The 57,551-nt window shown below is 38.7% G+C and overlaps 1 protein-coding gene across 1 annotated transcript; it reads left to right on the forward strand.

The window, feature by feature from the left end:
* The first annotated feature begins 6,144 nt into the window (after positions 1–6,144).
* On the forward strand, positions 6,145–54,682 carry CSNK2A1 (casein kinase 2 alpha 1). The gene is given in 14 exon segments (XM_036924797.2): positions 6,145–6,301; positions 31,202–31,411; positions 33,760–33,871; positions 39,294–39,395; positions 39,909–39,959; positions 41,157–41,216; positions 43,503–43,586; positions 46,975–47,085; positions 48,025–48,126; positions 49,306–49,406; positions 50,230–50,378; positions 51,408–51,494; positions 53,338–53,408; positions 53,410–54,682. Coding segments are annotated over 13 exon segments (1,194 nt in total). The 5' UTR covers positions 6,145–6,301; positions 31,202–31,310; the 3' UTR covers positions 53,473–54,682.
* Positions 54,683–57,551: the final 2,869 nt, after the last annotated feature.

Below are 57,551 nucleotides of genomic sequence, written 5' to 3' on the forward strand. Positions count from 1 at the left end.
CTCCCTTAAGGGCCTGTCTCCGAATACAGTCACATTGGCCATTGGAGCTTCAGCATTCTTTGAATTTGGAGGAGACACAACTTACATTGTTTCTCCAGCCGGGACCTCTCTCATGGGCTCAGATTCATGCATGCAACTGCTAACTAAGCAGTTGGAAACCTGATGGGTGCCTGAAATTTAACTCCCGAATGGAACTAAACCCCATACACACAGCAAAAAAAGTTCTCTTACAGCCTTCCTTCTCTCACTGAATGGCAAATTCCTTCTTTCAATTCCTCTGACCAAAAACCTTGGAGTCATCCTCAATTCCTTTCTTTCTCAAACACCCAGTACCCAGCCTGTCCTTTTGACTTTATTTTCCAAACAACCCAGAGTCTAACTTTAGCTCAAACCATTGCCATATTTTGTCTGGATTGTGGCAATAGTTTCTTACCTTGTTTCCCTGCTTCAGTTCCTCACTCCCATTCCATTTATTCTACACCCAGTAGCTGGAGAGATCCTGTAAAATTGTAAAGCTGGCCCTGTCCTGACTCTGGCGGAACTCTCCAACATCCCCCACCTCTCTCAGAGCAGAAGCCAGAGTCCTTACAATAATACACAGGCTCTGCATGACAGAGCCCGGGGGAGTCCCCCTGACACAGTCTTCCCCTCACTTGCTTAGCTCAGACACCCTACCTACTGGCTGTGCCTTAAACCCACCTGATCTGAGTCCACTTCACTGTCTTGGCCCATCCTGTTCCCTCTGTTTGAACAGTCTTCTCCCACATACCCTCATGGCTCCTGCCTCAGCTCCTCCAGGTGTTTGCTCAAGAAACACCTGCCCAGTGAGCCTCCCATCGATGACCCTGTTTGAAACTGGACCACAGTGCTCTCTTCTCCCCTGCCTGCTTATCTTCCTCTACAGTGCTCGTCAGCTGCTGGCCACTCTACATCTCTCCTCAGACTATGAGATCATGAAGTCAGGGATGTTGTCTGCTCTCTTCACAGCTGCACTTCCAATAAAAATAGCCCACACTGATTGCACTGTTGCTATGTGCCAGTGTATTTTTAAGGGCTTTACAGCATTCACTCATTTAATCCTGATAAGAGTCCTATAAGGTGAATATCTCAGTTAGCTATTACTATACTAATGTTTTATAACAAACCACTCCCACAGTCTGTGGCTTAGAGCAGCAAATACGGATTTCTCCCTCTCTCACCTGCAGTCATTTGGGGTTTGGCTGACCTCAGCTGGGCTCTGCCAGGCTTGGCTTCAGGTCAGGTCTGCTACATATGTCTTTCATTTATCTGGACCAGTCTGTTTGATGCTGGGAATTTGGATAGAAGCTATTGCTTCCCTAAATTGACATACAGCATTCTCTTCCTACCTGTTTAGCTTCCTGTCATTCAGGAGAGATAGAGTTCAAGAAAAAATACAACTTAAAATTTAATGCAAACTAAACTCCAAGATACAAAACAATTCTTAGCCCAAAATTTCCTACAGAAACTTTGATTAGGACTCTGTTATAAAAGACATAATGCAGCAATGACAGGGCCACTCTTATGGCAGAAGTAGAAATTCCAAGGGGGACAAGTGAAAACATGAGAGACCTCTTAAGACCTAGGCTGCAACTTGCACAGTCATTTCCACCTACCTCCCACTGGCTAAGGCAAATCACATGGCCAAGCCTTGTATCAATGGAGTAGGGAAGCATCAACTGCCCCGGTTGGTGGAGAGAGTGATAGTCACTGAACAGTAAACTAATTTGTCACAAGACACATCATGCTATCCATCTCCTCTCTTCTTTTTTGCCTACTTTTTTTTCTTTCTTTTTTACTTTTCTTTCTTTCCTTCCCTTCCCTTCCTTTCCTTCCTCCCTGCCTTCTTTCCTTCCTTTTCTCCTTCCTTCCTTCCCTTTTTTTTTTCTTTCAACAGATGAGGAAACTAACGCTCAGAGAAGTTGGATAACTTCTCCAAGGTTATACTTAGTTTGCCAGTAAATGACAAAGCTGGAATCCATCCAAGTTGGAGTTAAATTTACAAATGCCATGTGCACCAGGCCAAGGGGTTTGGACTTCCCCTGAAGGCAATACAATGCCATTGAAAACCCTTGAGCAAGAAAGGAAGATGATGGCTAATAAACTTTCCTCCAGTAGCAGTGGGCAGGATGCCTGGGAGAGGGACAAAGGAGGGGCCTCCTAAGGTAGTTACAAAACTTCAGGCCAGAATTGATAAGGGACTGGGCTGGGGCAGTGTCAAGAAAGGAAAAACCAACAAACAAAGATGAGTAAACCTAAAAACCAAATAGAAAATGGAAGAGGTGAGAGACAAGTCAAAATAAAAATCCATATTCGTTATAAAAAAAATCCAAATGGACAAATTCTCACAATGCAGACGGAGTGTTTAAAGAATCCCCCCACACACACATTTTCAGAGATAAGCTCCATTAATAGTTTGTGGTAAATCCTTCCTGAATATGTCTAAAACTATTTAACACTATACATCTACCCATATTTTAATGAGCCTTTAAAGTGTGTTCTGACCAAACTTTCATTTTGTCTCTTGCTTTCTAATCACACAGCAGTATGACAGGGCCAGCTTCTTGCGTCAGGACATTATATTGTTATTCTTTTTAATGGCTTTGCCACTCACTAGCTGTATGACTCGCACCAGTTGTTCAGGTTGTTCACCGGAGCCAAGGCACTAGAGCTGTCTGATACTTGGTGTGCTTGATCTCTAAATGGGGATAAGAATGTACCTGCCATAGAGAGCTGCTGTGAGGATTCAATAAGTTAATATATGTAAGGCATCTTGTATAGTACATTACATATACTAAGTGCTCAAAAAAATTAACTCTTACTGTTAATAGCTCCACGTCTAACTGCACCGTAATTATCGTACCAGTTCCATACACATGGTCACCTAGTATGGTATATGGTTAGCAGAGATGACCATGATTCTGCCCATCCCTGTACATATGATTCTTTGCAATATGATTTTGATATTTTTCCATCTAGAGATGGAGTCTATTTCTACTCTCCTTGACTCTGGGCTAGCCATGCGATGGGCTTTGATAAATAAATGCAGTGAAAATGGTGCTGTAGCATTTCTGGGCTTAGGCCTCCAGAGGCCTTGTTGCTTCTGTTCTTTCCCTTCAGGAGGCCAGCTGGCTTGCTGAAGGAGCCACACAGAGGGGACCAAGGCACTCAAGCCAACAGGCCCAGTCAACTTCCAGACATGTGACTAAGGCCACATGGAACCAGCCAGCTTGCTGACTTGATAACTGAATGTGAATGTGGGAATAAACCCAGGCAAGACCAGGTAGAGCAGAAAAGAGCTGCCCCAGTTGAGACATAACCAAGCTACCAATCCACATAAGCATAAACAAATCAATGACTGTTAGTTTAAACCACTCTGTTTTGGGGTGATTATTAAAGCAGAAATAGGAAGCTGATACATTTAGGTTTAGTGTAGTTAGTGTGGCCCAGGTTGGAATGTAAGCTCCATCCCTGGCACAAGACCTTGGGCACGTCCTGTAATCGCTCTGAACTTCAGTTTCCTCATCTGTACAATGGGATATTTTTAGTTCTTACCTCATCAGGCCGATGTGAGGAGTAAATGAGATGATGAACATTCAGTGTGTGGCGCAGGGCAAGTACCATCATCCTCTTAACTATGATTGTTGATGTTGTTTTTGTTGTTTGAAGGACGTCTAGCCTGAGAGTTGTGATGTGGGGTGTCAGGAAGAGCAAGTGTTAAAGAGACTGGTCTTTGGAGGCTCCATACCTAGGTGAATACTGGTGACTGGGAGCTTCTCGGGACCAGAGACTTCTACCAGGCTGGCCACGGAGATGGCAGTGTTGGGTCTCAACTGTGTCCTGCAAAATACAAATGATTCTATGTGTGTGCCTGGGTAAGCCCTCTGAACAAGGTCATGGATGGAGGCTGAAACTGGGTGGTTGCTGCAGGAAGAGATGGGATCACAGGAAAGGTGTGAGGGCTAAGCATTGGGACATAACTGCACTCTTCTCAAATGAAATCCCAGACTTCTGACCATGGCCAGAATCCCTGCCCACCTCTCCCGCAATGTTTCCTACCTCTCCCCCTCATTCACAGTGCTTCAGCCACCCTGGCTTCCTTCCTCAAATTTTATCAAGCTCTTTCCTGCCTCAGGACTTTTGCACTTAAATTGTTCCCGTCTCATAGGGACCTTCTGAACCACCGAAGCTAAAGTTCTCTCCACTTTTATTCTTTTTCACAGCTACTTATCTTTTTCCTTTATAGCATTTATTGTTACTTATTGTTACATAGCACTTTTTAAAATTGCTTTATCTGTGTGTTATTCGTTTCTCACTTTAGAAGGTGAGCTCCCTGAGGAACTGGTATTTGCCTTGCTCATACATCTCCAACACCTAGCACAGTGTCTACTACATAGCAAGTGATTAATAGCTGTGAATTGAAATAAATTTGAACAAAGGTGGGAAAAAAGGAGCCATGAGAGCCAGAAAGACATGGTCCAAGAGCTAAGTGGAAGGCCAGTCACTTCCTAGAAGGGGGCTTCTCAGAAACCTTGGGATCATCTTGTCTAACAGCGTGAAGTCCACAGATAGAGAAATAGAAGGCCAGTGGAGGAATGACCCACCTGCAGACACCCAGACAACCATTACTGTGGGTTCTCAGCCCTTTGGGGTCAAATGCCACAGGCCTATCTGGCAGATGATGCCCAGAAAAGGTCATGGCCACCTCTCTGAGGCCATCATTGTATGTCTGCAGCTGCTACCACCCCCATCCCTCTGGGGAAGAGATTGTCTCTTTGGAAACAGAGGCGCCAGGCAGCTGACAAACTGCCAAGGGAGAGCTGGAGAGGGTGGGGAGGCCCATCCCTAGGCCAGACAGCTATTCTGAGACAACACAGGGATAATAGCTGGTACCAAAATAACCCAGCCTCCTCACCCTTGTTCCAAGCACTCACACCTCTGCCCCACTAGAGGTGAGGCTAACACTTGAATTATTCTCAATAATACTTACACACACTAACTTTTAGTAGGACCTGCAGGGGACAGGTTTATCATCAAACCCAGCCCTGTCCACTGGGGGTTCACAGTCTGATGAGGAGGCAGGCTAAGGACCAGTCAGGCTGTTGAGTGCCTAGGTCTGGAGAGCTCAAGGTAAGGAAGTTTTCCCTAAGGAAAAGACCCCTGAATTCCTGAATTAGTTCAATGGACATACAAAAGTAAACCAGTCCAGGAGGTGAGAGTAACAGAAGTAATTGCCAGTGCATAGGGAGGGAGGCAACATGGGTAAGTTTTGGGAATAGTTTGCAGTTTTAATGGGTGGGAGCATCAGGAATTGGGGAGTTGTGGGGAGGGGAGGCAGTATAGGCTAGAAAGGGGAGTGAGTGGGTTGTCCAAACTATATAGGGACTTAGATGTCAGCAAAAGAGCCTGGGCTGTTTTTGATGCACACAGAAGAGCCTTGGGAGATTTTTAATCAAGAGGACGCCGCGATCAGGTTTTCACGACAAAAAGTGCCCCGTGGCTGCTTTGGCGAGGTTTCCCAGGCAAGGGGACTGCAAGACCGATACGAGAGAACACTTTACTCTGGATGGACAGCTCTAAATTGGACTTCTGTATGAGGGAAGATTGGGCCTCTCTCTAGAGGGCTTGGATCGTCAGCTCCTCGACTCCTTTCGTTCGCTCATTCCGAACTTGAAGTTTGAGCGAAAAAAAATGTGCTGCTGGAACCCTAACCCTAGACGAGGGGCCTGAACAGGAGACTTCAATTCCCAAAATGCTTCACTCTACGACTCTGCAGGTCGCACATGCTTCTTTTGAAGGAAGGCGGGCCGGCTCGTAGACTCGGTGAGACTCGCCAGCGGGGTGCAGTGCGGGAAACATAGGGACCGCCATGTTGGCTCGGGTCAAACCAATCATTCTCTTAAGGGTAGGTTCGTGTTCTCTCTATCGTCAGCTCTTACAAGCACTGAAATAAAATGCATTTAATTACTGCAAGTCTCTTTATTGAGCTTTACGTTGAGAACTACTTCCATTTTGTGCCCTTGTCGAGAACTGAACCTCTAAGGATACAATTAGACATTCCAGTATGGCCGCACTCAGCCTGATTCCGCTGGGGGCGGAGTCGGAAACGGTCCCGCCCCGCCTCCCTGTAGGAAGGGGCTTCCGCTTCCGGCAGGGGTGGCTGCAGCCTCGCTCTGGTCCCTGCGACTGGCGGCCGAGTCGTGTGTCTCCTCCTCCGCCGCCGCCATATTGTCTGTGTGAGGAGAGGGGAGAGAGGCCGCCGCCGCCGCCGATTCCACCACAGGTATCGTGGGAGCTGCCAGCCGAGGTGGTTGGGGTGTGAGGTTGGGCCCAGGATGGGGCAGCGGGACGCGGCCGCCCCTCAGGCTTCTAGCAGACTCCCGAGCGGCCTGTCGCCTTCCCCTGCCCCCCTTCTGCACACACACCAGCCGAGGCCCCTGCAGCCCGTCGGGGAGGCCCGGAACCACCCCCCGGGGCAGGGGGTGCAGCCTTGGGGAGCTGAGGCTGATAAGAGAATGGGAACTGGCTCTCGGGAGTCAGCGTATTGCGGGGAAGAGGGCTGGACTGGGGCGGGGACTAGGGGGCAACTTGGTGGCGGGGGTCGCCAGAGGGAGAAGGGAGCTTGAGGGGTGGGGCTGCAGGGGGATAGTGGGGGAGGGTGCCTAGGAGAGTGGTGCCTGCTGGTTAGGGTGGGGTAACTTCGGCGGAGCGGAGTGGCTGGAGTGGGGACCTTCTAAGGGTCTCTCTCGGCGACGCTGGGCTTCCCACCTGCAGACTGGAATGCCAGGTGGAGGTAGCCCCGGGCTAGGTCGATGGGGAGAAGAGAGAACACGAAGTGGGGCCAGAACGGATGTAGTTGGGAGTTAAGGGTTACTTGGGAGCCTGGGTGGAAAGGAAGAGATATGTAGGAGATATTTTAAGAGTATACAGGTTAGTTTGTGACCTTTGAGAGAGTGGGACTTTTATTTTGTTTTTTTGTTGTTCGTTTTTTTTGCTGCGTTGGAGCATTTCTAGCTTAGGCAGGTGATGGGTGGAGCTTCTGTAGTTTGTTTTTGGAAAGCAAAGACAGGGTCAGGAGATGTTGCTTCTTGGCTGTTGCTATTGTGGGAAAGCAAGAGTTCTGAAGAGGAGGTGGCGGGTTAATTTGGGAAGACTTGGTTACGTTTCAACCGCTAACTTGTATGAGAAGGGGTCATGAGGAGAGGAAATGGAAAGAAACTTAAAGGGATGGTTTTTCTAAGAGTTGGGAGACCTTATTCCATCTAAGGAGTGGTAGTATAAGTCAGTGATAAAGAAACAGACTGCCTGGGTTCTCCAGTAATCATGCCACTTTACTTAACTGTGTGACCTAACCTGTGTAAACCTCAGTTTTCCTATCTGTAAAGTGGGGGTGATAATATTTCCTAGACATAAGTTTATGGTGAGGAGCAAATAAGGTAATATGTGTTAAGTTTACCACAGTTCCTGGGAGGTAGCAAGTGCTCCTTACCTGTTACTATTACTAAAGGGACTAACTGGTATGTTTGGGGTTCCTCCATTCTAGGTAAAATTTATGGTCAAGAATCTGGTAGTAGGCAAGGCTTCAGTATATTGTCTTTGTAGTCGTTGGCAGTGTGTTTGTTTTGTTGTGAGTCCATTGGCTTTACTGGGCTGGTGGACCTTGGTCTGAAAGACTGGAACCAATACTAGTTCTCCCTGACAACCAATACACCACTTGCAGTATTACCTAGGTTAGGTTTATCCTTCTGTGATTTTGAAGTACTTGACTTTCATTTGTTGTTGGGGGAAGGGAGATGACTTGTAGAAAGAATGAAAAGATTTCGAAGTTTGCTTAGATTGATTACAAAGTTAGATTACCCTGGGGCAACATTGTTTGCTTTTTTAAAGAGCCTAGTTTAGTCCTCTTGTATGGAATACAGTAGAGAAGAGAAGCACACATTTAAGGGGGAGCAGTGGGCTAGTTTGTGCATAATGGATTAATTGCCTTGCTGTTTAGGGATGAAACAAGTGGCAGCTTCCACAATGTATTTTTAGTACTGTTGCCTAGCCACACTTCCAGGGTAAGTCCTTGATTTTACTGTTGCTTCTATCTCTGATCACATACACCTTTATTTCACATACTCTTTTGGAGAAAGAGGATATATATATATATTTTTTTGGAACTGAGTTTAAAGCTTTACATAGGGTTTGGATTTGTAGAGGCAGAATGACCCTGCACCCCTTCCCCTTGCCCCCAAAGATGTCCATAATCTAATCTTCAGAACCTGTAGATACTTTACATGGTGAAAGGGACTTTGCAGGTGTAATTAGGGTTAAGAATCTTAAAATAGGAAGATTATCCTGGATTTTGAGGGTTAGCCCAATGTAATAACATGAGCTCTTGCAGACCTTTATCCACCTGAGAGTCAGAGATTTAAATCATGAGAGGGGCTCCAGTTGACATTACTAGCAGAGGCTACGTGGAAAACAGGAGGAGGAGGCAGGCATCCTCAAGTAGCGAAGACCAGCCCCAGCTTACAGGAGCAAAGAAATGGAGACAGTCCTACAACCTTGAGAAACTAAATTTGGCCAACAGCCTGAATGAGCCTGAAAGTGGATTCTTCCCAAGAGTTTCCAGCAAGAAATGTGTCCTGAGTTTGGCCTCGTGAGACCCTAAGTAGAAAACCTAGACAGACCCACCCAACTTCTGACTTTCGGAAGCTGTGAGATAATGAATTTGTTTAAAGCTACTGTATCTGTGGTCATTGTTATGGCAGCAATAGAACAGTAGTACAGATGGTGGTACCTGGAATGGTGTTCTTTTAGCTAAAAATGTGGAAGTGGCAGTGAATGGAGGCCAGAAAAATTTTGAGGAGCATGATCGAAAAGGCCTAGAATAGATTGTTAGCAAAATATGTATGTTAATGATTTGGCTAGCAAAATATGGATGTTAATGACTGGGCTAGTGAGAGCTCAGGTGGAACTGAGGTATACATTGAAAACTGAAGTAAAGATCTTTGTTACATAATGGCAAGTAAGTTCAGAATTGTAAGCTGTGGTTATGTGGAAAAGAGAACTTAGAAGTGATGAACTTGAATATTTAGCTGAGGAAATTTCCAGGTTAAGTGTCAAAAGTGCAGTCTGGTTTGTTCATGTTAGTCTCACTAGGTCCTTGAGGACTTTAAAGCAGCAGAAATAGTGCCAGCTTGGACTGAAAGAGACAAAGTAGGAAGTTAGAGTCTGTCAAAACCCCCAAGTTCTCAGGAGGGGCAGTCTGGTAAAACTACTCTGATGTGAATGTGCTGCTTTTCATTTAAAAAGGGGTGACTCAGAGGGTGGAACTAAGAGCCCAGAGAGGTGGAGCTGAAAGCCACAGAGTATTTTTCCCTGGCTTTGAAATGGAATGGAGTTTGTCCAGATTTTGAAACTGCTTTGGACCGATAGATCTGTTTTCTCTTCCATTTTCTCCATTTGAACTGGAATGTTTGTTAACTGTTGCCCTATGCCTGGCCCTCCACTGTGTGTTGGGAGCAGATAACTTGTTTTGTTAGGAATTGTGCCCCAGGAACTAATGTATTAAACTCAGAGCTTCATCCACACCTGATTTAGAGGATGAGATTTGGGATTTCTGGATTGATGAGCTTTAGATGAGATTTTTGGATTTTGAGTTGATGCTGTTATGGAATGAGACCTTAGGAGGGAATGATAAATATTGCATTTGGGAGAGTAGGAATCTTTGGAGGCCAGGGGGTGGGCTGTGTAGGTAGAATGACCCCCAACCCCCAAAGATATCTGTACCCTAATCCCTGGAATCTGAATTATGTTAATGTAATGCAGCAAAAGGGACTTTGCAGATGTAATTATGGTTTAAGGATCCTAAAATAGGAAGATTATCCTGGATTTTCTGGGTGGGCCCAATTGAATCATGTGGAAGCAGAGAACATTGTCCAGCTGGAGTAAGATAGATTTGAAGCTTTTATAAAAGGGACTCAACTTGCCATTACCAGAGGGGGCCACTTGGAAAGCATGAGAAAAGGGATGCGGGCAGACCCAGTTGACAGCCAGCAAGGGAATGGGACCTCAGTTCTACAACCGCAAGGAACTAAACTCAACCAGCAATATGAGCATGGAAGCAGATTTCCCCTCAGAATTTCCAGCGAGGGGCACAGCCTTGAGGACACCTTGATTTTTGACCTTGCAAAAACCCTAAGCAGAAGACCCAGCCAAGCCCACCCGACTTCTGGGCTATATAAACTGAGATAATAAATTTGTGTTGTTTTATGTTTGTGGTAATATGGAAACAATAGAAAATTAATAGAGGGGTTTTGCTAATTTTATTTAAGAATCTTTGGAGTATTATTTTATAGAGAACAAAGGCAGCAAAGATTATTCTGTAAAGTGATTTGGCCCTAGAGGACTTAACAGGATGGTGTTGAGTGGAGCCTATGCCTCTTCCTTTATGTTTAAATGTCTTGTTACTGTCCTTAGGTGTAATTTGAAGGGCTAGATGACTAACTTGGTAAAATGTAGATTCTAAAAAATGGGCCATTTTGGCAGGATTTCTGTAAATTGGTGATTCTTCATGCCTGTAATGTTGTGTATAAGTGACATAATCATTAATTTTGGGGGGCTGAATAAAGCAGTGAGTTTATATGATAACCTTTTAAAGACTGACTTGCTATTTTTTTAGAGGAGATGAAAATGGGTGGTATATTTTTATGAATTAATAACCACCTGTACACAGTGATTTGTCTGTTCTTTCACACCTCTCACCCTGAGCCAAAGTTGTTGTAAGGTCTTTCCCTCTGTCATTGTCATTTGAGGTTGAGTTGGATCTAAGAATCATAATTGCCAAATAGGGTTATAACATTTAAGAAAGGCTGCTTGTTTTTGTTCTTCAACAGTATTCTGTTGTTTAGATTCATGAAATGTGGACTCTCAATTAGACAATTTCTTTTTCATCTAGTTACAAAATTAGACCATGTTCTAAAATTAGACCTTCAAAGGTATGAAGGACCTTTGAAATGGTCTGACTTTTTGAGTTTAAAGTAAAGGAAATTGGGCTATGTGAAGGTTAAGCAACACAACTAAGTAAGTATCTTAGGCTTAGAACTGGTCCAGGCAGTGAAGATTCATGGTTGCTGAACTGTATTCCCACGCACCCTTTTCCTAGATTTAACCTTCAACAGGTTATCTTCCTGTGCCTTTTTTTTTTCTCATGGGGTCATTGTGAGATTGAGATCATGAATATAACTCATTTCGCACAGTATCTAACACGGTAAGTGCCCAAAAGATGTTTAACTGTTATAATGTTTACTACAATTGTTTTGACAACTGAATGGCAAGTTTTACATAAATAATAGAGTACAATTTGTACAGGTTCAGAAACTGAGAACTGATACGATCTGGCATTGGATTAGGTAAGGACTTAGCACATTAATGTAATAGTGATACTTGTAATACTTGATTTAAAATGAGAAATTGGATTTGGTCCTTGATCTGTCACAATTCATTGGGAGACCTGGGCCAAGTTTTTCACAAGAGTATTAGGGTGTTCATGCACCTGAATTGCTTTGAACTCCTAAGATGGATAATTTCAAAAGTAGTATATCATTTAGTTGTTTCTTAATAGAAATCTAGGCCAGCTAGCTTTTTAGATGAAGAAATTCCTCCAGGATTGTTGAGGGAAAGGAACTGCTGTCATTGTAACAAAGGATATATTTACACTGGGTTGTAGACAATAGTAGTTTTTCTTAATATATGATATGCTCCTGGGTATATTTCAGCAGACCTAGTTGTCTTCACATTATAGAGATCAAGGGTTGAGTCTTTTTAAAAGTTTAAGGTGAAAGAATTCAGAGTCACGCTAAGAGTGGCATTTCACTGGTTTCCACAAATTCTGTGTCTTTCAGCCATTGACATAAGACACCTACTTAGCAACAGTTGCTATGGTGGGCAAGCTTTTTTTACACTAGTGATGATAGTGTGTTCTTGCATAGAAAATGTTGCATTAATCTGAAGTGAGGGTTTTCATGTTAAATACCAGGGTACACTTAGAATAATCTTACAATTTTATGTGTCACATCTTAAATGCCTTCATATTAGCCACTTTTTTCTTCTTACATTTTCTGGTCTTGTGGATTTTTCTGACAAGTTTTTTTTTTATTAACTGAAACATTTTAATCTGTTTTGAAAAGTGAACACTTGAAAATTTTCTGAAGTTATAACTACTGCACTAATAAACATTTCTCGATTTAGCAATCTCAGTGTTCTATAAATTTTAAGAAAGCAACCCTGTTAAACATGAATGGGTAAATTATTTTCCTAAAAAATTGAATCATGTCATATTAGAAAGTACAAAATAGCTATTTGGGGTTATTGAATTTATAACCATTCAAAAGATGTTACTCATTCAACAGACCTTGAGTGCCTACATTTCAGGTAGGTGTTGTGCTAAGGGTCTCTAGGTTGTCTCTGCCTTCAAGCTTAAAATTGAGTGACAATCTGTAATAATGCATATATCACAACATAACTTAGTAGCTTTCTGAGGTGTTTCCTTTTGAAAACTCTTATTGGGTTTATATGTTAGGTACAGTTTCTGAAACAGCTACAGAAATTGGGGGAGGGAGAATTGAGAATTTCTCATTCTTAGTAGAATCCTTTAGCTGAGATTGCTGTGGGGAAGGGAAGACCGCAGAATAGTTGGAAAGACCCCCAGCTTTGGTGTGAGCTGACCAAGTTTGGGGAATATTACTTAACCTCTCTCAAGCCTGGACTTTGTCATCTCTACAATTGAGATAACAACTACCTTGGGCAATTAACACTGTTTTTTCATCTGTAAAATGGGGACTAGTAGTACTTACCTCCGCGTGTTCTTGTGAGGATTAATAGCTAAAGCACCAGCTGATGGTATCTCAGGGTTACTGTGATGATTAGAGGAGATAATTTATAAAGTGCAGGTGCCTGACTAAAGGAGTTCTTTCCCTTTCCTATTAGTTAAGACAATGGTGTTCGTTTGCTGGTGCTGCTGCATTTTCTGCTGAGAGTTTTTATTTTTCAGTGAGGCCTTTTGACCTGTACTTCCTGTTTCTGGTGTGCCCTGCTAGGAGTGGGTCAGTATATAAGTCACACCCATTACAGATTGCCTCATTACTCGGGTACTTTGTACATTGCCAGAGAGGTTATCTAGTCCTGGTGAACTTAAGGTTCTTTTGCTTCCAGATAGAGTGAATCTTCCTGTCTCAGAGTTGGGGAAAGTTAAAGGTTTCCTCATTTATGGGTTGTGAATCTGGATCAGAGGTCTTAACTCCCAAAGGCCCTGTGATCATAGCTTGAGAATTACTTGTGTATTGTATGTCTGGAGGGGGACTTTTTCCTTCATCTTCTCTTTGTCCTGCTCTCTCAGATAATCACTAATTTGCTTTCTTTAATGCTCTGTATTCTTAAATCTACAACCTTTTTAACAGCAGGAACCTGTCTTTATCATTACTTTAAAGTAGTTAAAGTATTCTGTGTATTTATGACTCTATATACAATAAATACAAATAGCCATCTGCCTTGGAGTTGTTCTTTCATCTTTTAAATCTTTGAATACTAAACAGATATGGGTTCACATCTGGCTTTTACCACTTAGCAATCCTGTGACTTTTGGCCAGTCATTTAACCTCTGAACTTACTTCTAAAATGGGAGTATACATCTCCTACTATGCTTCATTTATAAGAAGCATTCAAAGGATAAGCAGTAGATAATACATACATAAGTGCTGGATTATACTTCAGATTACTCTAGGTCTCAAATGAAGTTTTCTATCTCTTGGTTCCAGGAGGGTTGTGGCCATTGAAATAAAATTTCTGATTGTGGCTTTATTTTACTTGTGTTTTCTAGTAGAATGATAGACAGATGAGGACTTACTTGCCTAGCATTTATTATATTCAGTATTATTAGAGACAGTACTGGACTTCAGCCTTCCATCAGGTGTTTGAGGTACAGCTGTGTTAATTCAAATCAAACTGCTGGGGTTTTCTGAATAATACTTCCCTTTATTGGAAGACTCACACTGTTGCTATGTTATTTATGTAACATTGAGGATTCCATTCCTTTTCTGGCTTAAAAGTGGACAAGTGAAATTCATACAGGGGTCCCATATCCTTCTAATGTCTTTTGTTATTCTTCATTTGGTGGTTTGTTTCATGGATATGCTTGAAGGTATTTCCTTTTAAAACAAGAATGTTAAAAAATTTTATAGATGGGAATAGAAACAGAAGATCCATGTGGTATGTTAGGATTGTAATGTCTGAAATATCCTGCAGGTTTATGCAAGCAGTAACTTCATGAGTTGAGTTCTCAGGTATTACTGATACAAGATAACCTTTTAACAGTTAAAAGGGTATTCCAAATTCAGATCCTTAACAACCAGGGAAAACTTACACTGTTGGCTTTGACCAGGTAGTTTTCTTGCTTTATTCACTATGTACTTGGAGTCTTGGAATTTGAAGGTTGGAGTGGGTTAGGGGAACTGTTAAGGAACTAATTGTTAACCTTTTGGCCTATATATTCTCCCCCAATCTAAAAAACAAAACACCATTACTTATATGGTTTTTGCTTGGTGGGTGAGAGAGAATATTGTTGGCCATGGCCTCAAGTTGAGGAAGAAAAGGAGAATCATTTTAAAGTGGAATACATACAGCGTTTATGTATTACCTACTGCTGTCCTTTGAATGCTTCTTATAAACCAGAAATAGTAGGAGAATTATAACCCCATTTTATTTTATTTATTTATTTAGTTTCATAATTTTTTTTTGGTATCATTAATATACAATCACATGAGCAACATTGTGGTTACTAGATTCCCCCCATTATCAAGTCCCAACCACATACCCCATTACAGTCACTGTCCATCAGCATAGTAAGATGCTATAGAGTCACTACTTGTCTTCCCTGTGCTATACTGACTTCCCTGTGACCCCCACCCCTCCACGTTACATGTGCTAATCATAATGTCCCTTATTCCCCTTCTCCCTCCCTTCCCACCCATCTTCTCCAGTCCCTTTCCCTTTGGCAACTGTTAGTCCATTCTTGGGTTCTCTGAGTCTGCTGCTGTTTTGTTCCTTCAGTTTTTGCTTTGTTCTTATGCTGTACAGATGAGTGAAATCATTTCGTACTTTCTCCTCCTGGCTTATTTCACTGGGCATAATACCCTCTAGCTCCATCCATGTTGTTGCAAATGGTAGGATTTGTTTTCTTATGGCTGAATAATATTCCATCGTGTTATGTACCACATCTTCTTTATCCATTCATCTACTGATGAACACTTAGGTTGCTTCCATTTCTTGGCTATTGTAAATAGTGCTGCGATAAACGTAGGGGTGTGTATGTCTTTTTGAAACCAAGATCCTGCATTCTTAGGGTAAATTCCTAGGAGTGGATTTCCTGGGTCAAATGGTATTTCTATTTTTAGTTTTTTGAGGAACCTCCATACTGCTTTCCACAATGTATACCCCCATTTTAGAAATTAGTTCAGAGGTTAAATGACTGGCCAAAAGTCATAAATCATAGAAAAGATATCTTCATTTCCTCTTACATTCATTTTTACCAGTAACCTATTTTCTGTGGCTTATTCTTCCAGGCTAGGGTTAGGAGGTTTGGTGTGCGTTTGTTCTGCTTTTTTTGTGCAGTGACCTCCACATAGATGAGCTCCCAGAAGTGGTTGTTCATTAGGTGTAGCTGGACTGTACTTGAAAACTGCAAAAGATGATTGCACAGCTCTTGAAACAAGGGGAGTTATGAAATAGTTTTCTCAACCTAGTGCATAGATTTTGACTACTCAGCTCTTGATCTCTGGTAGGTGATTTTAATCAGGATTTTTCAGCTGATGTACTTCATCAACAGAGTTACTGGTGTGCTGAGAGACTGGTTCCCTCATTCCTCTGGCTATTTGTGTAAGGTATATGGCATCCAAGCCAATATTCTTAAGTCCAAATGTCTTGATCACTTTTCCCAGTGTGCCTTACAAATATTGTTGCTCTTTCTGTTTTGACTTCCTTAAAAGCTTTTTAAGCCCTCATTTAGAAGATTCAGGAATTGGGTATCCTAACAGTTTTAAGATTCAAGAGGCCACTAATTTTAAAATAATCTTGCCTTTAAGTTTAGAAAAGACCATTTTAAAGTCTCTCTAACCCTCAAGTAACTCTCCACATAAAACTCAAGGGATATACTTAAATGTAAGACTCTAAACAATTTAAGTTTGGATACTTGTTTAAAGAAATTAACAAATAGTGTGTTTATTTGTTTTTAGCAGTAATGTGAAGCAAAAATCAAGGTCCCTTATGTAAAAACCATTGTCTGAAGCTGACATTTTGTTAATCATTCATCAAGCTTGGGTCTCATGCTGTAACATAAATTGAAGCCTAGGATACACTTTAGTAAAGGAAGCTTTAGCAAAGAATGGGATATACTTAGTTTGAGAGCTTTTATGTAAATTATCAAACTGTCCTTTAAAAATGGATATTTTATAGTGCTTAAAATGTGTGTTTCCTTTTGTCTACCTCAGTGATTCTTAAGCCTGCTGGAGTTTACAGATTCCTCTGAGCCTGTAAAAAAACAAAGGTTCAAACCTTCTTCAAAAAAAAATGTACCTGCAGATGCTATTTTGCATATACTTCCAGGGAGTTCATGGACCTCTGATCTCACTAATGAACTCCATTTTCAGTGTTACAGTTGTATGGTCCAAATAATAGCTTTCCCGTTTTGTCATTTTTAATACTATAACATTTGCCTGATTTATCATTTGTCATTGTATTATTTAGTTTTTGAACAGATATTTCTTAGCCATCTTCTGATGTCACCTTCTGTGGTAGACTTCTGAGGATACAGAGGCACTGTTCTCTGCCCTTGAATCTTTGTTTAACTAGAGAGGGGATGTGTAAACAGTAAAGTGACAGTGCTAGATGGAAGAGGTAAGCAAAGATTGATGTTGGAGTACAGTGGAGGGGTCTTGACCATTAGAATTTTTTTGTAAATCCATGGTCAGTTCTATATTTCTTAATTGGCAAAAGGCATATTGTGAACTACTTAAAGGTATTTTTTTAAGGTTCTAGTTGGACTAATAAAGGAAACTTTTAGGAGCAAATGTTCTTAAACTGAGAACTTAATTGTGTCTGCCATTGTATGTGTAATGCTGAACATTTTCTTTGCCCATATTTTTTTGCAGTTACCTTTTCAAGAATGTGGTTTTAATTAATGGATTTATTTAAAAATGCTTATATGTATTAATATAGAGAGCAGGGATTCTAACTCAAATACCCACAGGAGTAGGGCCAGTAAAACAAATGAATAGAATTGTCCAGGTTTACCTGTGGCGTCTCTAGTAAGTGGGTTTTAGAGCTCATGGAATAATCACACAGCTCTGCAGATCTAAGTGTTGTTGTCAGTGCAGGAATGCAGAATCCTTGTTCTAGACACAGACCTACCTACCTATCTTCTTCCTTTGAGAAACCAAGGTTAATATTTTTTTGCATGGGTTTTGACAACTAAATCACACCTTAAAATATTTAGTATGAAAAATGTTAAACACATAATTCAGCTTTATAGTTGATTTACTTTTTAAAAACACTGAAAAACTGGTATAAGAATGTTCATAGCAACAATATTCGTAATGGCTAAAAAGTGGAAACAACCCAAATGTCCATCAACTGATGAATGGATGAACAAATCACAGTATAACATACGTGGATTTAGCCATAAAAGGAATGAACTATTTCATAAAAGTTACAACATTGAAGAACCTTGAAAACGTGCTGAATGAAAGAAACCACACAAAATCAAATACTCTGTGATCCCATTTATGTGAAATGTTCAGGGTAAAGCAAGTCTTTGGAGACAGAAAGCAGATTAGTGGTTGTTGGGGGTGGGGGTATTAAGAGTGACTGCTATGGAGTATTGGGTTTCTTTTTGATGTGATGGAAATATGGAGTCAGATAGTGGTTATGGTTGCACATTATGAATATGCTAAAATCACTGAATTGTACACTTCACATTGGTGAATTCCATATTTTGTGGGGTCTAATTTAATTGTAAAAATAGAAGAAGAAAAATACTGTGTGAGCCAAACAGGACATAAATAATAGAGCAGAATGAATAGGCTGTGAATTTAGACAGTATTTTAAAATTGCCACCCCTCTGTGACATTGTACAGATTACTCAAGATTCGCCTTCTGTAAAATGGGAAAGATATTACCTAGGTCTTGGACTTAAGTTTAAAAATGGTAAGTATAGATCCAAAGAAGTGACTGACCTAACATAGGAATCACATCTAAAGAAGTGGAAGCCAGCCCATGTTTGCTGCCCTAGGTTCCAGCCTACTTTCTACTGTTGGCAAGACTGGGACAGCCCACCCTGTTAGTTATTGCATATTGATCCGCAAGGAGTGTAGTCGTCTCCTGTGTGACCTACCTCCACAACAGTAGGAGGAGGAGTGGAAGAGGGTATTAATCCTTACATTTTGCAGTTTCTTCATTGTAATTGGGTAGGTTAAATGACAGATCCAAGGTCATATTTGGTCTTAGTGATTCCATTGTTCCTGTTCATGATGCTTTATAAATCCAAGGTTCATGTCTTTCAGTAATAGTTTTGAACTGTTTGTATCTCTATTGAAAATTTTTGGACACTGTGCTCATCACATGGGTAAATCATATAAATCATACAGCTTCATAAAAGCTTATGGCTTCAACATACTGACTGGTTTCACATTTCATTGGGAAGTGATAGTATGACCACTTTGCCACTGGCATTAGTGATGAGTGTGATAACATTTACATGTAAGGTCAAAGAGTATCTTTAAAATCAACTGCAGATCTAATATTCATCATACAGCCAAACTGCTCTTCTCAGTTTCGAACAGGAGAAGATCATTATGCAAGCAAGTTTAATTTTTGCAGAAATACTGTATATTACTGTCTTAATACTCAGTTCATGAAACATTTGTGGAGCACATTACCATGCTAGGCACTGTGATAAATACAAGGCAATAAATCGTGCCCAGGTTCTTGAATTCATAATGTATTGAAGAGAGAGAAATGTGTAAACAAAATATGTGTGATGATGTAATGAGTAAACGGGTTCTTTGGCTCCATAGGGAAGTACTTGGCTCATTTTGGAAAGGTCAAAAGACTTCACTGGGATTTAAAACCTGCTGATTCTTAAAGGATTTCCCCTCACAGGCAGAGCAGAGGTTGTAAACTGATACCCAGTTAAAATACTGATTGAACTGATTATGGGATTACTCTGGATTTTTATTTCTTCTTGTGTCAGTTCTGGTAAGTCATCTTCCACTAGGAATTTCAAATTTATTGGTATACGGTTCATGTTATCCTATGTTTAGTTATCCTGTGTATTAGGATACAGAATATGACAGTATTTTCTCCCTTTTTTAAAACTACTTTTTAAGTTACCATGCAGTAAAATTGATTCCTTTTTGTATGGACAGCTCTGTTAATTTTAACACACATACAGATTGGAGTAACCCCCATCACAGCCAGGACACAGAACAATGATATCACCTCCCTTATGTTACTCTTGGTAGTTCCAATCAGTTTCCCACCCCTATTCACTGGCAGTCCCTATTTTCAGTTACTGTAGTTTTATCTTTGCAAGAATGTAATATAAATGGAACCAAACAATACATAATATTTTGAAACTGGTTTCTTTCATTTGGCATATTACTTGTGAGGTCTGAAATTGTGTGTATCCAATGGTTGGTTCTTTTTATTGCTGAATAGTATTCAATTATGTCGATGGGCTACAGTTTGTTTATCCATTTAGTTAACATTCTTCGGTGATTATGAATAGAGCTGCTATAAATGTATATGCACAGCCTTTAATGATCATAAATTTCTATTTCTCTAGGATAAATATTGATGAGTGGGATTACTGGATCATGTGAAAAATGTAATTTTAACCTTATAAGAAAATGCCAAACTTTTCTAGAATAACTATACCATTTTGCATTCCCACCAGCATTGTATGAGAGTGTTCAGTTGTTCCCCATTCTCTCTAGTGCCTAGTATTGTCATTATTTAACTTTTAATTTTGAAATAACTTAGATTTACAGAAGAGTAACTTCCCCTAATGTTAACATTTCACATAACTCTGACACTTCATTTAAAACTAAAATTAACATTGATACAGTACTATTAACTAAGCTATGGACTATTTGGATTTTACCAGTTATATCCTTTTTCTGTTCTAGGATCCAATCCAGGATAATATTTAGTTGTCATGTCTCCATAGTCTCTTCCAGTCTGTGCCAGTTCTCAGACTTTCCTTGATTTTCCAGACTTTGATGTACTTTTGGAGAAGACTGGTGAGATGTGTAGAATGTCCTACAATTTAGGTTTAACTGCTATTTTCTCATGATTAAATTGTGGTTATGGATTTTTGAGAATACCACAGAGGGGACATACCCTTCTCGTCACATCATCGAGGTTATATGATGTTGATGCAACTTACCTTTAGTGATATTTAAGTAGTGTCTGCTAGATATCTTCACTGTCTTTCCATACTTACTCATTAGAAGGGCTCTCCTAAGTCCAGCTCACCTTCAAGGAGAGGAACATTTTTAACTTCCACCTCCTACAGGGAAGCATACCAAATAATTTGTGGACGTATGTTAAAATCACCATAGTAGTTAACAAATGTCCTGGAGGAGATACTTAGGGGCTGTGCAAGTATCTTTTAAAAGTTTATTTTCTAAAAGTTTTACTTTCACCAAATTTAGAATCTGTTCTTGGATCTTGCCTGCAGCAGTTATTGTCCTGTCCATCTAATGGTGATTTTCTATTTCTTTCTACATGTATAAGGTGGAATTCTTACATAAAAAGATTTTTTTAAGTTATCTAATTTACATAGTACGAACTCATGGGTATTTCATTCTTTGGGGTTACAATTTAGTATTAACTGTTTTATTGTTCAAACTGTTCAAGGTTGGGCGATTGAAACTCAAGTTGGCTGCCATATCCCTTCATCTACGAGATTTGCCAGCCTATCTTGCATTGTTCCTGCCCCAATCCTAGAATCAGCCATTTCTCCAAAGAGCTCTCATTCATTTAATTGGAGGAAGTGATGGAGCTACCAAGATTAGGGCACTACTTATTCTCATTGCTGCTTGTTAACACTGCTTATAGATGGTCTTAGTGGACAGAGCTAGGAAGTTGTATCCAGTAATGTCCACTTTTTGTGGTGTACAGTTCTACAGGTTTTGACAATACTTAGAGTAGTATGTCCACCTCTACACTATTTCACAGAACAGTAATTTCAGTATCATGGAGCAGTCACTCATCTGTTTTCTGTCTTTATGCTTTTACTTTTTTCCCAAGATGTCATATAAATGGAAATAGACAATATGTATCTCTTTGGATCTGGCTACTTCACTTAACAAAATATATTTAAAGATTGATTCATGTACAAATCAGTGGTTTGTTTTCTAAATCAGTGGATTCTACTGTCATTTGTTCATTCACCTATTGAAAATGTGAAGTTTAGTTTGAAGGTAATGATTTTGTCCAGTGTTCCAAAACCACTTACAGAAAAGATAACCCTTTTTTCTGAAGTGCCTGTGTATCTTTGTTAAAAAATCAATTTGACCATATTTGTGTCAGTCTATTTTTATACTTTCCATTCTGATCTATGTTTTATCTGCCAATACCACACTGTTACTGTAGCTTTGTAATACATAACTTAAAATTAGTGTGATTCCTCCAGCTTTATTTTTTTTCAAGACTGTTTCAGTTGTTTTAGTTAATTTAAGTTTGTTTTTTTAATTCAGTCTGAAAGTCTTTATCTTTTACTTAGTTTATTTCATTTATATTTAATATAATTAGTCATATTTCAGTTTAATTTTTCTCTCATGTTCTGGGGGTTTTTCTTTTCTGACCATTCTTTTTGATTCTTTTTGTTATCCCTCTTTCCCCCTTTTTCTAGTTTGAAGATACATCTGTTTTTGTTCTATAAGTAGATATCATAGATACTATAATTTGAGCCATAACTTATCAAAGTCAAATATTAATCAATAGTCAGTGTTTGTTTGAACTTCCATTAAATTTTTCTTTTTTATTCCTTATTTTCTCTTTTAACTTAGACCTTCCAAATGGGATTATTGTTTTTTATCTTTCTTTAGAGGTATTTACTAGATGTGGAATTACAATTTGGTGAGTTTTTTTGTTCAGTACTGCTGCAGGTATTAAACTTCCTTAGCTTCATTATTGCTCTTGAAAAGTAAGCTGTTTTAATGTTCCTTGAGTGTAATCTGTCTTCTCTGCTTGCTTTTCATATCTCTTTGTCTTTGGTTTTTCTGTTTTATTGTATGTTGTGGATTTCTTTCTATTTATCTTATTTGGAATTTGTTGGCTTCTGGAATGTAGTTGGGTCTAATTGCTTCTGGGAAATTTTCAGCTTTTTTCTCTTCAGCTGTTGTCTTTACCATGTCCCATTTCCTTCTAGTATCAATTAAAAATATATTTAACAGTTTCATGGTATTACTCCTTTATTTTTCCACAGTTTTGGCTTTTCTGCTACGTCGTAAATTCCTAGCCTAATGTCTGGATCCTTAGTTTTCAGCTTTGTTGAGTCTACTGTTAAGTTGATCCATTTCAGTTTTGATTTCTGAAAGTTCTATTTTGTTCGTTGACTCTTTGAAATCTGTTACCTTTTAAAGTATCCTGTTCCCTGCAGATAATCTGAAGCTTATTTATTTGTTACTATAAGCATAGTCAATGTGTTGTTTCATAGTTTGATTCTAACAAGATCAGAAGTGTCTGTGGGTCTTTTCTGTTATCTGTTTCTTTTTCTGCCAGTTTTTACTCTTGGAGTCTTTTCCTTTAATACCTAGTTATCTTTGATTACAAGCTGCATCTTGTATTTGAAAAATTATTTGTAGGAATCATTTGAGGCCCACAGCAAGGTACTTTTCTCTACAGCGAGCTTGCTTATGTCAGGTATCTTGAGATTCTGGTCCAGAGACCTCCGTAAGACAGTCTTCAGATCTGATACTCCCTCCACAGGGCTCTAATTGTTCCCTGTGTCTTCTACTCCCCATTCACTCTCACCCTAAGGTGTAACCCTCTGAAGTCTCAGGCTGTTATGGAGGGCGTCTCCTGTTGGACTCCTCACCTTGTGAGGGCCCTGGACTTTTGTTTCTATCAGAACAAAATTCTAATTTTCAGGGATAACAATGACTCTTTGGGCTTGTTTGCTTGCTTCTCTGGGTTCTTGTTTTCTCTTCACCTTTGGCTATAATTGTTTGATCTGTTTCATTTAAGAATGAGGGGTGTTTAATCCATTCCCTTCAGTTGTTCTCAGTGGGAGGGTTGACTCAAGTAACCTAGCCCAACATTACTGAAAACAGGAAAATTACTTGCGGAAATCTTTGTTTCTTAGTGAAAACTGGGAGGTTCTGATCATACTCTCAGGGATCATTTACATCTCCTAGCTACTTGTTCTTTCAGGCATTTTGCTCTGTGATCTCTGTGGTAGAACTGATGTGTATGATGAGTGGAGAAAGGAAGAAAGTGAGATCTGAATTGGAAGCGTTGTGAATAATTTTTTTTTTAAGCACACAATAACAGTTGAGTAGAGTGCACTACTAGTATTCTCCAAATCAGATATAGAAGGGTTACTCATCTGATATGCCTCTTATATGAAATAACAAGGAGTGCCAGCCTTTGGCAATTTTAGGGTCCAAATTATAGGTCTTCAAAATTCTCAACTTGCCTAATGTATTGTTTAATTAATTGTGTAATTTCTTGTTTTAGTGTTTTTCATCTGTGAATTCCTGTTCCCCAAACATTGAGGTACTATAAATACTTGAGTGAGTGATAATGGGTTGGTGGTGACTTAAATGTCCTTCAGTGCCTCCTGGGCACCCTGACTTAATTCTTTCAAGCATTGATAACTAAGATTGTAGTGGTCTGTTTTCTTTGTCAGAAGGCAGCAATACTTTCTCTTCATTCTGAAGGCCTAGAGAAAAAATACCTTCATGGCAATGGGAACACATTTCCTGGTACATAGTAAGTGTTCAGTAAGTGCTTATTTACTAAATGAACATTCTGCTCTTGGTTTGAAAGGAGAAAATTGGAAATTAAGGATAACAGTGGACATTTGAAACAAATAATTCTGATAGTACTAACTGTTTATGCTTTTTTTGTCTTCATTTGGGCTTCTAAGCAGTGCCCCAGGCAAGGTTCTGTGATTAAATATTTGTCTTGGCGTCTGCAACAACGCACAAGCATATAACCTCCCTGAGTTTGTTCCTCAACTCCCATTTCTCTTCCCAGATTATGCTGCCTGATTTCTAGGAAAGTGGTTTCATTCTCTGCAGGGATGCCTAAAGGGTATTGTATTCATCATATATCTATCTGCTTTTCCTCTAAACAGGTAGTCCTAAATCATGTAGTTAGAGCAGTACAAAAGCACATTCCTCATTCTTTACTGTGGAAGTCTTTGTCCTGTCTGTATGATTATGAGATCTTGTTCATTCATTATGGTGGATCCTAGGGATGATTAGGGGATTTTTTTAAGATGCAGACCCTAATAAATATTAGGGTTAAAAGAACAATAAACCCATTAGAGAGTGAAATGGACTTAACTTTTGTTAAGTTCTAGAATAATATTTTCCAGGCCTAATACTAGGAAATTCATCTACAAAACACATTAGCACAAATGACTAATCAGACATACAGTTTTCTGGTACTAGACCATTTACGAAGCCTCTAATTTTCTTTTTAGTGGCCAGGTAGAAATGGAGTAGAAGAGATTAGAGGGAGAAACTGTTCTAGAAGATCAAGGAGTTTTTATTGAAGTTAACTAGTTTGATATTCCATATGTGATTTTGGCAGTGCATAGCTTAGTAGTTTTGTGAAGCTTTCATTACTTCGTATTTTATTTAAAATAAGCCAAGCAGAGCCATGTAAATTGGCTTTGGTTATAGGTGTGATCTGACTTTAGTAGGGAACATTTTGTGACAAGATAATTTTTCATAGTTGATTTATTGGCATTTGTTAGGCGAAGCACTGAACCCACAAAGCTTAGCCATGTCTTCAGAGCCAGTCTGAGGTCTTCTTAGATAAAAATGGTGGTCTGAAATTGTTAGCTGCTAAAGTTACACCTCCTTTTATGGAAATATATGGGAGCTTAATAAGTAAGGGTTAATAAGTAAGGTCATTTAAAATGGAAATGATTAGGAAAGGTAATACTTTTTGTATAAGCCAGATTTTAAGGTATACTTGGGTTATAGACAGTGCATAGGAAAATTGACATTCAGGATATCCAGGACCCAGGCACCATTCCCAACTTCCAAATAAGCTGTTGTAAAAATTGTTAAAGTTTCTCCAGTATTAATTTTAATTGTTGTGGGGTGAAAAAGAAAGTCTTAACTGTGGCCCTGTTATTTAATAGGCCCTGTTATTTGTCGTATTAGGGAGGGAGAATACAACAGGAACAGTACTCAAGATCTCTTGAATTAGTCTAGTTTTCCTAGCTGTGTGCCAGATAGCCAGAAACGTTTAGAGGCACCCTACCTTTTGGAGGCAATTTCATTTTCATTTCATATGAAGAAAACAAAAACCAACATTGATTTGATCAAATATATTTACTGAACATCATACAAAATGCAAAGCTTTGAACTGGTGCTCTAAAGTAAAAAGGTAAATCAGACATGGATCTTACTGTGGGGAGGTAACTGTCTAATAGGGAAATAAATTAATGTTCAAAGACTACAGTATATGAGGCAGAAAGTGGTAAGTTCTTTAGGAATGAAAAGACTTGAACCTTGGAGGCCAGCCAACTTGGCTTTGAATCCCAACTCCATCTGTAATAGATATTCTTAGTCAAGCTACTGAAATTACTTAGGTTGTTTTCTTATCTTTAGGTTAGGGAAAGAAAGGCTTGCTTCACAGAATTGATGGGAGGGTTACATATTTAAAGCTAAGAAACTCTTTTAGCTCCAAACCTGTAATATCTAATTGCCTATTCAGTATCCTTTTTGAATTTCTCAAAACCATTATAACCGTAAGTCAAAAATCTGACTTAGGAGAGCTCTCTTCCAGAATGTTGCCTGTCTCCATGAATGGCATCAACCACCTATCTAGCCAGAAATCTAAAAATTACCTCCCACTCCTTAATGTATTATCCGCTCCACCCAGAGCTATTGATTTCACACTGTAAATTTTTTTCCTCAAATTAGTCTACTTATCTCAGTTTCAATTATCATAGGTTAGGCTTTCATCATCTCTCTCACATAGACTACTGTTAACAGCCTTTCTGTCTTCCTAAATCTGTCAACACCCAGCCACAGTAAACTTTTTCAAAATGTACACATGGGTCACTTTTCTGCTTAAAACTGCAGGGAATTTCCATTATCTTTAGTCTGCCGATAAAATCTTAGAGGCATATTCATCACACCCTTGTTCTGCCTTGCTCATTATTATATTCCCAAGGCCTAGTAGCACAATGCTTTTAAATAGAAGATGTTTGTATATTTTAATGGATGGACAGAGGAAGGAATGTATGAAAGAACCAAATAAATAACTGAGAAACTTAGCCTGTCCCTGTATCTCCTTAGTGTAAGGCTGCATACAAGTATACATACACATTTATGGAGGTTGCAAGTGAAGTAACTGTTACTGAGTAAAATGTTTATCTTTGATAACTTCTCTTTGCTGTCTTTTCACATCCCCTCTTCATCCTCATCCCATCATTCTCCCCCATCCCTCTTTGCACCACTTTATTTCTCTGAAGTTGCTGAGTTACAGATCAAGAAACATCCTCTGTTTTCTTCTATCCATGTAATTAGTGAAGGCCAACTATTTGAAATTCATGTGGTGACTATCTATAAACAGATTATTTGGTATGCATGATAGCAAAGTGAAGCATCTCTTTGGGGGTACTGCAAAACAACTAGTTGTCCTCCCAGTGGAGAATCACATCCACCACTTCATAAATTAGGTCCCAGTTGATGAGGCACAAAGCTGCAAGGGTCAGTCACACAGTACTTGAGAACCTCAAGAGTTTCATTAGTGAATAGTCTTGCTCTGCTGTTCACAGAGAATGCCAATGCCTTAAGAGAGTAGAGGAAGACTAGATAATAGTATGATAGATACATGGCCTAGTAAATGGGAGTTGGGGAATGTTTCCATGTGAGTCACGTGTTTCTAGTCTCGTTTTGTAATGTCAACGCATGAGTTGGCCCTCAGAGGTTGGGAGTTACCACCACTCCTATAATTATTGTGTTTTTCAAAGAAAACTAAGAATAAAGAACATGGCCTTTTAAAGACAGGGCTCTGCTTATTAGTGTTCACTAAGGAGCTATGGCATAGTAATCATTTAGTAATAATTTATATGTGTTTGGCATTTCTGAGGCGCTTTTTGGAAGATCTCAGTTGATCTTTCCATCAGCCTGCAAGTTTAGATAGGCTGGTTTTATAAGTGGTGAACCAGAGCTGGAAGAAGCCCAGTAGAGGTCCTGTAGTCAATTAAGGACTTGAACTCAGGACTCCATTGCTTCTTTCATCACCCTATTGCATCTAGTCCCAGTTAAGAAATTTGTGTTGATCTTACAAACTTCTTGAGCTGATAGGGGTAAAGCTTTGAGATGCACAAATACAGGGTGTCTTACAGGTATAAAACATCAACCAGAAGAAAAAAATGCCTATAAAGGAATAAAAAGACTGTAGAGTACAATAGTTTCTCTCAGAGAAGTTACAGATTTTAAAGTTCAGTATTATTAAAAGTCATTAATTCCTAGGGACAGTGATTCTACTGGTTTAATGCTATTGTTTATGCATTTTTGGCTGTACATACACACACATGCCTTTACCCATCTTCCTAGTATCTTTTGCTGTTTTCATTGCAGGTATAATAGTCACCAAAAGAGTCAACAGCCCTACAGTACAAATTACCTTGTTTCCTTGGGAAGAAGAAAAGTTACAATAAAACCACCTGCTTTCTTTTTTTAACCTTGGTTTTGTGTGTGTATGTGTATTCTAAGTATTTGAATGATTTTGTTGTTTTCTGACCATTTATATTATATACACATGGGACCCCAGAGTATAACAGGCAAATTATAGTTTTACGGATTGGAGTATTCTAAGTAGATACATGGATCTTTTGATCTCCTGTATTGTAGGGGGTTGAGAGAGATCACTGTGTTTGTTACACTTCTAGAGGACATCATTAACTCCCATCCTAGTCTCTTGCTCTTCCTCTGAAAGCTTTAAGCCACTGAAACCATGGGCGTGAGAAGGTATCTCTCTGGTTTATCTTCTTCAGGTATGAAAGCTAAGCTTCAGCTGAAACACAACAGTGGAAAGACATGCAGATAGCTGTAAACAGGTCTCTCAGAGCTCTCAAATAGGCACAGTTCTAAACACTTTACATTTATTAGCTTATTGAATCCTCAGTGCAGAACTATGAAGTAAATACAGTTATTCCTATTTAGAATTATGCTGAATGTCAGCTCCTATCTGTGTGTCCTTCTGCAAGTTACTTAAAATTTCTTTATTTCAGTTTCCTTATCTGTAAAACAGGGATAATGGTAACTTCCTCACTCCTTTGTGTGGTGAAGATTAAATGAAGTAATCCACATAAAGCACATCATAAATGTGCATATCTGGCTGGCACAGAGTGAAGCCTTGTAGGTGTTAGCTATTGTTATCTAACTAGTTTATGATTACAAGGCAAAAGAGATCTCTTCCACAAGAATCAGAAATTTGGTCCTTGCTGTGCTGGTACGTAGTTATATGACTGTGGCTAAGTTTTCCTCTTTCTGGGCCTCAGTTTCCTTATACCCGTTTTTAAAAAACTTGTTTGGAATACGTGAGACAAATAAAAAGAGTACAGATGTAATACCAAAAGCCCAGTCAACAGAAGACAAAATAGAATTGGACCTCGTTAAAATTTAAGTTTTGTATATCAAAGGACACCATTAACAGAATAAAAGGGCAACCCCCAGAATGGGAGAAAATACTTGGAAATTGTGTATCTGATAAGGGATTACTATCTAGAATATATATAAAGAACTACAGCTCAACAACCCAAAAAACCCCAACCAAAAAAAAAAAAAACAGGCAAAAGGCTTGAATAGTCATCTCTCCAAAGAAGTTTGTATAATGACCAGTAAACACATGAAAAAATGCTCAGTATCACTAATCATTCGGGAAATGCAAATCAAAACCACAATGAGGTATACTTTACACCCATGAGGATGGCTACTATTAAAAAAAAATCTGGCAAGGATATGGAGAAATTGGAACCCTACACATTGCTATATAATGGGAACACAAAATGGAAATATAAATTGGGAATATAAAATCATGTAGCCATTGTGGAAAAGCATATGGTGGTTCCTCAAAAAATTAAACAATTACTGTATGATCCAGCAAATTCCACTTCTGGGTATATACCCAAAAGAATTGGAAGAGGAACTCCAACAAAAGATATTTGTACACCAGTTTTTGTAGCATCATTATTCACAATAGCCTAAATATGGAAGCAATTCAAGTGTCTATTGATGAATTAGTGGATAAAACCAAATGTGTTATATACATAACAATGGAAATACTATTCAGCCTTAGAAAAAGGAGGGAGATACTGACATGTTAAAATATGTGTGAACCTTAAAAGACATGTAATGGAAATAAGCTAAAGGTAAAAGAGTAAATATTCTATGATTCCGTATGATAACTAGAATAATCAAACAGACAAAAAATTGATGGCTATAAGAACTTGGGGGAAGGAAGGAGCTGGAGTTTAATGGGTATGGATTTCAGTATAGAATAGTACAAATTTTGGAAGTGGAAGGTGTAGTGATTGCAAAAGACTCTGAAAGTACAAATGCCGCTGAATTTTATGCTTAAACATTGTTAAATTGGGAAATCTTACGTATATTTTAACACAATTAAAAAGTTTGAACCAAAAAAATAGTACAAAAACATCTGTATCCCCTTCACCCAGATTTCCCTATTGTAATATCTTAGCCCATTTACTTTATTGTATGTAAGTGTACTGTTGCATACACCTAATCTACCATCTAAATTGCAGTTTTGTCATTTGAATCTGATGGTATTGTTTTTTTATAGCATTGCGCCCCACCTTGGGTACAGAGTACAGTCTAAGGTGGGGCATTGTATTTAGTTGTCATGTCTCTTTAGCCTTTCTCTGTCCTGTATCATATTGACATTTTTGAACAGCAGATTGTGTTTCCACCCTTCCCCTCCCTTTTTAATAGAAGCTTCCTTGTTTTCTGTTTGTCTAGTGTTTCTTGTAATTAGATTGAGGTTATACAGTCTTGACCTGAAAACTGCATAGATGATGTGTCCTCCTCAGGTTATGACATCTAGAGAGTCAATACATATTTAATCAAATGCAGAGTAAAGGGAATCAACAAATTGTTGCAATAATCACAGAGAATGAAGATAAAGAGTGGAATGGTCAGAAAACTTGGTTTACCAGTTTGGTAGAAAGCATATTTCTAAAATTCATCAAATATCCCTTGTCAGATTTCACATTAGTTTAGCCAATATATATTACTGTCTTCAACTAGTTTCCGTTAAGCTTTTCCTTGTATTAAATAAATCAAGGAAATAACGGATTTTTAAAAAAAATCTAGTGAAGTCAAGTATGTCAAGTGATCAAGGGTCTAATGTTTATTATTACATAGGGTTTTCCCCAAATGATTTGGAGTGATATAAAAATAAGACTCAAACTGATGCTTTGTACTCTCAGCTTTACCACCATTCTAGAGCCTCTTAGTACCCCTCCTTGAGCTGTAGAAAGTTTCTGAAAGGAGAGTACTGTTCCTTCCACTACATCCTGTAGAAGGTATAAACTGTAGTAATGTTGATGTCTCTGTCCTCAATGCCATTTTTCTTCCTTCCAGGCTATCGTAAAAATGCATCCCAACTTTAGATAACATGCTACTTCACAGAATAGAATTGGAATCAATATATGTTTAAGTAGGTTTGTTGGGATTTGGGGTATTTTTTTTTTCCATGTTACAGGAAACATTGTAGTTGGCACAGTTGGGATATAGTTCATTGGTTACTAGGCAGGATAGCCAGAGGTATCCTTGAGGTCATTATCATCCTAAGATGATTTTTTTTCTAACCATATGCATTTTAAAAATAATTTCTTGGCTTTTGTGTTTTGTTTCTGCAGTTTGAAGAAAACAGGTCTGAAACAAGTTCTTAACCCCAGCTGCCTGTGAACACAGTGACTGCCAGATCTCCAAACATCAAGTCCAGCTTTGTTCGCCAACCTGTCTGACATGTCGGGACCCGTGCCAAGCAGGGCCAGAGTTTACACAGATGTTAATACACATAGACCCCGAGAGTACTGGGATTACGAGTCACATGTGGTGGAATGGGGGTAATTGTTTACACTTACTTCACTACTCGCCCAAAGGACTGACTGGTGGATTTGCTGAGTAATTTATGTCAGGAAACCTTCCTGACTGCATTTATAAACCTCAGAATCGAAGCCTTATGTGTGTTTTCTTCTGCAAAGTAGGATACTGCTTTGGCAAATTAACTGTTTTGATGGGTCTACCATTTAAAAACCATTTCAATCTCTTCTTACTGTTTTCTCTGATTTATATATTCTGTATACAAAGCTGGTAACAAAGTTACCTATCGGCTTGCCTCAGCTAGGGCTTTGCACTTAAGTGAGAATTAATACTTGAGAGACTTTGAAAGCACCAGACTCTTACATAAAGTATTTTTGAGGTTAGAATGTTGTCCCGTGATGATACCTGAAGGATCAACAGTTCTCTAGAAAGGTGTCCTGTTTCTGATAGAAACAAAATTAAACCCTTAAACATTTGCCTTAATCCTGAGGCTAGCCATGTGTAATGTGGAGTTCAGCCTAAATCCCATCTTTAATGCTTGCAGCCTACCTGAGCAAGCTGTGTTTGCCCCCTGATTCTCTGTGCGGTCTTACTTGGATGCATTTCTTGTCCCAACCTCTCATGTATTTAATTGATCAGGTCATGCTTTTTGTAATAGAAGCATTTTGACATTCAAGTATGAAACAAAGCAGTTTGAAAACTCATAAAGCTATAATTCCCATGGGCCATATTTTGTATTTATCCACATGATATGTCCATAGCCTGTAAGTAGTTAAAGATGGTCTCCCTAAATTGTCATAGGGTGTATTTTACTCCTGATTGGGCCATGATTCTAACTAAAATCATTGCCTCTACACAAGAAGGCACAGTGTGCTCCAAAGATAACAATCAAAAATCAGTGACACAGTATCAGTAAATGTTACCGTTATTGTTAATCTAACAACTCCCCTCTCATATCACAGGCTTTGGACTCTTAAGAATACCTGTATATTACTACAGAAATTTCTACCACTCCTCAAATTGAGTGCTTTGCACTTAGTTGTTCTGCTTAAATGGCACTAAACAGTCCATTTGAGTTTTTGTTATAGTGCTATTCACTTGCTTGCATTTGTTTCCTATGAGCTCCCACAGGAGGAGAACTCAACCAAATCTAAGAACTTCCTTCCCCTAGACCTGCCATGATTATTTTATTGTCCACTGTCCTTAGTATCTTTTGCCTTCTCTGTCATTCACTTTCTTTTTAACTGGTTGAGGGAAATGAATGGCTTACTTGTTACATATTGGATTCTCAATGTCTCCAGCAGGAGTAAATAGAATTTAGGCCTTATTAAAAGGACCATGCTTTGTCATTCCATATAACTTAAGTTCTCTAGGTTGTAAGCAGAGGGAGGGAGGAAATTTTGGCATTTCCCTTATTCTTTTCTTTATCTCTGATGTTGCTGAATGGTTATGGAATATGGCAAAAGTAGAGGAAGGGACCCCTAAACGGTTTACGGTCTGTAGTGTGTTTTGCAGACCCCTTCCATGGACTGTCCTCATAGCTTGCCTTGGAGGTCAAGTAGGAGGGTAAGCCTATATGTGTAAAAGACACTTATCTACAAAAAGGCCCAGTAAAAATCAGCTGCTCCCAAAGTGTTGAATTGAAATTTTACAGTTCACCCTTGAACAACACAAGTTTGAACTACATGGGTCTACTTATATGCAGGCTTTTTTCCAATGAATTTATTGGAAACTTTCAAGATTTGCAGCATGTTGAAAAAACTTCCAAGCTGTATAGCCTAGAAATACTGAAAAATTCAAGAAAAAGGTATGTCATGGATGCATAAAATATATGTAGATACCAGTCTGTTTTTCATTTACTACCATAAAATCAACAGTATGCTGTCAGTTAAGTTTGGGGGAAGTCAGAAGTTACACATGGATTTTCGACTGCAAGGGGTTCAGTGCCTCACCCCCAGGCTGTATTCTTACAATATGTATTGACTTCATGCTAGGTGCCAACACTGGGCTAGGCACTAGGAAGCAGGATTATATAAAAATGACTCTCCAAGGGAAAGCTGTTCTTGTTGGAGACAAACATACATAACAAACCCTAATAGAAGCTAGTTACGTGTGGTTTACCAGTAGAAATGTAAACAATTTGGGATTGAAAAAGTAATTGAAAGGTTTAAAATATTCTAATTCTAGGATTTGGGACACATATACACATATTTTTAATTGGCCCAATTTAAATAATACAAAGAAAACAATTTGAGAATTATTTAAAAATACCTCTTCTTTTACTCCTGCTGGTTAGACTTTTGTAAGTTGAATTGGTGCTTGACAGTTTGAACTTTTTAAATTATTGTGACTTGACTCTTTCTGTTCATAGAAATCAAGATGACTACCAGCTGGTTCGAAAATTAGGCCGGGGTAAATACAGTGAAGTATTTGAAGCCATCAACATCACAAATAATGAAAAAGTTGTTGTTAAAATTCTCAAGGTTAGTACAAGAAGAGAGAGATCATAATTTCAGAGGCATTTGGAATTCAGATTTCTTAAAGTAATAGTAATGCCTTTTTAAAAGTAGCATTGGAAAGGATTTCTGGGGTGCTAAACACATTTATTTTATTATATCCTCTGGAGTCAATAAAAGAGATTATCTTAATTTGATAGGTAGGAAAATGAAGCAAGAAAAGTGATTTGACTCAAGTCATACCAAGCTAGATTGTGGCAGAGGAAAAAAATAAAGGTTCAGTCTTCTCCCTCCTAAGTCTTGCCTAAATCTGATGTCCTGTATTTTTAGTTGTATTCCATGCTTTTGTTTTCAGTAAATTGTTACCTCTATAAGAATGAGGAGTCACAAATGCAGGGCAGGCGACATCAGTGTGGTATATCTGATGTATGTACCCATGATTAGGTATGAGCGATGGGTACTATGTTATGTGCTCCAGCTCCAGCTGATTATTGCTCTACATTAGTGTAAGTCTAGTTTGCCTGATACTCCTTTATACAGAGAACTGGAAATTTATATTTGAATATGAATTTCCCTGATTTTTAAATGTTCGCCCTAAATACTTAAAGGTCAGGTATAGCCAGTGGGCTACCGTAAAAGTTGTAATTTAGTTATCACTGTACTGTGCACTGTCATATGCCAGGAACTTAGCATATAGTTCCTTGTCACAGAAGTTTTACACATTTGACACTGAGAGGTAGAAGTTCCCAGACTTTCTCAATTTATAGCATCCATATTGTCTAATTAATTTCTTACGGTGTCCCTAAGTCAAAAGAAATGCCTTATAGTCTGTATATTAAATAGTTAAGTCCAAATAATTTAAGAAGTATTTTTATTTTAATTTGGTTGTAGCCATTTGAAAAGTTCTACATATAAAGCGAAAGGAAAAAATGATTTTATTTGTATACAACCATAATTAGTTAACACTGTTGGAATATGTACACCTGTTACTGTATAGCTCCCCAAAGGTTGGAATCAGATTGGGTACCAATAGCCTCATTTTCTGTTCCACATTGATTTTTGCATAATACTTGCTTTTTATTGCAACTGCTGAAAACCCAGCTTCTCAAAAATAAACCATCAGGAGAGGAATGTAGTGCAATCTAATGTTGAAACCATGAACTACCTCCAGCTGATAGTGCACTCAGTGTCTGGCAGGTAGGTGATCAGTATTGGTTGGTGTTTCCCTCATAAATTACAAGTCCTATAGAGCCCCTGTGAATTTGCTGGGGTGCCTTGGCACACTGTTTGGGAACCAAAGAGTTTAAAGATTTGTATCCATAGTATCACATGTGGAAGGAGAACTAAGCTGGAAATCAGAACATTTGAATTCCAATCCAAACTGAAAGCAATTAGCCAAGGTAGTCCTTTTAACTTGTCTAAGACATGTTTTGTTCATCTGTGAAAGTAAGGTAATGTTGCTTTACCTATTTTTCTCAAATTGTTACTAGAATCAAAACAAAATTGTATATAGACATGTTCTAGAGACAGAAATTCTGTGTAATTGTAGGATGATAAGTCATATGGAAAGGTACATGATAGAATGAGGTGACAATATTATTTAACAGTTGTATGAAAGGTATAAATAATAGTTCAGAAGAGAGTAGTGGTTAGGAATAACTCTCTTGGGCTGTTTCAGGCCCTGAATGGGAGGAGGATTTGGATAGCTGCGGGTGGGAATTGGGAAGGGAAGCATGTCTAGAAGGCACAAAATAAGAGAAGAGGAAAAAATAAGTGAGAGAAATGTTGCATTTGGAAGATGTCATGTGACCATGCATGGGAGGTGAACTTTAAGGAAGATTAAATTGGTGATCATCTGGAAAAGATCACCTTGCCATTTCTTTGCAATTTTACAAGTCATGTAATTACTTCTTTTAGGTCCTTGGGAGCCATTGATGGCCTTGAGTGAAGGGGGATTTGGAAAGATTATTTTCAGTTCACTGTCTTTTCCTAACTGTACTGTGTATTTCACTGTAACTATCTATATAAGTAAATGGTGTAAGTATAGATGAAGTTCACTGATAAACTATGTTTAAAATTTTTATTCTCTTTTTAGCATTGATCACATTAAATTATGGTTTGAGTCACCTGCCTGGTCTATTACAGATCAGCTTTGTTAAGTTTATAGATTTTAAGAATTCTGTAGAATAAAATTTTTGTAAACCATTATGTGCCACAGACTGGCAACTGGGAAATAGTTATTTAGAAGAAAAGAGATCAATTCATCTGTTACTGACTGAGGATAGAAAGAGCTCCCAAATACTGTAGCTCATAAAGATCTGATAGCTGAAGCAAAGAGAAAACTTCTGATCAGCTTGTTTCCCAGCCAGTGTGCTGTGTTCTAATGGAAGCAAAGCTAAGAGGCTATGGATTGAATTAAATGTACACTGTGGAAGTTTTTATTAGTAAAACAGCTTCCATTTATTGAGTGTCTACTTTTACTTTGCATTGGACCCTGTTGTAAGTATGGTACTTATATCACAACAATTTTGCAAGGCAAGTATAAAGTTCAGAAACCTAACTGCTGTTCCCAAAGCTGTACAAAGCCAGTTTTTCTACAAAGCCAAGCTTTAAGGATGGTCTGTTTTCCAAGACCTGCTTGCTTTCTAATGTACCATGTGCTTAGAAATTAAAACAGGGTAAAGGAGTGTACAGTATTGTTTGGTGGTTCCTACACCTGGATCATCAACTTGAGAAGTATCTAAAAATAGCTCTCCTACTCCATTCTCAAGATTTTGATGGAGCAGATCTAGATAGGTCCTGGGAATCTGTACATTTAAAAATTCAGGTAATGGTTGATCATGAAAGTTTGTGACCACTGATCTTGTTAATGAAGAGATGAGACACTTAAAGCAATTTCTAAGAATGATGTGCAATGCATCAGTAGTTTGAGGTGACTGATAATCCTAGGAAATACCTGGGAGGTCCATTACAGCAGACATGGGCCACAGGTGACTCTTAGGCATTTGAAATGCAGCTGTTCCAAATTGAGATACACTGTGAGGATAAAATACACTTGATTTAAAAGGCTTAGGACAAAGTATTTGTAAAATTGCTAATTAGTAATTTTTTATATTGATTTACATGTTGAAATAATATTTGGGGTACATTTTAAGTAAGCATTGAAATTAATTTCATCTGTTTCTTTTTACCTTTTTAACATGGGTACTGGAACATTAAAAATACACATGGCTTGCATTATATTTCTTTTGGCCTATCTAGAAGGAAGGCTTTGTGGAGGACGTGAGGGTAGACCAAAGCTCTCCTCAGAACAATTAAAAGGAATTCTATACCAGAACAGATGTGGGTGAGAGTAAAGGAACATGGAAGATACACTCAAGGGACTCCACAGAATGGTCTCTTTAGAATGGAGGGAGGGATTCATAATAGGAACATTGGCCATAAGGTCTAGATGTATACTACCTGTTATGCCTTAGCCATATTCTGAGATCATTTCAGATAACCCCAGTTGATTCTTGCAGCAGTCTTATGAGATAGGTACTCTTGTTGATCATTTACCCATAAGGAAAGGAAAGGTGATATAACTTGCCCATAAGCACACAGCTAGCAAATAGGGAAGACAGGATTCACTTTAGGCATTCTGCTGACTCCAGGTCCATGTTTAACTCACAGTTAGCTGCACAAAGATGGTTTGGTCATCCATTTTATTAGTCCTAATGTCCTTCACTGCTGTAGGGTGTCTATAGCCTTAGAGGAAGTAATGAAAAGAGCCCATGTTTCTTCATTCTAATAAAAAAGATTTTGTAAGATTTACCTTAGTAATAAAACTCTTAGAAGAAAACATAGGCAAAAATCATCACAATATAAACATGACCAACTTTTTCCTGAACACATCTCCTCAGGCAAGGGCAACAAAATAAAAAATGAACAAATGGGACTACATCATGCTAAAAAGCTTCTGTGCAGCAAAGGACACCATCAGTAGAACAAAAAGGCATCCTACAGTATGGGAGAATATATTTGTAAATGACATATATGACAAGGGGTTAATATCCAAAATATATAAAGAACTCACATGCCTAAACACCCAAAAAGCAAATAACCCTATTAAAAAATGGGTGGAGGATATGAACAGACACTTCTCCAAAGAAGAAATTCAGATGGCCAACAGGCACGTGAAAAGATGCTCCACATCGCTAATTATCAGGGAGATGCAAATTAAAACCACAATAAGATAACACCTCACACCAGTTAGGATGGCCAACATAGAAAAGAACAGGAACAACAAATGCTGGCAAGGATGCAGAGAAAGGGGAACCCTCCTACACTGCTGGTGGGAATGTAAACTAGTTCAACCATTGTGGAAAGTAATATGGAGGTTCCTCAAACTAAAAATAGAAATACCATTTGACCTGGAAATTCCACTCCTAGGAATTTACCCTAAGAAAGCAGGATTCCAGTTTTAAAAAGACATGCACCCCTATGTTTATTGCAGTACTATTTACAATAGCCAAGAAATGGAAGCAACCTAAGTGTCCATCAGTAGGTGAATGGATAAAAAAGATGTGGTACATATACACAATGAAATATTACTCAACCATAAGAAAACAGATCCTACCATTTGCAGCAACATGGATGGAGCTAGAGGGTATTATGCTCAGTGAAATAAGCCAGGCGGAGAAAGACAAGTACCAAAGGATTTCACTCATCTGTAGACCATAAGAACAAAGCAAAAACTGAAGGACAAAACAGCAGCAGACTCAGAGAACCCAAGAATGGACTAACAGTTGCCAAGGGGAAAGGGACTGGGGAGAGAGGGAGAAGGGGAATAAGGGCCTTATGATTAGCACACATAACCTGGGGTCGGGGACACGGGGAAGTCAGTATAGCACAGAGAAGACAAGTAGTGACTATAGCATCTTATGCTGATGGACAGTAACTATAATGGGGTATGTGGTGGGGACTTGATAATGGGGCGAATCTAGTAACCACGATGTTGCTCATGTGATTGTATATTAATGATACCCAAATTTTTTTTTAATGCAAAGACAAAAATAATATACCTTAGTATTAAAGGTATAATATACCTTCAGTATATTACATAATAATATACCTTTGTATTTAAAAAATGCAAAGACAAAAAAATACCTTAGTATTATTAACCGTTCATATTCCTAGTTTGAATAGTTTTTAAAACTAAACATAATAAGATTAATGATTGTAATTAAGTGTTAATTGTGCAGAGATTTGGTCTTTGGGATGGAAATCTTTTTTCTTTCAACTCAGTATTTGTAAAGACCAGCAGAGTGCCGGGCACAGGACTAGAAAGGGATTCAGTGATGAGTCTGACACATTTCCTTCCTTCAGGAGCTCGTTAGTAAGCCATTTATGTATGACATACCTGTTGAAATGCTCTGAAGTAATTTATTTCACTGATTTAAACTTTCAGCCAGTAAAGAAGAAGAAAATCAAGCGTGAAATAAAGATTTTGGAGAATTTGCGAGGTGGTCCCAACATCATCACACTGGCAGACATTGTAAAAGACCCTGTGGTGAGTACAGAATGTGCTAGCAAGGCCCACCAGGGCTGAGGTGGTGTTTGACCCAGAACACAACTGGCCTCTTTCTGTCCCCCCCACCACCACTAAGTCCTGCTTTAAAAGTGCATAATCAGTTAAACCATTTAACTAGCTTGGGTCTTTCTTTCAAAGAGACCTCTACCCACAGACTATTTCTTATTCTTCTAGGGTAAGAGACTGATAGCACTGGAAACTGAAATGTGTTAATCCATTTTGCAAACTCAGGTCCGATGCCGATGGGCGATGGGCGCATTGTTGGGCTGCCTAGAGCCTGGTGAGACTTCAGCTCCATGTCTTCTGTTTGAAATCCATCCCAAAAATAACCTAAGTGTGGTGATCAGAGCGGGGAGGGCTTTAAGCAATAGAGGGTTTCCTACTACTGAGGCAAGGACTACCAAATTCACCACATAGCATCTGCAAACCTTGTGCCCACTAAAGCTGCCCAGAGGTATTGCTAATGTGTGCTTTCTTTTTTCTTTCTCCTAGTCACGAACCCCTGCCTTGGTTTTTGAACACGTAAACAACACAGACTTCAAGGTATAATATATAACCAATCATTTCAATCTTTTGGGTTTTAGACCACACAGAAAGCATTCTAGGGGTGTTACTGTTGGAAGAACTTCCCTCTAGCTTACTGAGAAAGAGCTTTTCATCCCTACAGTGTTAATTTTTTAAATACAAAAATTCCCCTACAAGCAGGGCCCACTTTCCATATCTTGGTATTTTACCCTTTTTATTTTATGCTCTTTTTAATAACCAATACATTTACTTCTCAACACCTTTACCATTCATTAAGCAGTTTCTCCTGGTGTCAAGCCTATTGAAGGCAGCAGCACAAGTTCAAAGACCCTAGGGAATTCCACTTAGAACAACTGTTTTCAAAAAAGAATATCGTGTATGTAAAAGTAAGGACTACTTAAACCTCAAATTCTGGGCTATCGATCTTAAAAAGGCATGGATAGGAAAGAGTGCTTTAAATTCTTCTATAGTGCAAACCTCTACAACAGATACCTCTGACTTCTAGCCCATCCACTGGTCTACTTACTTCAAACAGTTCTCAATTATAGTACAAAAGAAGAATGTGGGCACTCTCTTGAGTTACAAGTTCTGAAGGTATTTGACTTGCCTTTGCACCAGTTCAGTATCAAGAATGTTAAAATATCAATAAGTGGGTGAATTATTTTGCTGAGAAGAGGAAAAGAAGAGCTATTTTAGAATCAAGACAGTAACTTCAAAGAAAGCTGTCAGAGGACATCATTAACCATTTAATGATATGTGCACGTGGAAAAAAGTCTGCCACCCTTTGGAAATGGGAAAGGAGGATGCCTAACAGTTCAGAGTTTACTTTCAGGCTGGGACAGGAATAGTGCTGTAAATTGGCTTGACAGATTTGGCAGCAAGCCATCTGCACACCCACTGGCAACCTGTAGTGCCTGTAACTAAGCCAAAGATGGAAATGTTTATTTGTGCATGTTGTATATATAAATTGTTGTGTTCCCAATTGTATATTAAATCTTCAGCAATACAAGTTTATGTAATTCTTCACTTTTACATAGAGTTAAAAGACCCAAAGTATCTCTTTAAAGTAAGTGTTGGAGAAATAGAAACCAGTGAACAGATGTCTCAGACCAATGACAAAAGAGCCAAGTCTCGGTTTGAATTACTACAAAGATGAGAAATTGCCTTCCTATCAGCATTATGTTGAGGTTCAAATGTTGCATTTGTCTTTAACAGCAATTGTACCAGACGTTAACAGACTATGACATTCGATTTTACATGTATGAGATTCTGAAGGTAAGGGAACTTTGCATACTAAATACTTTTAGATTGATCTTCCCTTTGTTAAATGATCTGATTAACTGTAGTAAAGCGAGTGAATTAACTTGGTAAAGTATGTTGAAAGTGGGGTCTCTTCATAAAAGTTTTTATAAGAGTATTGGAATCCTTTTGCTGATGTAAGGATTATGGAATAGATTCTAGTAAGAATATAATTTAGAATGCTTTAGAAAGGGTATTTAGAAGAGAGCTGGGACCCTTTAATAAGTATTTGTGATTTTCATCTTGCTCCTATGAAAGATACAATTATAAAAATTTACTGAAATAACTCCTGATGTCCTCACTTACAGTGTATTTTCTTTTACTTAAAATTCTACAAATAAAATAGTAAACTACTCAGCTCTCAAAGGGTCATTGTCCTAAGGATTATGTAAATCTCTGCTTAGAGATGCTGATTTAGAGTAGACTGATTTCTAAAATGGGATCCCTAAAAATCTTGCTCCCAGTAGTCATAAGATCAGCTTTATAGATGAGAAAATTGCCAGTGGTTGGCTAAAGTTCCTTAATGAATTAGGTTGACCTAAAACCCCTATTTGAACTTTAGTACTACCCTAAAGAGACTGTGCGAGCAAAGATAATTGAGGTTTCCAGTGGTTCATGCAGTCTTGTGGCAAGCAGGATTTCACAGAGTTAAGGGTATGCTTGCCTAGCCCTAGGAACGGAGGAACCCAAGTTGCCCTTCAGGAAGGACAAGAACTTGGTCAATGACATCAGCTGACTTAAAGGCTGCTGGAATAGGCAAACCCCAAAGGTTATACCACTCAGTTCATCTTAAGATTGAGATTGGCCATGGTTTTCAAATTTGATTTTTTTTACAGGGACAGGCAGTAAAATTTTTGGCTTTGTGTGCCACAGGGTCTTGTACTACTTACTTTACTATTGTTTAAGATATAGGTGTGGCTGTGTTCCAGTAGAACATTGTTCACAAAAATAGGCAGCAGGTAGCCAGAGACGGGTAAGATTCCTCAAGGGAGGAACAACCTAAGACAGGCACAGTCGCAGGGGGGTCATCAGGTGAGAAATTGGGGATCAACAGAGGTGAGGCTTAGAACCTCACCCCCCCTGTTCTGAGAGAAATCTTCTGCATATGTGGATGTTTTATTGCCCTTGTCTAGCTTGGATTAACACATAGTCTACAGGCACACACCTGATCATCTACATTTGCTCTCTTACAACACTAAACTATGTTTTCTACCTTTATGTTGTATCTACCTACCACTTCAGCATCTTATTAAAAATAATAAAGAAATGTGGTATCCACATATAAATCAAGTATAAAAATCAAATGTGTATTCATATTTGAACTGACTGTTTATAGTTCATAATGCATGAGCAAAACCAAAAGTTTCTGTGATGACTGCCCTTGTACTGTTCACCATGTAACTTATTCACTATGTAAGAATTTGTTCTCCATGTAAGAACTTGTTCGTTATGCTTCAGAAGATTGGAGACTGACGAAAATTAGGCTTGGGGTGGATTAATGATTGTGCATTGAGCATTGACTCCCCTATACAGAATTTTATTGTTGTTAACAACCATTTGATCAATAAATATGAGAGATGCCCTAACAACAACAACCAAGAAAAAGTACACACTTCCAATTGTAAAATAAATAAGCAACCGGGATGTAATGTATAGCATAAGGAATATAGTCAAAATATTGTAACAACTTGGTATGGTGATAGCTGGTACTTAGAATTATCATGTATATAAATGTTGAATCACTGTGTTGTACACCTGAAACTAATGTAATGTAATACTGTGTGTCAACTACCCTTCAATAAAAAATAATTATCTAAAAAAAAAAAAAATAGGCAGCAGGCCATATTTGACCTGTGGGCCATTGTTGTAGATTTTTAGCTTTTAAAGAGTCAGTGGTCTTTGAATAAGAGGTTTGTTAGACCAGTTTTCTTTTGAGGGTCCTATGTTTGTGAAGATAATCCAGGTTTTGGATGAGGAGGAGAAATTGGAAGTGATGCAGTTGTATACACTTAGGGTCTTTTTTAACAGAAAGGATGTTGAAACAGCTATGGAGGAACAGTACTTGAAGTTCAGAGGTCATGAGTTTGCTTGACTGTGGGATCTTGAACAAGACTCTGAAGCATAGCTTTGGGGGTGGTTGTCTTAATGCTGAATCCCAGGGATATTGTAAGATTAGAAGGAAAACTATGGAGGGAAAAGTAAAGGACTTTAACTAAAAAAATCAAGTTAAACAGACTCTTTACTGTCTTGTTCTTCCCACAGGCCCTGGATTATTGTCACAGCATGGGAATTATGCACAGAGATGTGAAACCCCATAATGTCATGATTGATCATGAGCACAGAAAGGTAAAGTGATAGACTGACAAGTCTTATTTATCAACATGATGAAATTAACATCCCATCTTCAACACTTTTATCTCTAGCATCTGTCACAGTCTTTGGTACTTCTTAGGCATTTGATAAATATTTGGTGAATTAATGAATTCCTTAACAAATCAGGGATTTTAAAACATTATTCATATTCCTAGTTATATTAAGAAAGAAACAGATTAGTGTAGTGTGTGAAACATTAGTTTTGACCAGGGAACCTGGCTTCTAGTTTAGTTTATTGAATAACTAGTTTCTTGGGAAACTCTTTTCTCCTCATTTGCTTCCTTTGTCTTACCTGTACAACACATACAATATTTGCCCTGTATGCCACGAGGTTATTGTGATAATTGTAAGTATACACAGTTGTGAGTGATACAGATGAAATATTCAGAAAATGCTTCTGCTTATTATTTATTAGCAAGTGTCACGAGGCCCTTGAACTCCATAAGTGCTTTTAATGAAAACTGCATTGACAGTGTACTTTCTAACACTTCATTTTTTTAAGGTGATCAAGCTGACCTTTTGTAGGCAGGGATAGCTATCTGTTGAAAACTTTGGGGATGTAAATTGTTTTGTCCATTCAACTAATCTTTTTTAAGGCACACACTATGTAATTAGGTATTGTTCTAGAATCTGGGGATATACACATGAGACAAAGATTTTTAAAAATTCTCGTCCATAAGGAGCTTGCATTTGGGGGAGTCTGGTGAGATAGAAAGTTAAAAACGATATAGAAGAAAAATCGGGAATAGGGAGTGGCAGAGGGTGTTGCAGGTTTTTAAACAAGGTTATAAAGGGAGGGTTTCACTGGACAGGTGACATTTTGAGAAAACATTTAAATGGAACTGACTGTGCAATCTCAAAAAGAAGTGTGTCCCAGATAGAGGAAACTGCAGATACAAAGGCCCTTACGCAAGAATGTGTCTTGCATGTTGGAACAGCAGCAAGAATAAAGCTGGAATAGAATGAACACTGGGGAGAGAGGAAAGGTGAGATCACAGAGGGAAAGAGAACCAGCTCATATAAAACCTTAAAGATCATTGTCAGGCCTTTTCCTTAAAGATGCAGAGGTTTTTGCAGGGTTTGAGCAGAGGGTTGACATGCTCTCACTTGGATTTTTGAAAGTTCTCTGCATATATATTAGAACAACCAAAACAAAAATCAATGACAATACTAAATGCTGGCAAGCATGCAGAGAAACTCAATTTTTCGTTCATTGCTGGTGGGACTGTAAAGTGGCGCAGCCATTTTGGAAAATGCCAGAATGTTGTTTCATAGTTCATCAGTTTCTTAAAAAGCTAAACATAGCTTACAAAACAATCCAGCAGTGGCATTTATCCCAGGGAAACAAAAACTTATATCCACACAAAAATCTATACATGAATGAAGCTTTTTTTTTTTTAAATCAAATGGACATGACTGTGGTTCAGCAGTGCCCAAGCTTTATTTTTAATAGGTCAGAATTGTGGGGGTGGGGGGAAGACAATGTCCTTCAATCAGTGGTGAGTGGTTAATCAAACTGGTGTATCTGTTCCATGTATTATTACTGAGTAGTAGTTCAGCAATAAAAGGGAACGAATTATTTGATAATGCAACAACTTGGATGGGTCTCATGCTGAGTGAAAACTCAAAAAGTTATACTAAGATTACATTTATGTAATATTCTTCAAAATGAAAAATTACAGAGTTAGAGAAAAGAGGGGTCTTTGCCAGGGATTAGAAAGTAAGGGGAAGGGATGGCACAGGGAGTATCTGTGCAGGTGGCCATCTGCGGCAGAAGTTATATGGCTCTACACTTGAGATAAAATTGGGTAGAACTACACGTGCACGCTCAACACATGTGAAACTGGTGAGAAATAAGGTCTTTCTGAATTGTGCGAATATCAATTTCTTGTTTTTTATATTGTAGTTATGTAAGATGTTCCCACTGGGGAAACTGGGTGAAGGGTACACAGAACATCTCCTGTTTGCTGTGAATTTATAATGATTTTGAACTAAAAAGCTTATTAGAAGGGTTCTCTTGGTTGCACTGTAGAGAACAGAGTGAAGGAGATTGGTTAGAAGATGGGGCACTTGCAGTGACTTAGATAAGCCGGTGGTGGTTTGTCCGGGGCAGTGGCAGTGGAGGTAATGAAAATGATAGTATTTGGTAGAACCAACAGGATTTCTTGACAGATTAGATGTGGCATGTAAGAGAAACAAGAGTCCAGGGAAAACTTTTAGGCCTGAATAGAATTAGCCTTAACTGAGAAAAGGGGAGGCTGTGGGTGAAGAAGAGTTGACAGGAATAATCAGAGGTTTCGTTCTGCTATGCCTCTTAAGTGATCACCCAGAGATGGCCAGTAGGAAACACGGGCTAGAGTATAGGTGGGAAAGGCTGAGGTGCTGAGTGTGAAACCACAAGACCAAAAATGATCATCTGGGAATACTTGATAACAAAGAGACAGCCCTGGAGCAGTAATGTTAAGGGGTTAAAAAGAAAGATTAAAGAAGTTACACTTTCTTATCTTTTATGGTATTTACCTTTGTTTACTAAAACAAGACACTGTACCTAGCTAACAGTGGACTTATGATCCATAAGTAGTCAGACATAGACCTTCCTGCTCACACTGCATGCAGATCATGCTTGTGCTTGGCACAGTGGTCAGATAAGGTTGCGTCTTGCCTTTGCTTGTACTTTCTCCACTTTGAGGATACATTTTGTAAGGGCTATTTGTGTGGCTGTCTATTACTTCATTTCCTCAGCAGATGTTTTTTATTTTTCTCATGTGTACTGGGCAGTATATTGAATTCTAAAAATTACAGAGGATAGTAAAACACTCCCTAACCTCAAGGAGCTTACAGTCCATATTAAAAAGGAAAGTTAGAAAATAAATACATAATAAAGATTTGTAGGTTCTGTTACAGAAGTATATCTGGGGTTCAGGAAGACTAAAAGCAATAGTTGGTTTTAATTCTTGGGTAATTCATTGAAGCAACTAACTTAAATATCTCAAAAAATGAAGACATGTTCACCAATAGGAGTCTAGGTTGGGTAGTGAAAGGCATTCTAGTTAGATGAACAATTTAAGAAATTTGCAAAGCATAAAATGGGATGGTATCTTTCGGGAACTCAGTCTCACTGAGGCACAGGAACTAGGTAAGTCATGGAGAATGCTGTATGTCAAGCTAAAAAGTTTTACTTTCACCCTTGATGCAGTAGTAGTCACTGAAGGGGCTTCAGTAGAAAGTGACATGGCTGATGTTTGAGCACTCTAAGCGCATGGTTAGAGAACAAAAAGGCTTTTTACTTAAAAATGTGGTGGGGGGGATAGCTTGAAAGATAACATCACTTATGATTTATTCTTTCTTTTTTTTCTTTCAGCTACGGCTAATAGACTGGGGTTTAGCTGAGTTTTACCATCCTGGCCAAGAATATAATGTCCGAGTTGCTTCCCGATACTTCAAAGGTCCTGAGCTACTTGTAGATTATCAGGTAAGAAGAGAAGGGCAGATAAAATTTTGGTCCTATGTTTATTTTGCACATAATTTGTGAAAAATGTCATTTCACACTTCTGAGAAGGTCAATTATGCATATCCATGGCTGTCCCTTTTACATGAATGTAAAATAGGAATCACTTCAGTTCATCTACCATAACTTGGGTTGTTTCTGTTGTCATAATGTCAGTAGAATAGGAATAGATTTGTTCCTAACTATAGAGAAAGTACACCAAACGTCCTTTTTCTAATGAGAAATTCTAGAGCTAGTTTGAGAATTGTAAACTAGATTTAACCAACCTTATGAGTAAGCTCAAAAATGTTCTCTTGTGATTTTCCTAAATGGTATTCTTAAGACCTTCCTCTTACTAAAACAGGAAAAAGCCCTCCTCCTCCTCACAGAAACAAAATCCTTGGGTGTACCTTTTATGCCCAGTCCTCCCAGGTATTATCATCAGATACCTTAAAAAGTTGAGACTATGTCATAGAAATTCCTTTTCTGGGCTGTTGAGGCTATAGCCCTGAGCTCAAAAAAAACATTTTATTTATAAAAATAATTATTTGCAGCATTATTTATAATGGTGAAAAAACAAAATACTATCCAATTATAAGGGAAATTAGAGATTAAATTTTGAAACATATGTGCAATAACTTAATACTGCACATTAAAAGGTTTCCATAGGCTAACAATTTGGGATATTCTTATATAAGTGAAAAAACTAATTCAAAGTAGTTTGTACAGGTTGTTTTAAAACTGGTGGTCAGCAGGATACATGGAAGAAAAGACAAAAGAAATACATGAAGATAGTACTGGTATTTGGAATTTGAGTCAACAAAGTGATTTTCCTTTTATAATTTTGAGCAGTTTTTTTATTTTGAAATGACAAGACTGTGTCATTTCATGTGTAACAATAACATTTTGTCTGCTTTAATGCAGATGTACGATTATAGTTTGGATATGTGGAGCTTGGGATGTATGCTGGCAAGTATGATCTTCCGGAAGGAGCCATTTTTCCATGGACATGATAATTATGATCAGGTAATACATGTTGTTCTCATTGGGAAACTTCCTGGTCTTAGTCCAGTGATGGCCAGATCTACTTACCCTTAGAAACTACAATGCATCTTGCTAAAATAGATTCGTAGCCCCTACTTGAGACCTATTAATTTGGTGTCTCTGAGGGTGGGGCTCTAGAATAATTTTCAATTTATGATTTATTCAGCCAACCTGACACTGAACTTCACATTGGTGTTTGAGAGCTCCTAGTTTAGCCTATTGAAATCAGTTTTTCCCCTAATCTTTAATTCTTTAATTTTCATTGCTTGTTTTATTGTGAAATATGTTTATAAAACATACATGCAATTCAAAAAATAATGGTTTAAGAACTAGGACATTACTTTAGAAGCTCCTAATGTGAGCTTTTGTTAGAGTTGAGTGTTTTCTCCAACATGTTGGCTTATATTGGTATTACTATGATCCTGTTGTCTATATGGATTATGTTTGTTGGTAGAAATATAGATGATTTTTTTACACTAGCTCCACATCCCCTTGAAGATCAAGGGGCCATTTCATTCAAGAGAACCTGGAATGATTCTAGGACCTTGTGGAAGGTACTGTTGCCTTGTTTGAGCACAGTGACTATTTTTAATGAGTCAAAGAATACCACATGAATTCAGTTAAAATCAGTAACTCTGTATCAGGCACCATACAGGATTGAGGAAAGGGCAGGGGTGGGGGGTGGAAGACAGAATAGTCACTCTTCTCAAGTAGTTCATAGTCTGTCTATAAGGAAACCAGAGATATAAGAAAATAAGTTATAGTCATAAGTGTCAGAATAGAATTGAAGGCAGGTACAAAAAGCAGCTGTGGGAGTGAGTGTACAAGGGGAGCTTCCCAAAAGAAATGACATCTTCAGCTCGTTTGGGAGGGGAAATGATACTTGACCAGGGAGATTATTTCAAGGGGAAGAAACCAGATTTTAAGGTGGTTTGCTTTTCTTTCTTTCTTTCTGACATCTTCACATTGAGTAATAATTTATGATATTTAATGTGGAAGTCCATTTCTGCCATGAACAAAATTTTTAAGTAAATTGTTGGGAGATAATATTCATACCTGTAACCATGATGACCCCTTTCTGTTAGTTCAGTCATGGCTAATTGTTGATTTACTCATGTAATATGCTTGTGGTGTGGGTTTTTGTCTTTTCTTCAATCCTAGTTGGTGAGGATAGCCAAGGTTCTGGGGACAGAAGATCTATATGACTATATTGACAAATACAACATTGAATTAGACCCACGTTTCAATGATATCTTGGGCAGGTAAGTCCTAAAACAAAATCTGTGCCTCTGCCTTAAGCACAGTGTAAACTGATACTTTGGACCCTCAGAATAGTTACAGTCTCTTTGCCAGCACTTGTGTTAGTGGTCCAGTGATACAGGGTACTGCGTGGGCAGTTGGCCTGGTGTAAAAAGCATTGGGCTGAATGGCCATTTTCCCAGATTAATTTACAGAAGTCTGAATGTGGATCTTGTAGTCAGGAGATCCCTGTGAAATGAATGCAGTGTAGATTTTAATAGAAGGGTCACAGTTGAGTCAGAAATCAAAATCTCTTGATTTCAGCTTCTCCAAAAGACAAAATCCTCTTTTAAGAGGAAGAAACAGAAAACAAAAAGTATGCTTCAAGGCTGGTATGTAGACAGTGGACTCTGACAGTATGGACTAGACACAATAAAATCCACTAACCTCTTAACTAGAGGAAGTGGACTTTGTTGATGCAAAGGCTTTTGCTGGCCAAGGGGCAGAGATGCCAGGAGTATGTGTGGGGATGGGAAAGAGGCCTGGCTAACCGAGCCACCTGCCCCTCCTTGCTGCACAGGAGCATTCATTTCTGTAAAGTAGCCTGAATATGTTCTGTAAAATCACAAGGACCTACATTTCTCTTTTCTACACCACTGCTATTTCCAGTCTGTCCAATTAGCTTTGTTGTCTCCCTAAGCAGCAGAGTGGTACACGACTGTACTCCCTGGAGTTTTGATCTCTTTGCTATTGCTGGGTTCCTAACCACTAAGGAAAATGTAGGAGTGAGACACTCAGTTTCTCTGCTCCTCAGCCCATTTCTTATTCCCCATTTTGCCTCTGCAGACATTCCCGTAAGCGATGGGAACGGTTTGTCCACAGTGAAAATCAGCACCTTGTCAGCCCCGAGGCCTTGGATTTCCTGGACAAGCTGCTGCGATATGACCACCAGTCACGGCTCACTGCCAGAGAAGCCATGGAGCACCCCTATTTCTGTGAGTCTAACGGTCCACTCCACAGAGCAGACTGTGTTGGGTAGGGGAGAATATATGCTATGAGGAAAATTTTAGGCCCAGAGTCCTACAGAACAGACTTGGAATTCTAACTTCCCTTAGCTTGCTGCAAAATATTGAGCTAAGTTTCTTCAAATGGAAATGGTGATGGCAACTGTCTTGCAGAGTTGTTAGGATCCTTATTTAACAGAGTACCTGACACATGATCACTTGTAAATAAACTGATTTTCTTAACTGTTTGGGTGACACTTCTCGGAGCTGTGGTTGGAGTGGTTGGATTTGAACAGCCAGCCCTAAATCAATCCTTCTCTGGTTATCATTTGGTAGAGAAAGCCAGGAGACTTGAAAGTCTTATTGTATGGACACCTTGACCTTGGTTTGTGAGTATAGCTAACTGTGCTCTGCTAGGTGAAGATGCCACCTAACCCACCCCATCCTCACTGTGATGTAAACTTCAACATTGGATTGACTGTTCCTTGGGGAATGGTGGGGTCGTTTTGTAGTGTACCGATCACACTCTTGCCCAGTCTTCTGTACCCAAAGCAGACTGACAGGCTGATTAAGATGGATAGTCAAGTCTGTCGCCAAGCATTAATCGGCACAGACTTGTAGCTTTGGCCTGTTTGACACCACGCTTGACCAACTGAGCTATGAACTGCAATAAAATCTGTCTACTTTGACATGTTACTATCTTGCCAGGTTAGATTATATTGTCTTTAAATCCTAACATGATGGTTTACATTTTAAATAAGCTCTACTGTGGGTAATTAACCTTATCTTCCTACCATTTGGTTTTAAGAGTTAGCCTTTATCACAGTTTGACAGGAAAGATAATTCTGTATTATAGACTTACCTAATTCATGGTGAAGGCAGTTGCCATGTTAAGTTCTTTTGGGAATAATGTGGAGTATAAATGAAATGCAAAGAGTGATGAGGACTGCTTTAAGGGCCCAGACCATTGGTTTAATTTCTCAAGCGTAAGTGGACCTAACCTTTGTGTTTCTTTCCTAGACACTGTTGTGAAGGAGCAGGCTCGAATGGGCTCATCCAGCATGCAGGGGGGCAGTACGCCTGTCAGCAGCGCCAACATGATGTCAGGTCAGTTCCCTAGTATATTACCTTAAAAAATGTAGAAGTCATTCATTATTAGTTTTGCTCTTCTTTGTGATCTGATTTCCTTCTCTTTAATGATTATTTTACTGATACACCGTCCTGTGTGGCTGTCCCCACCAGGTTTCAGAATGCTTTTGATGCCTGGTGTACTGCAGTGACACTGCTTAAGTAGAGTATCAACAGTCTGTTCTAGACCAGAATCTCAAAAATTTCTCACAGAAGGACTTGAAAGTCCCAACAAACCATGAAGAGTAAAAAGAAATCCTTTCATCTCATGGTTTAGAGTAATAGTTATTTCATGGTCCTCAGAAATAAGTTTAAGTAATTGGGGAGTGTGTGGGTAAAGGTGATGTTTGAACATGGGTATGTATGTGTGAAAGAATGGTTATCCAGTTTTTTCCAGTGCCTATTAAATTACAAAGGTTTATATGAAATTATTTTCATTACTGTTGAGTCGTCATTATTACACAATATTGCAAAAGAAACATTACAGAGTACACAATTTTGAAAAAGAAACCATAGGCCTGTCCCCGAATGGCTATATATGTAGACAGCACTCACATGGGTATACATGTAGTGCAAAGGCGTTTACTTCACCCTCAAAGAATTATTGTCCCAATTCTTTTTTAAAGAACCAGCTGCCTTCTAGAATATGTCCTCTGGGTATCTTGCCTATGCAAAATGATATACATCCAAGGTTACTCATTGTAGCCTTATTTATAATAGTAAAACATTGAAAATAGCTCCCAGTACGGAACTGGTTATATGAACTAAATATCATGCATTCAGTGGAATGCTGTATAGCCAGAAAAAAGAATGAGTTCCATGGATTTTTTTTTTTAGCTGTTTTTTAATAACATTAAATGAAAAAGCAAGACGAAGAACCATGTGCAAGGCCAAGAGTGGTGGGCAAGAATATATAATCATGTTCTTTTATGTGATTATATGCACATAATTATATAATTATATGTTTGTGAAGGTATACGAAATATTTCTGTAAGGATATCCCCCAAAAAATGGTGCCTTAGGTTGGCCAAATGACAAGGCAAGGGAGCGTTTTCACTGTATATGCTTTTGAACCTTTTATATTTTGAACTTTCTGAATATATTACCTGCTCAAAAAAATACATATAGAACAATTTGGAAAATTAATGAACTGGCTAATTGAAGGCAGTCTAACAGATAATTCTGGTCACTAGATGGACGGAAGACACCAAAAGGAAATAAATTCTAAAACATTCTTTTAGCTTAGAGATGGGAAGTACTCCTTTCCCCAGTGAAGATGACTTAGTAATTTGGAAAGCTGTCAGCTAACTAGGTAGGCAGTATGGTCTAAGAGCACGTGAGCTTTTGCTCTAGTCCTCTGCTATTTTGTATGGTAGTGATTGGGGACACGTGGCTATTTAAATTAACTAAAATTGAATAAAATTTGAAAACCAGTTCCTTAGTTGTGCTAGTCACATTTCAAATATTCAGTAACCCCATGTGGGAAGTGGCCATATTTTAGCACAGATTACAGAGCAGAAAGTTTGTTCAGACAGTGCTGCCCTAGACAGGCCTGGGTTAGAATCCAACATGGTTGCCACTTACCAGCCATGCACCTTGGACAAAACTGCTTAAATTCTCTAAGCTTGGATTTCTTTACCTGTCTTCTAAATTCATTAGAATATGTCATTTTAATTAGTGGGGATTTAATTTATAAACATCTTGGCTAACGAGAGAATTTCAATAAAAAGACTGTTGTGTTACTGTTCAAATAGGTGCTATGAAAAACTGGCAACACATTCTGTGATTGGTGTCTGGCTCACTGTCAGCTGTTTGCTTTCAGGGATTTCTTCAGTGCCAACCCCTTCGCCCCTCGGACCTCTCGCGGGCTCACCAGTGATTGCTGCTGCCAACCCCCTTGGGATGCCTGTTCCAGCTGCTGCTGGCGCTCAGCAGTAATGGCCCTTCTCTCTCCTGATCCTGAGCAGAGGTGGGGGAGTCCAGTCACTCCTTGATGCAGCTTGCGCCCGCCGGGGAGGGTTGAAATACTTCAGAAGCACCGTGTCTGAACCGTTGCTTGTGGATTTATAGTAGTTCAGTCATAAAAAAAAATTATAATAGGCTGATTTTTTTCCTTTTTTTCCTTTTTTTTTTAACTCGAACTTTTCATAACTCAGGGGATTCCCTGAAAAATTACCTGCAGGTGGACTATTTCACAGACAAATTTTTTTCTCCCCTTCCAAATTCAGTTCCTCATCACTGTAGAACAAAGATATACCAGCCTCAATCCCGGCTGCTACGTTTGGGTGGAGATTTCTTCCCAGTTTCTCACCATTGCTCCCCCACCATCCCACACTTTGGGGGTATCTCATGCTCTTCTCCAGAGATTACAAAATGTAGCTTCTTGGAGGGTAGTGGGAAGAAAGGAGGAAGTGAGAACCCAACCTGTACGAGCAGTGTTCTGCTAGTCACATATATCAGTTTACTCCAAAAGTGCTTCAGTGGGGTTATCCTGGTGAAAATAAGGGAATATGTCTTAGTTACATTGAGATGCTGAAATGCTACCCAAAGTGCATACAGGTCCTGAAAACTTCTGTTCTATATAAATCATGTCTTAACTGACCTAACCCTAAATCCAACTCACTTGTAATTTTAGTTTCAGTTTAGTTTAAAATGTTAATACCTTGGTCCTCTTGCCTTTTATCTCCCAGCACGTTCTATAGCTGGTAGGAGGGGGAAGGCAAAATCTTTTTCCATTTTCTTTGACTTGGCCATTTTGAATTCAGTTACTGGGCATAACTTACTGCTTTTTACAAAAGAAATGAACATTGTCTATAAAGGCTTCATGCTGGCAACTCTTGAAGAACTCATGAGAGATGTGGCCACACTGAGTTTCATTTTAAGCTTTCTACCTTCTTTTCCTCCTACCTTCCCCGTCCTTCACATGCCATCTCGTGAGAAGACCTTCCCTTCAGTCTTGGAAATGTATCTGAGAGGTAGGAGCAGAGCCACTACCTCCAATGAAACAGAAATGGTAGACCTGTAATTGTGGGGGAACTATAAACTCTCTTGTTACAGCCCTGCCACCCTTTGCTGTGTGTATATATATGATACTTTGTCCTTCATATGTGAAAGATCCAGTGTTGGAATTCTTTGGTGTAAATAAACGTTTGGTTTTATTTATCAAGGTTAGATTTAAGTTCCCTGTGTAAAGGTCTCGCTGGGTGGGTGTCTCATGTTCACATCTGAGGGGCCTGCAGCCCTTTACCATGGAGGCTTCCCGAGGCCCCCATTTTTATACACCCCTCAATTCGACCCATGGTACTGGGCAGGGCAGAGAGGCCTTAAAAAAGCACCACAAGCCAAAGCATCTCTGGGGATTAAGGATCCTTTGCCATAAAACTCATTTTGTGTCTCAGCAGTGCAGGGATTGGGGATGGAAAAAGTCGCCAGTTTTTGTGTGTTTTGTGTGTGTGTAAAGTGGATTTTCCACTAATCCAACCACCTAAGTTTATCAGGTGCTTCACTGAGGAAGCCTAGTTTTTTAAGCACAATAGCAAAACCATCAGCTCTGTATTTTCTCCTGTTAGTTCATTACAGTAGCTGCTTGTGGGGACTAGGAAAAATTCTTCCAACATACTTTTAAGGCCTAAACTCTTAGTTCCCCATTCTCCTACCTTTATAAATTCACAAGCCTTTCTCACCTGGGCATCATAGATTAAAACATAATTGTTTGAGGAGTTGAATTTAATGAACTTACCTAACTTTATAACCCATCTTGGGTCTAGTAACTTTATCAAGATGGTGGCTTTAGTGAGTATAATGGTAAACTTTAGAGGAAGCAAAGGCCGCCTTTTATAATGCTTCTCAACCATAGGGAAAACATTCTGTGTGGCAGAGTGATTTTCTTCCTTTTAGCCACTTAGAGTGGATATTTATTCTTCTTAAACTTTTGATGCCCTAGAATGCTGTGGGGGTTACCATGTTGAGTTTGTGCGGAAGCTGAAAGCACCAGATGTGCCAGAGATGCAATTTGTGATTACGTTTGCACTGGATTGTGATTTGAACAGGACTTATGACTAATGAATTTTTCTTTTGAAGTGGGGAGGAGGGTTGTAGATCAAGACTTCACATGCCACCCTTATAGCTCAGAAAATCTAGGTGTAGCTGAGGCTGGTGTAGGGGAGCTATAGACAGCTGGACCTCCTAACACACTTCAGACCTTGCAAGAAACTGAAGGTGAATGCAGAGGACTCTGAAATGCCACCTAAGAGCCTTTAAAAATAACTAGAAAAATTTTAAATGCAACTTAAGGAGTCACTGCAGAAGCATGAAAAAAAGATCCAATTAGTGGGTGGGGGTGGGGGGCAAGGGTTTACAGAGTAACAACTTCTGTGTTGTTGTAAATTACCTCATCTGTATACCTTGTATTGGGACACTTTATTTCTCAGCACTACCTTTGTCTGCATTGACTAGGTGGCAGGAAATGGAATGCCAGTGTAAGACAGCTGTGCTGGCAAATACTCTGAAAGGTTTTTTAAGTATTTTTTAACTTTGTTTGAAGTGGGGCCCCCCCCTTTTTTTTTAGTTTGAAGTCAGAAGTTCCCCCTCCTTGATTTATTGGTTGTGATTGTATTGTAATTGGTATAACTAAAACATAACTGTGCTGGGAAGAAGTTGTGCCATGAAGGTCTTTAATTTCTTTTTAAATAAAAACATTTAAACAAATGAAATGTCCCTGCAGCCTGAACAGTATATACTTCCTCCATCCGACACCATGTAATAGATGGCTTAGTTCTCACATGCTTTGAGTTTAATACTGGATTGATGGAGATGTGAAGTGGGATAGATGAAGATTGATAGAGGAGCACTGAAGTCTAGGAGTTTTCTCATCGAGATAGAATGAAGAGAGCATGATGTTGCTAAACAGGACTGGTTTCATTCCTGCCCTTGTCACACTTGGCTACTTGGCAAGGTACTTAACTTCTCTATCAGTTTAATCATCTGTAAAATGGACCACTACTTCCTTGGGATTGAATGAGAGTAAATGTCAAGTGCCTGGCATCTGTTCCGCCTTTGATGAACCTAATTCCCCTGGCCCTCTGGTATGGAGCATTAGTCCTTGGTCCTGACTTTGCAAGTAATTCACAGTACAGTCTCTCCTGTGAACCCCTTGGTATTTCTGTTTGTGTTAGGTCAGGGGGGAGACTGAGTGAGATGTCTTCTGAGTTCCTTTTCAGCTCTGACACTGACTTTAGAAAGTGAGTCGTGCTTAAATAAAATGGGTTATGAAGACAGCTTGTTCATTAGCAGAAAAAACCAGTGTTAAGTGAATGGCAGTAAGCCCTGTGAAGGTCAGTGGAGCTAACCCTCTGTCCTGGAGGCAATTTGCAAAGTCTTGGAGCCTGGAGTGCAGGTGTGCTGTTGAGCTTATGGCAACATATTTGGCAGCTTAAGTAGAAATTATCAAAAGTGCTGGTAAAAGGTGAAACAGTTTACTTACCAATGTGAAATGAGTAAATTCTACAGTAGTATATACTTGAATTGCCATTTATACTTCCTTATTTAACCACAAGTTTTGGAATTTGAAATCAGGAAATGCTGTTATCCCAATTTCTGGTTTTCTTAAATATTCACTGCATACTATATGGCATCCACATGTTATTAATATTGAGAGCTAAGAAGTGTGGTTTAGAAAAAAGAAACCATTGTGTAGTGTATTATCTTGTATCTGAAATGCCTAGCTTACATGAACTTTAATTTCTGACATCCCCATTTTGTACATGAAACAGGAAGATTAAATTGTAGAGCCTGTTAAGAGACAGAAATATATTTTGTAAAATTACATCTTCAGGATATGTCTCATTACTTTAGTCCTAGGGTAGTAGAGAAAATTGAAGATTGGTTGACAAATTTGGGGATTTTAATTTCCTCTCAGTCTTTAATTTTATCTAGCTTTACCTGTTGTCAAGTGTGGTTATAATTAGAACTGACTGACTGAGCATCTCTTAAAAATTCTAGTTTTGTCATCATTACCTATAGATTCCCACCAGCAGA

This window comes from Manis pentadactyla, chromosome 5 (genome assembly GCF_030020395.1).
Source record: "Manis pentadactyla isolate mManPen7 chromosome 5, mManPen7.hap1, whole genome shotgun sequence".
NCBI lineage: Eukaryota > Metazoa > Chordata > Mammalia > Pholidota > Manidae > Manis > Manis pentadactyla.